General features: G+C 37.6%; 1 protein-coding gene across 2 annotated transcripts; it reads left to right on the top strand.

The window, feature by feature from the left end:
- The first annotated feature begins 42,427 nt into the window (after positions 1–42,427).
- On the top strand, positions 42,428–49,923 carry LOC129876115 (uncharacterized). 2 transcript variants are annotated; one of them, XM_055951439.1, is made up of 5 exons: positions 42,435–42,938; positions 44,534–45,470; positions 45,581–45,676; positions 48,359–48,495; positions 49,259–49,923. In XM_055951439.1, the coding sequence occupies exons 1-5, from the start codon at positions 42,694–42,696 to the stop codon at positions 49,419–49,421; spliced, it is 1,578 nt and encodes a 525-aa protein (XP_055807414.1). In that variant the 5' UTR covers positions 42,435–42,693; the 3' UTR covers positions 49,422–49,923. The 2 variants fall into 2 exon arrangements, with proteins under 2 accessions (XP_055807415.1, XP_055807414.1); XM_055951440.1 differs by lacking the exon at positions 48,359–48,495 and having other exon boundaries at positions 42,428–42,938; positions 49,259–49,396.
- The last annotated feature ends 22,166 nt before the right edge of the window (positions 49,924–72,089 follow it).

The raw sequence follows: 72,089 nt of genomic DNA, 5'->3' as shown, positions 1-72,089 counted from the left end.
ATATCTAAGACATGTCAAAAGAAAGAACAGATAACTTTACATTTCTTTAGCGCTTATTCGCTACACAACACGTATACGCTGCCCAGTAGTATCACAACCTATATTAAGACGTTAAGAACTATAGTTAAGCTACGGGGAGATTCAAAATGTATCCCAACGTTAGCAACTCCTTTCAAGATAATTTAGATAATGGTTTCTCTTATGTTCAAACCAACCACACAATGACTAATACAACATCAATAACCACACGTTCAAGTACTATATCGAAGCTATTCAAGACAAGACTCGAGAACACTCTGAATAACCCACATTCATAACATTCGATAACCATCCATATACGACTACTGCTTATTCAAGTTATCTTTAATGATCCATAGTCTTAATATTTTTATCGAAACAACCCTACAACTGCCTGACCAACATACTACACAATGTATAACATTAACTATCATTAATCTTCCAAGCTCAACAAGAACAACAACAACATATCAAAACAGCCCCCAACTAACAAAGTAAAGAGATACCTGATACTCTCACGAACACCTACGAACATGCCAAACGAACCATCTACATTCATTATACATTACTTAATGCATTCTTTCCATCCAAGTTCATGAACTATACCAGCAACCTCACGTTAACAACATCACCTTCTTATGTGCAAGAAAATTATATTAACATCATATTAACTCCTACAACAGCCCACAAAAATATTACAACTTCAACTTTAACCATTTAATTCCTTTATTCTCATCACATAATCCATGACAACAACAATCAAAATATTAATTTAAATCAGCTCACCAACTTTAAATAAAACTGCCCATACGACTTTAAAATATTCCAACACCAATATACATAATTTCATACATCCAATTCACATTTACACATTCACAACACGTCCAAATTTATCCTAAAACATATAGAAAATGATCAACTCTTACCTTAACAAATTGGCTCCTTAATTTGCTGAATTTAATGACTTCAATTAATTCAATCTTACTGCCCCTAGGATCAATCCCACGTTTCTATGGACCTTCTAAAGGGTTGAATTACCTTATAATATTAATTTTCTGATCACAAAACTTGAGACCTTCCATGGTCATTCATGGCCGAAGCTTTATCTCTCTTTATTTCTATATTTCTTAAAATGTTGAATATAAGAAATGAGCCCTTAGTCATCAATCTTGGTTTATATATGCTGCCTATTTGGTTGATATGTGTACATCCCTTGACATGTGTCCCATTAATATTCCATGAGCTAATCAAATTCAACCACATTTTGTGGCCATGGATGGTTTTAGGAGAGGTAGGGGTAGACTGAAGAAATATTGAGGAAAGGTGATTAGACAGAACATGGCGCGATTATAGCTTACCGAGGACATGAACCTAGATAGGAGGGTGTGGAGGATCCACATTAGGGTAGAAGGCTAGTACATAGTCTTGTTATTCCTCCTTATTAGTAGGTTCATTAGAGCACTATATTTTCTTGTGCTCTAATTTCTGTTATTATCTATTACTTTCTGTACTTTGATTACTCTATTTTATCCCTGTCATTCTCGTTATTTAATTTCTCATATATGCCTTATCTAACCTCTTTTATTCTTTTATACTTTTATTGAGCCGAGGGTCTTTCGGAAACAGCCTTCCTACCTTGGTAGGAGTCAGGTCTGTGTACACTTTACCCTCTCCAGACCCCATATTATGGGATTTCATTGGGTTGTTGTTGTTAATCATAATTAATCACTAATCCCCACTTAATAATCCAATCATGGTAAATTTATCCCAAATCTCCACTAATATTCCCACTAACTGTTATTAATTAGCAAATCGCATAATTACTAAAATTGAGATTAAAAGTCCTTATCTTATATACAAAAATAATCTTCTCCTCGGACTTATGTCGATTAGTTCATGAATAATCCGTTGTATAAAAATATGGGATATAACATCCTCCTCCCTTTAGAACATTCGTTCTTGAATGTTAAACTAGTCTCATAAGGTCTTACAAGGATTCCAGGGGAGTCTCTTTTATTCCGATAACATATAGTCTCATCTATCAATCAATATGATCAACTTAGAAGTTTAGATTACCTGTAGTCATACGAAACAAAAAGGATACTTATTCTTCATCTCCTCTTCGGCTTCCCAGGTCATCTCTTCTCAATTCTTATTTCACCACAATACTTTGACGGAAGCCACATCCTTAGTACGCAACCTTCTGACTTGGTGATCAAATTTAGTTATAGGGTTTTCCTCATAAGAATGCTCCTCCATCACCTGGACATCATCCATGGGAAATACTTTAGAAGGATCACTAATACATTTGCGATGCATCGACACATGAAAGACTGGGTGCACTGCTTCAAAATCAGATGGTAGGGCCAACTCTTAGGCAGCCTTGCCCACCCTATGAACAATCTAATAAGGCCCAATATACCTCGGGCTAAGTTTCCCTTTCTTGCCGAATCTCATTACACCTTTCATCGGTGACACCTTCAAGAACACCCAATTTCCAACTTTAAACTTTAAGTGTTAACTTGATTATCTGCGTATGACTTCTGTTGACTCCGAGCTTCTAATAACCTTTTCTGAATAAGCTTCACCTTATCAACAACTTGCTGAATCATATCGAGGCCGATTAACTTAGTCTCACCAACATCAAATCAACCAATAGGTGACCTGCACTTCCTGCCATATAAAGCCTCATATGGTGCCATCTGGATACTAGAATGATAACTATTATTATAGGCAAACTCAATAAGTGAAAAATGATCAGCCCAGCTATCTTTGAGGTTAATAACATAGGCCCGCAACAATATCCTAGCATAGGAATAGTACGCTCGGCTTGTCCATCAGTTTGAGGGTAAAATGCTGTGATAAAACTCACTTGTGTCCCCAATCCTTCCTGGAATGATCTCCAGAAGTTAGCTATAAACTGAGATCTTCTGTTCGATATAATATATGTGGGGACCCTATGAAGTCTTACTATCTTCTTGATATATAACTTTGCATAGTCTTCGGCTGAATAAGTAGTCCTGACTGGAAGAAAATGGGTTGATTTTGTCAGTCTATCTACAATAACCTATATAGAATCATACTTCCATGGAGTGCACAATAGAACTGTATAAAATCCATATTAATTGCTTCCCATTTCCAAGTCGGGATCTCCTTCTCCTATAATAATCCACCAAGCTTTTGATGCTCAATCTTAACTTATTGGCAATTCAGGCACTGGGCTATGAACTCTGCTATGTCCTTCTTCATGCCATCCCTCCAATATAAACATCTGAGGTCATAATATATCTTTGTTGACCCTGGATGAACAGAATAATGAGCATAGTGTACCTCTCCCATCACCTGTTGCCATAGCCCTGCAATCTCAGGTACACATAATCTGCTCCTATATCTTAGCACTCCGTTAGGTGTGATCTCGAATGAGGTCTTTTCCTTTTAAAGGGCTACATCCCTATACTATGCCAGAATAAGGTCCTCGTATTGGCGTCACTTTATTTCTCCCATAATAGAGGATTCAACAACTCCTCGAGTAGAAACTCCACCATCATCAGAATCAGCCAAATGGACTCCAAGGTTAGCTGACTGGTAAATCTCACGGACTATCTTCCGTTCTGGTTGTACATCTACCAAGCTACCCATATATTTATGGCTGAGTGCATCTGCTATGAAATTTTCTTTTCCTGAGTGGTATAGAATGTCAATATCATAATCTTTCAACAACTCTAGCCACCTTCTCTACTGTAAATTCAGCTCTTTCTGCTTAAAGAAGTATTAAAGACTTTTGTGATCTATGTAGCTATCAACATGTATGCCATATATGTTACACCCCACACTCTTGAGCTCGGAATGTTTCTTAAGCTTCTTAGAAATTAGCATATAAGCCGGATAATCTAAACGACTCTAAGGAAGGGAGAATGGGATACCCCATAGTAGAGAAGGTTGGAAATAGAGTCATAAGAATCCGGAAGGAATTAAAGGCCAAGTAATGAGTCTAGGACTCGATTTACCTATGGGAGCTACTAACTTAGAAGTCTTACATACCTAAGCTACTTGAGGATATACCAAGCTTACAAAGCATGGATTACACATGCTTTTAAAATAAGATGAGATTACAAACCCGCGAGGAAGAGAAGAGAAGGACACATGGCAGCACCTCAAGCAAACAGGTGACCCACCTGCTTAGGGTCAAGTAGGTGACCCACCTGCTTGGGGGGTGGACCCCATTGCCATGTGGAAGCCCCTTAATGGATGCATGGATACGATGGCCAAATAAGGGTTGGACACGTGTCACCCTTAGGGGATAACACATGTCACCTCCTAAGGACACCTATATATATGTAATACATGACTCCTAATTCAGTTCTTTAATCAAAAACTACAACAACAACAAAGAGAAAACAAACCCTAAAGCTTAAGATAAAAGAGTGACGGCTAGGAGAGAAAAAGGGGCAAGTCCCAATTTTATTCCATAAATTAATTATCTAGCCTATAACACGATGATATGGAGGTATTAGTAGTATAAAATCATGGCTTGGTGCAGCACAAAATGGATAGCAAGCAGCCACGATATTTAAATCACGCTAGAGAAGTTCCGAGGTGCAATTTTGGTGAGTTTTGGCCAATTTCGAATAATGTAAGGTCTTTCCTTCCAATTTGAATTTTATGGTATTGTTATAGGGTGTATTACACACCTTGTATGCTTCTGGAAGTGTAAGAAAGTTGTGTAAATGCTCGACGTTCGAAATAAACTAAATTAGAATTGTTATAGTTAAATTGTAGTCGAAATGAGGCATTGTGCGTGTGGGGGCTTCTTCTGGTCGTGTGATGGTGTGTTAAGGTATTTAAAAATGTTTTAAAATAGGTTTAGGAGCTTCTAGTTGCATCTACACTACCCTCCACTTCGTATGATTAAAGGTTTTACAAAATAAAGATTAAAAACCCTTTTTTGGTATCGTAGTTTCGAGCGAGTCGTTTGGAGTTTATGTTGTATATTGTTGATGTGAATTGCTTAAACATATGCTGCAGGTCATTGTTTTTGGTTGGCTGTAGGTATTAGGAGTTTAATTGGAAATTCGGATAGGGCACATTATAGAGGAGATGTTGCCCGATTTCCATTAACTCGTTAACTAGTTAAGGAACTAGTCCAAAAGACGAGCAAGGAAATGGGTTCTGTGAACACTCGTATATAAATTAAGGTGATGAACAGTTAAGGGTTGTTGTACTTGCATTACTTCCATGTTAAATAGGTTTGGAGGACGAGGACGTGAGCGTGACAAAGAGTAACCCATAAGAGGTATGTGAAGCTTTCTCTTGGCATGTTTTTGGCATAAGTATGTAAAGCTATTCTTCTTTCTTTTGGCATGTCTTAGATATAAGTTATCAATGGTTTGTATATGAAACATGGGGATAATTACATTCGTAAAGCTCTGAGTACATTTCATAATTCTTATCCACTCCGTGATGTAGAACTCATGTAATAGTTGAGCTATTTCCTTCTTAAGGCTTCTACAGGATAAAAGGTAATATATGTAGAGCCTAGTGCTCCTTTTTTGGGGATGTCTTAAACGTAAATAAAATAAGGTATGATATAAGTGTGGAGGTAGTTCCAGTTGTAATTTCCAAATATAGCACGTGACTCATGTTCACTTCTAAATGTTAAGGCTCTTAAGGCAGTTGAGCTATCACCCTCGAGCTTCCTATATGCGAAGACATGATCCATGACTCTTAGTCATATCTGAATGTAAAGTTCTCGAGTATCCTATATGCTGAATGTTAATTGAATGTATAAGCTCCTACTCCTAAGATCTCTGCGATGACAAACATCTCTTGTTCTACGAGCTGTTTAGTCTTGTTTGGATATACATCTAATATTCCTGAGACTCTAGTAGATATGACCCCTAACGATATTTTGCAAGGTACTTGAAAGGAGTACTACCCTGGTCTTCAAGTGCCGGTTTACTTAGATGTTTCATTGAGTCTCAGATGATGAGTTAAATTGCATGTGGTTTCTCGCCACTCTACTCATGCAGGCTGTTAATACATCTTTCACCGCATCCCATGAAGGGCCGGGCATGATAAATTCATGGCATGCCATGAAGGGTCGGGCATGATAAATTCACTACATCCCATGAAGGGTCGGGCATGATAAATTCACCACATCCCATGAAGGTCCAGGCATGATAAATTTACCGCATCCCATGAAGGGTCGGGCATGATAAATGAGGAAATGATTGTTCACTGCATCCCATAAAGGGCCGGGCATGTTAAGTGATAAAATGGTTATTCACCGCGTCCCATGAAGGTACGGGCATGATAAATGATGAAATGATTATTCACTGCATCCCATAAAAGGGCTGGTCATGATATATGATGAAATGACAGCTTCATCGAGTCCCTCACTAAAGGGCCAGATATAATAGACAAGTATACATATGAAAACATAGTAATGTACTTGTAAGGTATGAAACGATGTCGTATACAATGGTATGATGTTGTATACGTTAATATGGTAACACCGAGTCACACGGCGGAATGGGGGTGATATGTGAGGGTGATATACATGCTCTCTTTTCATAGAATGCAGGTATAGTAAATTCTTAACTGTTATACTTGTTTTTTCATCCCTATTTCAGTTGTTATCTCAGTTATGTGTTGTTATGCTTTATATACTCAGTACATATATCGTACTGACCCTCTATTCTCCGAGGGGCTGCATTTTACACCCGCAGGTACAGACACATACTTTGGGGATCCACCAGCTTAGGGTTCCACTCGATAAGTTTGGAAGGAGCTCCATTGAATCAGAGCCAAGCCTTTGGGTATTAGACCTTCTATGTATATATTTGTATGTTCAAGGGTACGGCGGGGGCCCTATCCTACCATATGTTGCTATTATTATTCTTAGAGGTCTGTAGACATATGTATGTGAGTTGTTTTTTAGTTCATTTTGATTGTGCCTATATGGCATATTGTAAATATTTTTATGTTACAGCAGCCTTGTCGGCTTGCATGCCCTTTCATGATATGGTATGAATGGAAGGCGCCACAGTACTCGAATTGTTTTTAACATATTGGGATTTTATAAGTAGTATCACTTTGTGCATAGCTCAATTTGACTATAGCTGATAGGTATGTATACAGGGGTCCAGGTCGGACCTTAGTCATGGCCTATGGGGTTGGGTCATGACAAAAGTGGTATTAGAGCAGTTCGTTCTTAGAGTGTCTACAGACTGTGGCTAGTAGAGTCTTGTTTATCAGTACGTTGTACACGATATCTATAAACAGGAGGCTACAGGACATTTAGGATGTTACATTTTTTCATATCTGAGATCGTGCGATAGAGCAGAGTCATAGGGAATGAAATTCCTCCTACTAACCTGTGCTTTGAACAGAAGGGAAACATCGATAGAAGAAAGTAACTGACGATACTAGAAGTTACAAGGCATGCAGGTAAGTAAAGGCATGAAGGACATATGTCAGGTAAGATGTTGAAATAGAATGACATATAAAGTGAAAGGAAAAGTAACCAGGAAAGTTTAACAGGTGCAGTTTGAGTTGGACACATGAGGTAAGTCCATCATTTTATACTGTCATTGATATTGGGCGCCCTATGTGGCTGCGATATGAGATGATATGACTATATATATGTGTGCACTATGAGGCACTGTTGGCATTTTCTACGTGTAGGTGTTGCGATAGTAAGAAATACAAAAGAAACTTTGCCCAAATTTTCTTATCTAAGAAGAGAATGAGATACAGGGCTGTAGTATATCTTGAAAGGTTATGCCTCCAACAATGATGAGATTTGACTAAAAGAGTATGGCTGACCTCGAGAAATGAGTTAATTACTGAATTAATGACAATAAAAACTAGGAGGTCGATACTAGTATAGTAGAATGAAGTTGGAAAATACCTATAAGCCAAAGAGGATGATTTAGAGAAGATTGATAGATTTGGATAAAACGATATAGTAAATCATCGCCTGAATTGATATATAGGGATAAACTATGATGAGTTATAGTTGTAAGAAGTAACAGTATGATTAAGACAAGTGTGCACGGGAAAAAGAATTGTGATGGAAGTGAAGTTTTAATAAGACAACTTATGAGATATTAAGTATAAGACTAGCTAAGAAGGGTAAGTAACCCATAGTAAAAATCATGAAGAAGGTCAAGCAGTGTTATACTATGGGACTGAATGCAAACAAGATACCATGTGAATATAACGAAGGCCGTTATGAGAATAAGTAAAGCTTAGTAAGGAAGTTCTAACAGAGGCACCCAAGATAGACATAGGTAACTGAATACGAGGACAGAATGAAAGGAGAATGTATAGTCATAGATTTAAAGGGGTAGTACAACAATATGGTGTCAAGGTAAACCTAATATTGGGGCAAGCTAGATATGCTGTTGAGAAAGTGAGCATTGGGTGAACAATAAGGATGAAGGTTCATGCGGCATAAAGAAATATTGTGTATACGTGACTTGAATACCAACACTAATACTGGATTGGTACCTCACGATTATGTTAAGATGTCGTACATGGGCAACCAAAGGTATGGGTGATACAAAGGAAGGAATAGATATGGTGCAGTATACCATTGGTGTTGGAAAAGAATCATACGCATTGGAAAATTAGAAATAAGGGCGTAAGGTAGAACACAAATAAATAGTGATATGGGTACACCGTAAAAGGGGGAAGTGACTTCAAGTAAGATCCCATACTGGTATAAGTTGACAGAATTTAAAAGTCAACAATGAACAGATAGGATCCATGGTACCGAAGATAGTGTTGAGAATTATTAGTAAGGACATTGAATAGTATAAAATCAAATAATGGGTGCATATAAAGGGGATGAATACGACAAGGGAATCATAATGAGAACTTAAAGATATTGTAAGGGATAGCCAGGCTACACTTGACTAAAGGTTAGGATATTGGTAACAGAGTTACTAGCCACCGGCATTGTGAGTTACAAGTAGCCAAAAAGAAGGGATACAAAAGCCTCTCCGATATTGGAATATGAGAAGACTTAAGAGTGAGTGAAGGAAGTGAAACAGGTATGACAACAGAGGCTAGTATAGCGCCGCTAAGGCATTTTTTGGACTGCTCTAAGCACCTACACACGTTTGTACAAAGATTACGATATGATGTGTGATAAAATAACTAGAGGGAAGATCTGAGTAAAGGTGCAGTATAACATGCCTAAAGTGTTATAAGTTGGATTAAGAGGAAGTGTTACAAGTTACTTACCCTTCTTACAAGTTGGAAACGGAAACCCCGACTCGAAAATGGAAAGCAGCTAATATGGATTATAGTATAGTTTGACCTCGTATTTTAAGAAACTATGAATTCATACGAGTGATGGTAAATAGGCTGATAGAATCAACCCAATCCCTTCCCGTTAAGAAGGCATATTCAGCTGAGGGTTATGCGAGATGACATAAAAAGGAAATAATAAGATTTCATAGAGTTCCCACACCTATTATCTTAGACAAGGAAATTCAAGTTACAGCTAACCACTTAAAATAATTCCATAAAGGATTGGGAACACAGATGAATCTTAGTACGATATTTTGCCCTTCGATTAATGGATAGGCTTTAGAGAGAATCCAGTGAGTTCTTGATGAAGTAAAGCTTATTCCAGAAAAAAAGCTATTAATAGCCTAGAGTTAACAAAAGTCATACGCAGATAGTCGACGTCAACCTTTCAAGTTGAAGTGGATGAATGAGTGTTTGTGAAAGTGTCACCAAGGCAAGGTTTAATAGAAGTCGTCAAGAAAGGGATACATTGGTCCTTATCGAACCATTCATAGAATAGGCAAAGTTGCCTATGGGTTGGACCTACCATCCGATTGGAAGCAATACATCCAGGTTTCATAGATCAATGCTCTGCAAATACATAAGTGACCCTCCTAAAATATTCTCTATGGATGAAGTCCACATAACAGAGGAGTTATCCTATGAGGAGCGACCTATCGCCATCTTGGGTCAGCAAATTAGAAGGTTGCAAACTAAGGATGTGGCTCCCATCAAAGCATGTGATGAGACAAAGATAGAGAAGAAATATCCGTATGGAACCCTACGTCTACAGGTAATCTAAACTCCTAAATCAATGATGTAGATGAGTAGGAGGCCTATGGGTGACAACTGATATTGAGAATTCCCAAAGGCCTGGTAAGACCTTATAAGATTAAACAACATTCGAGGATAAATGTTCTAAAGGGGGGAAGGATGTTACACCCCATAATCTCAGAATGTTTCTTAAGCTTCTTAGAAGTTAGCATATGAGTCAGATAATCTACGACACTATCAAATGACTCTAAGGAAGGGAGAATGGGATACCCCATAGTAGAGAAGATTGGAAATAGAGTCATAAGAATTCATAAGGAATTGGAGGCCAAATAATGAGTCATAGGACTCGATTTACCTATGGAAGCTACTAACATAGAATTCTTACATACCTAAGCTACTTGAGGATATACCAAGCTTACGAAGCACGGATTACATAGTCTCTTAAAATAAGACGAGATTACGAACCCGCAAGGAAAAGAAGAGAAGGACACGTGGCAACACCTTAAGCAATCAGGTGACCCACCTTCTTGGGTTCAAGTAGGTGACCCACCTTCTTGGGGGGTGGACCCCACTGCCATGTGGCAGCCCTTCAATGGACATATGGATACGGTGGCCCAATAAGGGCTGGACACGTGTCACCCTTAGGGGATAACACATGTCACCTCCTAAGGGAACATATATATATATATATATATATATGTAATATATGACTCCTAATTTAGTTCTTTATCCAAAAAATACAGCAGCAACAAAGAGAAAACAAACCCTAAAGCTTTGTGAGAAAAGAGTGATGGCTAGGAGAGAAAAAAGGGGTAAATCCCAATTACGTTCTATAAATTAATTATCTAGAATATAAAACGATGATATGTAGGTATTAGTAGTATAAAATCATGGCTTGGTTCAGCACAAAATTGACAGCAACCAGCCATGGCATTTAAATCGTGCTACAGAAGTTCCGAGGCGCAATTTTGGTGGGTTTTGATCAATTTCGGGTAAGGTAAGTTCTTTCCTTCCAATTTGAAGTTTATGGTTTTGTTATAGGGTGTATTACACACCTTGTATGCTTCTTTAAGTGTAATAAGGTTGTGTAAATGCTCGACGTTTGAAATAAACTAAATTGGAATTGTTATAGTTAAATTATAGTCGAAATGCGGCGTTGTGCGTGTGGGGGCTTCTTCTGGTCGTGTGATGGTGTTTTAAACATATGTTGCAGGTCATTGTTGTTGGTTGATTGTAGGTATTATAAGTGTAATTGGAAATTCGCATAGGGCACATTATGGAGGAGATGCTGCCCGATTTCCGTTAACTCGTTAATTAGTTAAGGAACTAGTCCAGAAGATGAACGAGGAAATGGGTTCTGTGAACACTCATGTATAACTTAAGGTGCTGAAAAGCTAAGGGTTGTTGATACTTGCATTACTTCCATGTTAAATAGGTTTGGAGGACGACGTCGTGAACGTGATAAAGAGTAACCCATAAGAGGTATGTGAACCTTTCTCTTGGCATGTTTTTGGCATAAGTATGTAAAGCTATTCTTCTTTCTTTTGGCATATCTTAGATATAAGTTATGAATGGTTTGTTTATGAAACATGGGGATAATTCCATTCATAAATCTCCGAGTATAGTTCATAATTCTTATCCACTCCGTGATGGTAGAACTCCTGTAATAGTTGAGCTATTGCCTTCTTAAGGCTTCTACAGGATAAAAGGTAATATATGTAAAGCCTAGTGCTCCTTTTTTGGGATGTCTTAAACATAAATGAAATGAGGTATGATATGAGTGTGGAGGTAGTTCCAGTTTTAAGTTCCAAATATAGCATGTGACTTATGTTCACTTCTAAATGCTAAGGCTCTTAAGGCAGCTGAGCTATCACCCTCGAGCCTCCTATATGCAAAGACATGATCCATGTCTCTTAGTCACGTCTGAACTTAAAGTTCTTGAGTCTCCTATATGCTGAATGTTAATTAAATGTATAAGCTCCTACTCCTAAGGTCTCTGCAATGACAAATGTCTCTTGTTCTATGAGCTATTTAGTCTTGTCTGGATATACATCTAATATTCTTGAGATTCCAATAGATATGACCCCTAACGATATTTCGCAAGGTACTTGAAATGAGTACTACCGTGGTCTTCAAGTGTAGGTTTACTTGGCTGTTTTATTGAGTCTCAGATGATGAGTTAAATTGGATATGGTTCCTCGCCACTCTACTCGTGCAAGCTGTTAATACATCTTTCACCACGTCCCATGAAGGGCCAGGCATGATAAATTCACTATATTCCATGAAGGGCTGGGCATGATAAATTCACCGCGTCCCATGAAGGGCCGGGCATGATAAATGAGGAAATGATTATTCACCGCATCCCATAAAGGGCCAGGCATGTTAAATGATAAAATGGTTATTCACCGCATCCCATGAAGGGTCGGGCATGATAAATAATGAAATGATTATTCACTGCATCCCATGAAGGGCCGGGCATAATACATGATGAAATAACAGCTTCATTGAGTCCCTCACTAAAGGGCCAGATATAATAGATAAGCATACATGTAAAAACATAGTAATGTAATTGTAAGGTATGAAACAATGTTATATATGATGGTATGATACCGTATATATTGATTTGGTAACACCGAGTCCCACGGAGGTTCAGGGGTGATATGTGAGGGTGATATATATGCTCTCTTTTCATAGGATACAGGTATAGTGTACTCTTAACTGTCATACTTGTTTCTTGCATCCCTATTTCAGTTGTTATCTCAGTTATGTGTTCTTATGCTTTATATACTCAGTACATATATCGTACTGACCCCCCGTTCTCCAGGGGGCTGCGTTTCATGCATGCAGGTATAGACGCACACTTTGGGGATCCACTAGCTTAGGGTTCCACTTGGCAAGTTTGGGAGGAGCTCCATTGAATTGAAGCCAAGCCTTTGGGTATTAGACCTTCTATGTATATATTTGTATATTCAGAGGTATGGCGGGGGCCCTATCCCGCCATATGTTGCTATTATTATTCTTAGAGGTCTGTAGACATATGTATGTGGGTTGTTTGTGAGTTTATTTCGATTGTGCCTATACGACATGTTGTAAATATTTTTATGTTATAGTAGCCTTATCGGCTTGCGTGCCTTTTCATGATATGGTACAAATAGAAGAGGCCACACATACTCGAAAAAGTTTTAACTCATTGGGATTTTATAAGTAGTATCACTTTGTACATAGCTCGATTTGACTACAGCTAATAGATATGTATACGGGGGTTCAGGTTGGACCCCAATCACGGCCTACGGGTTTAGGTCATGACAATATAAATAATGCCTCTATATTTTCAAAGCATGAATTACTACTGCTAACTCCAGATCATGACTTGGATAATTTCTTTCGTGCTTTCTGAGCTGCTGGGAGGCATAGGCTATGACTCTACTATGTTGCATCAATACACAACCTAGCCCAACCCCGGAAGCATCACAATAAATGACATATCCATCTAGTTCTTCAGAAAGAGTTAGAAGTGGGGCCATAGTCAACTTGTCTTTCAGCAACTGAAAGGTTCGTTCACAAGCATCGGTCCACTGAAACTTAGCCGCCTTCTAAGTTAACCTTGTTAAAGGTGATGAAATCGAAGCAAACTTCTCTACGAATCTCTAAAATATCCTGTTAGCACTAGAAAACTACGTACCGCAGTAGGTGTCGTAGGTCTCGGCCAAGTCTTTACGGCATCAATTTTCTGTGTATCTACTCGAATACCATCAGTTCCAATAATATGCCCCAAGAAGCTACTGAAGTCAACCAGAATTTACAGTTAGAGAACTTAGCATACAACTTCTGGTGCTGGAGCACCCTAAGTACCGTCCTCAAATGATTTGCATGCTCCTCTTCCAATCGTGAATAAACTAGAATATCATCAATAAATATAATCATGAATAGTTCTAGGAATGGATTGAACACTCGATTTATTAGATCCATAAACACTGCTAGAGCATTGGTCAGCCCAAAAGACATCACCCTAAACTCATAATGTTGGTATCGGGTCCTGAATGTAGTCTTTGAAATATCTACTTCCTTTACTCGTACCTAATGATAGCCTAACTGCAGATCTTTCTTTGAGAAACACTTAGCACCCTGCAACTGGTCAAATAAATCATCAATCCTAGGAAGGGGATATCTATTTTTTATTGTCACCTTGTTTAACTGCCTATAATCAATATACATTCGCAGCGACCCATCTTTCTTTCTCACAAGTAGTATCGGTGCTCCCCAAGTTGATGCACTGGGCCTAATGAAGCCTTTTTCTAACAAGTTTTTCAGTTTCTCTTTCAACTCCTTTAGCTCTGCAGGTGCCATTTTGTAGGGAGGAATAGATATAGGCTGATTATATGGCAACACATATATAGTGAACTCTATCTCCTGCTAAGTAGGAAGACTTGGAAATTCATCTGGAAATTCATTAACTACCGAAACTGACTGAAGAGTCGGTACTTTTGTTTTTAAGGAAAGCACACAAACTAGTTGATAAATATAATCCTTTCTAACCATGTTCCTTGCCTTGAGGTATGAAATAAACTTACCTCTTGGCGATGCCATATTCCCCAGCTATTTTATAATTGACTCCCTTAGGAACTGAAACCAAACTACTTTTCTCTACAATCAACATTAGCATAACAAGAAGCTAACCAATCCATGCCCATAATAACATCAAATTTTGTCATATCTAACTCTATCAAATCTGCCTTGGTGTGACGACTATATATAATCACTGAACAATCTCTATATATTTGCTTGGCTATAACAAAATCTCCTACCAGTGTAGCTACCACAAATGGTTCTATCAATTTAGGTTTTATCCCGATTTGATTAGCAATAAAGGGAGATATATATGATAAGGTGGAGCCTGGACCTATCAATGCATATACGTCCCAAGAGAAAATTGATAATATACCTATAACCACATTTAGTGACGCCTCTTGGTCCTGTCTACTAGCCAAGGCATATATGCGGTTCGAAGGATCGCTAAAACTAGAAGTTCCACTATGGCCTGCTGGTGTCTGAATACCCTGCCCCATAGAGAGCATAGCTATAAAAAAAGATAAACCAGCAGCTGACCCAGTAGGCTGAGCTGTACTACCTGGACTAAACCTGAATGGACACTCCCTCATAATATGGCCTTGACGACCTCAAGTAAACCAAACACTTATAGCAAAATGGCATTCCCCAAAATGGGGCCTACCACAATGAGAACATTGAGTCAAAGGTGGTCTCGACTGGCATGAACCCCTGTTCATCTGTGAACTTGAAACCCAAGAGCTCTGACCATCTCTTGAATACCCTAATGGGTAGTAAATGATAAATTGATAGTTGATGAGAAGATAGAGGTTCTCTCACAAGGGGGAGATGGAGTATTTCATTACCAAGGTCGGTTGTGTGTCCCAATATTGATAGCCTAAGAGAAATGATATTGAGTAAAGTTCATAGCTCTGGATGGATGTTTAGGGAAGATTGGGGGAAGAGTGGGTGTTCTGTATTATGATAATTTTGGTATGCTTAGTCCATTTTAGGTGATAGATATAGAGGATGAGCTTGGTGAGATCTTGTTGTGGGCAATAGATAGGTAAGAATATATTGGTGTGTTTGTTAGTAGGAGTTAATGCAAATGTAGATGTAGAGATGTTAGGGTTGTTACACCCCACACTCTTGAGCTCGAAATGTCTCTTAAGTTCTTTAGACATGATCCTATTAGCCGGATAAGCTACGACACTATCAAACGACTCCAAGGAAAGGAGAATATGATACCCTATAGTAGAAAAGGTTGGAAATAGAGTCATAAGAATCCGGAAGGAATTGGAGGCCAAGTAATGAGTTGTAGGACTCAATTTACCTACGTAAGCTACTAATTTAGAAGTCGTATACACTTGATTTTCTTAAGGACATACCAAGCTTACGTAGCAAGGATTACATAGGCTCTTAAAGCAAGATGAGATTACGAACCCACGGGAGAGGCAGAAGGAGGCATAGCACCTACTCGGAAGCAAAAAGGTGATGCACCTACTTTGACTAAGTAGGTGATGCACCTACTTGGACTAAGTAGGTAACACACCTACTTGAGGTGGGTCCCACATCGCCACGTGGCAGCATGTGATTGGTGGAATGAGGTGACATGGATTCCTAAGGTTGTGACATGTGTCACCTTGAGAGGATGACACATGTCACCTTCCAAAAGGGATATATATATACAAGTAATGACTAATCCATTACATATTCAGCCATATTCACTTGGAAAACTTGAGAGAAAAATGTGAGGGAGCAAGAAAGGAGACCTACAGGTTTGCTTCAAAAAGGTAAGTTCCCCGATTTCTTTCTGTGAATTAATTATTTAAGGTATCCTACGGTGGTATGACGGTGTTTAACAACATAAAAATTATCGTTAGGGAGAAGATGAGGATTTTGTTCTTGTTAGCAGACCCATTTTTGAATGATACCATTGTTAGTAAAATGAGTATAACTCCTTGTGTAAGGCTTCGTTTCAAGTGATTCAAGATGTTTTGGAAATATATTTTATAGGGCTATAACTTTAATTTAGACTATAAAACCCAGTTTTTCTTTTCTCTGCTCGAAAAAGGGTGGTGAAACATGGGGGAGCTGCTGCCCAGATTCTGTTTTAGAAATCCTACACGGACAGCTGTGAGTGTCATGGGCATATATTTTCGTACAAAATTGCTGTAGGGGTAATTCAAAATTGTTTGCGACCTTGATACACATGGATATAACTTTCATTGAGGCCAAAAATCTTGTTTCCCTCAATTACCCCTCCGAAACTAAGCGACAATATAAGACAGTGGGCTGCCCAGATTTCACATTTTGGATAGTTTTGGCGAGTTTGACAATTTTAACGTAAGGTAAGGCCTTTACTTTTAAATTGGAGTTTATGGTGTTGTTATAGAGGGTATTTCATGTTGTGTAAGTGGCTGGAAATGTGAAAATATGATAAAAATGCTTGACGTCCGAAATAAACTAAATTGGAGTCGCTAAAAGTGAATTGTCGTCGAAATAAAGTGCCGTTCTTGTTAGTTGTTGCTTCAGGGGTGTAATGCATTGTTGCAGGGCCTAAATATGTTCTAATGTGGGTTAGGTTGCTGATGGTTTAAGCCACATGACCCCTCGTGGCGTATAACTAAAGGCGTTATAAAATAAAGGCTAGACGCCCTATTGTGATACCGTATTTTTGAATAAGTCATTTGGAGTTTATGTTGTATATTGTTGGTATGAATTTCTGCAGGTTGTTGTTGTTGGTTGTCTGTAGGTCTTAGGGACCTAATTGGAAATTTGGATAGGGTACATTATAGGGGAGGTACTGCCCAATTTTCGTTAACGCCTTAATAAACTAAAGAACTAGTCGAGGAAACGACTAAGGAAATAGATTCTATTGGTGCTAAGGTGTAACCAGAGGTATGTGAAGCTTTCTTTTGGCATGTGAAGCTTTCTTTTGGCATGTTTTCGGCATAAGTATGTAAAGCTATTTCTTTTTTTGGCATGTTTTGGTATAAGTATGTAAAGCCTATCTGTTCTTTGTTTTGGGCATGTCTAAGATCTACATGACAAGTGATGTGTATATGAAGCTTGGGGCAACTCTAGTCATGAGCTCTGAACATGATTCATGATTCATAATTCGTGTTCACTGTTGAATGTTAAGACTCTTAAAGTAGTTAAGCTTCCATTCATCAAGTCTTCTATATGCTGAGAAGTAGTGTATGTAATGCTATTCTTCCTCTCTTTTGACAGGACTTAGATGTAAGTATTATGTATATGAAGTTTGAATTTATTCCACTCTTAAAACTCTGAGTGTGAGTTAAGGCTCTTATTCACTTCCTACTGATTGGAACTCCTGTTATTTCAAATTCTTCCATGTGATAGGAAATAGTACATGTAAAGCTTGTCTTTTCCTACTTCTAGAAAGACTAGACTAAAGGTACTATAGGACATGGATTTGGATATAGCCCCATTTATAGATTCTGGATGTAACTCATGACTTGTACCCACTTTTCAATGATAAGGGCCTTGAAGTAGTTGAACTACGACCCTTAAGCCTTCTATAGGTTGAATAGTGTTGGGATGTGTAAGCTCCTATACCTAGGGGCCCTTGAACCTGCGGTATGGTGATATCTAAGAGATGTTTGATATATTATAGAGTTTTGCGTGCATGTATATGCATTATGATATATATATGGATCGGGTCGAACGTACCTCGACATATTTTGCTATGTAAGGATCGGTTCGTACATTCCACGACAGATTATGCAATATACGGATTAGGCCATCGTACCTCAGCATTATTATGCATTATATGGATCGGGCCGTCGTACCTCGGCATTATCATGTGACATATGGATTGGGCCATCGTTCCTCGGCATTATTATCATTATTATGCATTATAAGGATCGGGCTGTCGTACCTCGGCATCATTATGTAATATATGGATCAGGCCATCATACCTCGGCATTATCATGCGACATATGGATCGAGCCATCGTTCCTCAGCATTATTATCATTATTATATGATACATGGATCGGGCCGTCGTTCCTCGGCATATACTTTCTATATACAGGGATCGGGTTGTACGTCCCACAGCGTTAAGGGCATATATATACCTATCATGATAGATGATGTGTTTTTAACACAGAGTCCCCGAGCGGGCCAGATACAGTACGTGATAGTGGTATACATGACTTTATTTTATGAGATGCAGGTACAATACCCTATTAAATGCTATACTTGGTTTCTTGCATCCCTATTTTAGTTGTTATCTCAGTTATGTATGCTTATATACTTAGTACATGTATCGTACTGACCCCCCTTTCTCTAGGGGGCTGCATTTCATGCCAGCAGGTACAGATGTTTATTTCGGAGTTCCGCCAGCGTAGGATTTCCACTCAGCTATGTTGGAAGTGCTCCACTGTTTTGGAGCCTAGCTTCTGGTTACTGGTCCCGCGATGTATATATTTATTTATGCAGGGGTACGGCGGGGGCCCTGTCTCGCCATATGTTGTTGTTCCTATTCTTAGAGGTCTGTAGACATATGTGTGTGGGTTATTTAGGAGTTTATTTTGGTTATGCCTATGAGATATATTATAAAAGCTATTATGCTGTGGCAGCCTTATCGACTGTCTTTCCCTTTCATGACATGATGCAAATGAAAGAGGCCACACGTGTATGAATATTTTATCACCCATTGGGTTCATGTGTTTGGTTCCTATATCTAGGAGGCTATATGAACATGAAAAAGTTTTAACCGATTGAGGTTTTTGTAAGCAATATCACATTATACATAGTCCAATTTGACTGTAGTCGACAGTTACATAAATGGGGGTCTAGGTCAGACCCCAATCGCGGCCCACAGGGCTGGGTCGTGACAAGGGTAGACACAAAAATTATTAAGTGATGTTGACTTCAAGGGTGACATAAAGTGGTTAGAATGGTAGGCTTGAATATGTGGTTGTAGATATGTGAATGATTGTAGTAGTCTATTGATGATTTCTTGTTAAGGGTTTCAAGTGAGTGTATTAGAGTTGTTATAGAACTAGGCTTGAATGTAGTGTTGATGGCATATGGGTAAATGTATGATGCATTGTGTGTTTCTTTATTAGGTTTCAAGGTTTGTTGAATATGGGTAGTAAGGAGTAGTACTCTTGGGATAAATTTTCCTATAGAGGAGTAGTAACCTAAGGTATATGTGTCAATATTGAGAAAGTTTGTGGCTGATCCAAATTCTATTGTGCCAATAGAGAATGTGAGTATTAAAGAGAGTTTGACTTATGAGGAGATCCTGATTGAGATTTTAGATCGGCAAGTGAAGAGGTTATGAAATAAAGACGTATCCGTCAAAGTGTTATGGAGGAATCAAAAAGTAGAGAGTGCTATATGGGAAGCAGAATCAGACATGATGAAGCATTATCCGTATCTCTTTCCTTTCACTCGAGCCTAAAGGTACTAAGTTGTTTATGATCAAATCAATTAAACTCCTACGTTTCAGTTCCATATGTCATTCATATGCATGCATGATTAATGAAAATGTTTTTTTCTCAAAGACTATATTTTATGTTAAGTATGAAGTTTACATGTTTTATGCATTTTTCAAAGTGTCCTCATGTCCATGTTGGGTTTCTAAATTATTTTTTCATGTCTTTCCTATATTAGTTGAATCTCATTCAAGGACGAATGTTCCCAAGGGAAATATATTGTAACACCCCTCAAAATGCTCACAAGTGTCTTAAGAATGCCTTGGGAATAGACCGCTTAAGTAATGCATTATCAGGGGGTCAAAACCTGTAGAAAAATAATCTCGGTGGATTTTTAGGACCCGTAGATCAAAAGATAGATTTATGAAGGAACTACGTGAACCAGTAAAGTCCGCGACAAGTTCGCATCGAGGACTTTCTCACCTCCGCATCGCGGACCTGACAATGATTTTTCATGGCCGAAATTAGTTTTTAGTAAGAGAATTTTAGACTTTTCCCAAATTATTAACTAAGGAACCTAGACATTTTTAGGACCTAATTCAACTCTATAAATTAACCTAAACCTCTAATTCTATTCATTCTTCTACAATTTACCTACTCACATGTTTTTCTCTCTACAAAAGACTCTCAAGGACTCCATTGAAGACTTCAACTAAATTCACTCAAGCTCTCCATTAAAACTCTTAAGTTTTTCCAAATTATTTAGCATTTTCACTTAAGGTATGTGGGTATTGATTCATGGATTCTTTCATCCATGAAGCCCAATTAATTTCTCAAGGTTTTCTATCAAATTAAAGTATGGTATTTTATGAGTTTTATGATCTCTATTCCTATTGCATGAATTATGATTTAAAGTATGATCATGAGTCTATTTTGATATAAATTGATGGTTATTGCATTAAATTAAAAAGTTTTTTCATGAATTCTCCTATTTTGATTTCTAGAGTTCATGATGAAAATTATAAGTATTTTCAATTCTACTTCCGAATGATATTATCTTTATTAATTATGTATGGACTAATATAAATTTTATGATCATGCATGTTTTCAAATCAATTACATGATTTTTAAATCAATTGATCATGCATTCATGTCTTACCCTAATTTCAAGTATAAGCTATGATCATGAATTTCTAAATATGAATTATGTCTATGTATGTATGATTGTAATGATGAAAGGAAATTCTCATATTACAAATATGTTATTAAAATGAGGTATCTATGATTTCAAACCTATGATAATGACTATGATATATGAAATTATGATTTTTATGCTATGTACTATTTCGTGGGTTTTGACTTAGCACCAAATATGGACTTGAGGTGGGGACTCAAAATACGGGATCCTTATATAAAGTCTCTTATTGCATAACTACGTGCCACCGTAGGTACAAAGGGATTAGAGGCAAATACCCAAATCTCTACGAGGTGAGTACCCGAAATATCAAGGCTTGGAGGTGAGTACCCAAGTCTAAGAACTAGGGGTGAGTACCCAGTTCACACAACCGTTTAGTGGATCCACTTAGGCATGTAGGAGTCTACCTTAGCAAGTAGTCTCCCCCTTTCCTTTGATGTAGGGGCAACATTGGATTCCATGTTATAGCTCGCATAGTCTTATTGTCGATTATGGTTCCTATCCCACCTATATATGATCTCTTATGCATGCTATAATTTTAAATTATATTTGTAAATGCTTTGATCAATATAATTTTTCTCATGACTTTAATTATCTCATCTTACCATGTGATTTGCTTGACCATTTTACTCAATAATTCACATTGCATGTCACGCCCACATACTTAGTACATTCCAACATACTAATGTATACTTTTTGCCTATATTGTCTCATAATGTAGGGATTGAGGTTGAAGATCATATTCTTCCACGTAGCTAGTAAGCTTTTCTATCTGGCGGTGTTTGTGGTGAGTCCTCATTCATCAGAGACTATTCATCAAGTTGGTTACTATTTTCAAAGACTTTTGTTATGTTTCATATTGAGAGTGAGCTAGGGACATGTCTTAGGCCCCACCCATATTTATGAGTAGAGGCATCTAGTTGGATAAATATTTCGAGTCTATGTTGTCATATGATATTCCTCAATTTCTATTCATGGTTTAAACTCTCTTATGATGTTTTTGCTTTTACTTTACCTTATGTATAATTATGATATGTACAAGAGGGTTGGTTGGATCCCTTCGGGATTTTGATCATTGTGTTACGACTAGGCCCTTAGTCGGGTCGTGACAGTACTGGGGCCGAAGGAGTTGGGGGTAGAGCTGCCCTCTGATCTGCAGCTGCTACTGCTCTAAGCTCCTCTAGATATGGTGGTGTAGCAAAGCTCGCTGACTGAAGTATAATCTCGGGCATGGACTATGCACAAGCCCTAGTAACTCTCTGAGTCTAACTAGTCTCTCTTGCTACTGATTTGCCCTTCTGGGCAGCTGTCGCTTTCTTTGAAGGCATCGTTGTAAATATGATAATCCATTAGGGAGGAATTATCTTAATAATATAGCTCTATCACACGATCTGCAATAAGAGGGAAAGATAACATTCAAAATGTCCTATAGCTTCCTATTTATAGATGTGGTGCACAACACATCGATAAACACAACTCTATTAGACATGGTCTGTAGACACTCTAAGGATGAACTACTCTGATACCACTCTTTTCATGACCCAACCCCATAGGCCATGACTGGTGCCCGAGCTGGACACTCATATATACACTGTTAGCTATATGATCAATCCATAACTAAACATAATATGGAACCTATAAAGACCAAAACCTAGTCTCAAAACTGTTGCATATATATATATATCAGGCAACCTATCTCCTGAGGAGTCATAACTATTAAATAGTAACACAGTACATAAGCCGATGAGGCTGTCATAGCATGTAGGAATGTCACACTATATATATATATATATATACACACAAGCCGACAAGGCTGCTACTACGAATGGGAATATCCCAAAACATAAGTCATAATAGCATAGCTGGATAACATCTATATACAACCCATACATATGTCTACAGACCTTTAAGAGTATCAACAGTATCATATGGAGGGACAGGGCCCTGTAGTACCCCCGAATAAACATATATACATCAAAAAGGATTTGTACCAAAAATCTAGACTCCGGAACAATGGAGCACTCCAAGATAGTTGAATAAAAGTCCTAAGCTGGCGGATCACCTATCTACACCTGAGGGCATGAAATATAACCCCCTCCCTCGAAGAAAGGGGGTTAGTACAAGATATGTACTGAGTATGTAAAATATGAAATACAATAAAAATGATCATACTGAAGTAGAGATTTTAGGAGACAAGTATGATAATCAAGAACTCACTGTACCTGTGCCTTACAAAATAAATTATGTATATCATTGTCATATACTATACCCGTCCCATTCTAGGACTCGGTCTCATAATCGTATCATCATATTATCATATACATATACCATACTCAGCCCTCTAGTAAGGAACTCGGTGAATAAAGTCATATGTATGTATATCATACCTAGCCCATCATGGGACTCGGTGAATGAAGAAATAAAACTATGCATGATAACATACCCGGCTTAGGACTCGGTAAAAGATATAAAAATAGTATGCACGAGCAAGGTAATGAGTAACCATAAGCATTTAGATCATCCTTTGAGACTCAACAGATAAGTAGGCTAATTCATACTTAGTATCAGGGTGATAATCATGTTCAGTACTCTTTGAATGTCATTATAAACTATATTAAATAAATCTTCAGGAATCATAGACACGTATCAAGATAATGCGAGACAACATATGAAAGTTAAGGATATTGATCATTATAGGTTCTTTAAGAATAGAGACTTTCACATACCAACTACTGTCCAACGTATAGAAGACTTAAGGGCAGAAGCTCAACTACTTTAAGAGTTTTAACGCCAAGAAGTGAATAAGAATCATAAATCATACTCGGAACCTATGAATGGAATTACCCCAAAGCTCATATAATATACCTTTTATATCTAAGACATGTCAAAAGAAAGAAGGGATAGCTTTACATACCTTTAGCGCTTATTCGCAACATAATACGTATACGTTGCCTCGTCGTATCTCAACCTATATTAAGACGTTAAGAACTATTGTTAAGCTACGAGGAGATTCAAAATGTATCCCAACATTAGCGACTCCTTTCTAGATAATTTAGATGATGGTTTCTCTTATATTCAAACTAACCACAAAATAACTAAGCCAACATCAATAACCACACGTTCAAGTACTATATTGAATCTATTTAAGACAAGACTCGAGAACACTCTGAATAGCCCACATTCACAATATTCAATAACCATCCATATACGACTACTGCTTATTTAAGGTATCTTTAATGATCCATAGTCTTAATGTTTTTATCAAAACAACCCTACAACATCCCAACCAACATACTACACAACGTATAACATTAACTGTCATTAATCTTCCAAACTCAACAAGAACAACAACAACATATCAAAACAGCCCCCAACTAACAAAGTAAAGGGTGTGCAATACTCTCACGAACACCTTCGATCATGCCAAATGAATCATCTATGTTCAGTATACATTACTTAATACATTCTTTCCATTCAAGTTCATGAACTATACCAGTAACCACACTATTATGCCCTGCATTTTTGGTACATGGGAACACCTATCTAGCTTCTCTAAAGCTATCATGTGATCCACATTATCTATAACTTTACCAAATAACTCTAAGGAAGGGAGGATGTGATGCCCCATAATAGTGAAGGTTGGAAATAGAGTTATGAGAATTCAGAAGGAGTTAGAGGTGGAGTAACGAGTCGTAGGACTCAATTTACTTATGTAAGCTACCAACTTAGATGTCTTACATAACTAAGCTACTTGAGTATATGTCGAGCTTAAGTAGAAAGGAATACATAGGCTCTTGAAGTGAGATGATATTACGAACCCACAAAAAAGAAGCAAGCAGGTGACAAGTTGGTGACTCACCTACTTGGGTGGACCCCACGCTGCCATGTGGTAGCTAAGAATTGGAGGCATGGCGTGAGGTGGCACCCTAGGGGCTGCCACGTGTCACCTTTAGGGGAATGCCAAGTGTCACTCTCCAAAGGAAGGTATATATACCTTATCTTATGACTAATTTCTCATTTTTCAGCATCCTTAAGTTGAAAGAATTGAGAGAAAACTTTCAGGATAAGAGATAGTTGCCACAGCTTGGCTAAGATTAAGGTGAGTCCTCCGATTCTGCTCCATAAATTAATTATCTACGGTGTTACTCAATTATGTGAAGGTGTTTAATAACATGAATTAATTATTTGGGGCAGCAAAGAAGTGACACAAATAGTCTGCTAACTTTCAGCACGTTAAGGAACTTCCGAGGCTAGTTTTGGCGAATCTTGGCAAGTTTTGGACAAGGTAAGGCCTTCCCTTTAAAAGTGGAGTTAATAATGTTGTTATGGAATATATTACATGTCTTAAATGAAGATGGAAGTAAGAAAATTGCAGAAGTATGATTAGCATTAGAAATAAACTAAATTGGAGCTGTTCTAGTTGAATTAAAGTTGTGTAGTGTTGTTCCGACTATGGTGTTTTGGTTGGAAATGGTTTTATTATGTGTTTCAGGGATGGAACACATTCAAAAAGGGGTGTGGTATCTGATGCTTGCATCCACATAGCCCTCTGGTTTGTGTGGTTAAAGGTTTTATAAAATAGAGATAGAAAACCTTATTTTGGTATCGTGGTTTTGGGCGAGTTGTGTAGAACTTGTATTGCATCGTATTGGGGTGATTTGATTGTGTATATATGCTGGTTAGTTTTGGTAATATGGCTGCTAATATTAGAATTTGGATAGGGAAAGTTATAGGGAAGATGCTGCCCGATTTCTGCTAACTTCGTAACTAGTAATAAACTAGTTAAAGGAAATGGATAAGGAAATGATTCCTATGGGTACTTGGTTATAGATTGAGAAGCTGGAAAGTGGAAGGTTATTAACATTGGTAATACTTTCGTGTTAAATAGGTTTAGAGGGTGATGAAACGAATGTGTTTATGGGTAATCCATAAGAGGTATGTAAAGCCTATCTCTCTTTTCTTTTGGCATGTCTTCAAGTTAAGTAATGAATGATATGAGCTTAAGGGTAAATCTACTCATAAATTCCAAGCGTAATCCACGGTCCTTATTTACTTCTTGATGAAAGCATTCTTACAGTAACTGAACTAGGGCTTCTCAAGCCTTCCATACTTAGGAAAGTGATGAGTTTGTAAGGCTATCCCTTCTTTTATTTGGAATGTCTTAGATGTAAGTTACGATTGATACGTACATCAAATGTGAGGATAATTCCACTCATAAAACTCCAAATATGATTCATAATTCTTGTCCACTTCTTGATTTTAGAACTTCTGCAATAACTGAGTGTTGCCTGTAAGTCTTTTATGTGATGAAAAGTAGTACATGTAAAGCCTATCTCTTTTTTCCTTCGGAATAGCTTAATGTAATTCCAATTATGAGCTTCGAGTATAACTCGTGACTTGTAGTCACTTCTGAATATTAAAAGTTTGAAAGCAGTTAAAGTACTATTCTCGAGCCTTTTGTATAGTAAATAGTAAGTGGAGATGCCAGCTTTTTTTTCTAAAGGCTCTACAGTGATAAATGGTTCTGATTGCATCAGTTGTATCTTTGGCATAAGTTATGTGGTATTGTCTTGATGCATGTCTGTGATTCTTGAGGCCCCAACTGATGTAATTCCTAATGACATCTAAAGGGAACTTCAAATAATTATTTCCCTGGTCTTTAGGTAATGGTTCACTTGACAGTTTCATTGAGTCTTAGATGATGAGTTAATTGCATATGGTTACTCACCACTCTACTCGTGCATGCTGTTAATATATCTTTCACCGAGTCTCATAAAGGGACGGGTATAACCAAGTACCATAAAGGGCTGGGTATGATATATAATGATATAAGTGTGATGGTATATGTGGTGAAATAAGATGGTATGTATTGTAATATGATGGTATGTGTGTGATGGTATGTGTTGTAAAATAAGGTGGTATGTGTTGTAATAATCGGGTACGTATGTATATGATGCTGGTACGCTATAGATGTACCCCACTCCCTTCACCAAGTCCCTCTCTAAAGGGCCGGATACCTTATGTAGGCATGCATATAAATATATAGTGATACATTTGTGACCTTGAGCCTCATAATGAATTGGAGGTAATATGATAACATATACGGTAAGATTATACCGTATACAATAAAATGATGCCGTATATGATGATATGATAAAGTAATATATATAATGATATGATGACATGTTAAGATGATGAAATGATTATGACACTGAGTTCACTAAAGGGATGGGTATAGTGTATGAGAATGTATATGACTACATGTCCTAAGAAGCAGGTACAGTGAGTTGTTAAATGTTATATTTGTTTCCTGCATCCCTATTTCAGTTGTTATCTCAGTTATGATGTGTTATGCTTTACATACTCAGTATATATATCGTACTGACCCCCCGCTCTCTGTAGGGGCTGCGTTTCATGCCCACAAGTACAGGTGTTCATTTCAGAGATCCTCCAGCTTAGGATTTCTTCTCAGCTATGTTGGAAGGACTCCACTATTCTAGAGCCTAGCTCTTGGTTCTGGTCATTTGATATCGGCATTTGTTTATTCAGGGGTATGACTGGGGACTTGTCCTACCATATGTTACCATTCATAACTTTTAGAGGTCTGTAGACATATGTATGTGGGTTGTTTATAAGTTCGTTTCATCTATGCTTGTATGTCGCATTGTAAATGTTTTTATGTTACAGCAGCCTTGTCGGTTTGCGTTCTTTTTCATTATATGGTACAAATGAAAGGGGCTATATATACCTGAAAAAGTTTTGACCCGTTGGGGTTTTTATGTCTAGTATCACATCACACACAGTTCAACCAGACTATAGCTGATAAATACATATACAGGGGTCCAGGTCGGACTCCAGTCGCGGCTTACGGGGTTGGGTCATGACAGAAGTGGTATCAAAGCAGTTTGTCCTTGGAGTGTCTATAGACCATGTCTAGTAGATTCTTGTTTATCGGTGTGTTGTGCACCACATCTATAAATAGGAGGCTAAAAGACATTTAGGATGTTACTTTCTTTCATATCGAAGATCGTGCGATAGAGCCGAGTAATAGGGAATGAAATTCCTCATACTAACCTGTGATTTCAGTAGAAAGACAACACCGACAGAAAAAAGTGAATGATGAAATTAGAAGTTACAAAGAACGTAGGTAAGCAAAAGCACGAAAGACATATGTCAGGTAAGGTATTGAAGTACGATTGACATATAACGTTAAAAGGTGAAAGGAAAAGTAGACAGGAAAGTGTAACAGGTGCAGTTGAGTGGACATATGGGGTAAGTCCACCAATTTGTACTCTTATTGATATTAGAAGCCATGTGTCGCTGCGATATGATATGATATGAATATATGTGTTGGCCTTGTGAGGCATTGTTGGCATTTTCTGCGTGCAGGTGCTGAGATAGTAAGAAATACAAAGGAAACTCTGCCTAATTTTTCCTAGAAATAAAAGGAGAATAAGATACAGGGTTCTAGTATGCCTTGTCCATAATAAGAATGAGATTTGACTAAACTACGAGTATGGCTGACCTTGAGAAATAAGTTAATTACTGAAGTGATGGTAATAGTAATGAAGAGGTCAATATTGGCGTGGAAAAAGAATTTGGAAATGACTGGTATACTAAGAACAAGTAGAGGTAAACAGAAGATGTTTTAAAAAAAATAAGGAATAAAAGGACTACTGAAGGAAGCACTCAAGATAGACGTAATTACTTAAGTATGAATATCGGACACAAAGGGAAACAGACAGCTACGAACTGAAGGTACAGTACGATGAAAAGGTGATAAGATAAGACCTCTATTAAAACTAAGTTGCTATGATTCTGACTGAGAGTAGAAGATAGCATTGGGTACACGACAAGGATGAAAGGCATGAGGCATAAAAGGGTACTGCGTGCACATAATCTCACCTCAAAATAGGGAAATCCTTAGAGGATAAAGATAGTAGACTTGAGGAACAAGTGGTGCAATATGCATCCCTTAAAAAGAAAAAGATGATATAGGTTGGGACAAAAATATTACTTCAAGAGAATTTTGGACACTGATCGTCGAAATATAAATGCTGCCTAAGTAGGATTGAAGCGACTACAAGTATTAACTAACTATTGACCAGAACACATAGAATGTGGCTTTGGAAAAATTGCTACATCAATTACATTACTCGAGTACCAACCATCAAATAAGATTTTATATGATATATCGAAAATTTAAAGCACCTCATGATTGTATTAGGGTTTCGTATATGGGTAACCTAAAGTATAAGTGATATAAAGGAAGACATGGATATGGTGCAGTATGCCAAATATGTTAGAAAAGACTCATATGTATTTGGAAGGTTAAAAATAAACAGACAATGACATGGATACACCCTAAAGGGGGGAAGTGGATATGATACATACAAGTGTGAGATGAAACCAACCGATATTACAATGTGTTAATATGAACACTTAAAATTCAAGTGAGATCCCATGCTGGAATGAGTTAGCAAGATCTAAAAGCCAGCAATGGGAGGATACAAGTCATGATATCTGAGATCGTGTGGAGAATTATTAGTAACGACCTTGAACAATATGACATCATAGAATGGATACATACAAAGGGGATGAATACAACAAGAGAATTATATTGAGAACTTAAAGACATTGTAAGGGATAACCAGGATATACTAGACTAAAGGTTTAGATGTGGGTAATAGAGTTACTGGCTACTGATATTGTGATGTATAAGTAACAACAATATGATTGCAATATTTTGGGTACATCAAAAAAAGTATGAGATAGTTTGAGGCAAAACTATTGATATATGGTTAGTATTAAGGGCAAAAGCTCTAATGAGCCCTGACATCAATCAAAGGGGGTAGGAGACAATGTAGGGTCTGCATACAGACCAATATGGAAACGCTAAGGCATCTTCAAAACTGACTAAGTACCTACACATGCTCATGTAAGGATTTCAATATGACATGGGGTAAGAGAACTAGAAAGAAAATTTGAGTAAAGGCACATTGGAATATACCTAGAGTATTATAAGTTGGCATAAGAGAAATTGTAAAATAGCTTAAACAAGATCGAGCATCAAAAGCCTGATAACCTATTACAGGAGATAGGAATCCTGACTTGGAAATGGACAGGCCCAGATGTGATCCAACAAGTTATTAATAAAGTGAAGTTTATTGAGGGAAAAACTATTAACAGCCCAGAATCGACAAAAGTCATACACAGATAATTGACGTCGATCCGTAGAGTTTGAAGTTAGAGATTGGGAGTTGTTAAAAGCCTCACCAATAAAAAGAGTAGTGAGATGCGGCCAGAAAGGGAAACTTATCCCAAGATACATTGGCCCTTATCAAATCAGTTGTAGGATAGGTAGAGATGCCTATAAGTTGGACCTACCATCCGATTTGGGAGTAATACATCCAATTTTTCATGGGTCAATGCTCCTCAAATATATAAATAACCCTTCTAGAGTATTTCCCATGGATGACGTCCACATAACAGAGGAGTTATCCTACAAGGAAAAACCTATCGCCATCCTGGGTCGGCAAACTAGAAGGTTTTGCGAACTAAGGACATGGCTTCCATCAAAGTCTTGTGACAAGATAAAAATACAGAAGAAATGACCTGGGAAGCCGAAGAAGAGATGGAAAAGAAATAGTTGTCCCTATTCCCGATGTCTACAGGTGACCTAAACTCCTAAATTGATTGGGTTGATAAATAAAAGCCCTATGGATGACAACTATTATAGAGAACTCTCAAAGTCCTTATAAGACCTTATGAGATTAATTAACATTCGAGGACGAATATTCTAAAGGGAGGAAGGATGTTATGCCTCACACTTTTGGTACATGGGAACACCTATCTAGCATCTCTAAAGCTATCATGTGATCCACATTATCTATAACGTTACCAAATAACTCTAAGAAAGGGAGGACGTGATGCCCCATAATAGTGAAGGTTGGAAATAGAGTTATGAGAATCTAGAAGGAGTTGGAGGTGGAGTAACGAGTCGTAGGAATTGATTCACTTGCGTAAGATACCAACTTGGATGTCTTACATAACTAAGCTACTTGAGTACATATCGAGCTTAAGTAGCAAGGAATAGATAGACTCTTGAACTGAGACGAGATTATGAACCCATGAAAAAGAAGCAAGTAGGTGACAAGTAGGTGATGCACCTACTTGGACTAGGTAGGTGAGTCACCTAATTGGGTGGACCCACGCTGCCATGTGGCAGCCAAAGATTGGAGGCATGGCATGAGGTGGCGCCCTAGGGGATTCCACGTGTCACTCTCCAATGGAAGGTATATATACCTTATCTTATGACTAATCTCTCATTTTTCAGCATTCTTAAGTTGAAAGAATTGAGAGAAAAACGTTGAGAAGAAGAGAGAGTAGCCACGGCTTGGCTAAGATTAAGGTGAGTCCTCCAATTCTGCTCCATAAATTAATTATATAATGTGTTACTCAATCACATGAAGCTGTTTAATAATGTGAATTAATTATTTGGGGCAGCAAAGTAGTGACACAAATAGTCCGCTAACTTTCAGCACGTTAAGGAACTTCCGAGGCTAGTTTTGGTGAATCTTGGCATGTTTTGGACAAGGTAAGGCCTTCCCTTTCAAAGTGAAGTAAATAATGTTGTTATGGAATATATTACATGTCTTAAACAAAACTGGAAGTAAGAAAATTGCATAAGTATGCTTAGCGTTAGAAACAAACTAAATTGGAGCCATTCTAGTTGAATTAAAGTTGTGTAGTGTTGTTGCGACTATGGTGTTGTGGTTGGAGATGGTTTTATTGTGTGTTTAAGGGATAGAAATGTTCCAAAAGGGGTGTGGTAGCTTCTGATTGCAGCCACATATCCCTACGGTTCGTGTGGTTAAAGGTTTTATGAAATATAGATAAAAAACCTTATTTTGGTATCGTGGTTTTGAGCGAGTTGTGTAGAACTTGTATTACGTTGTATTGGGGTGATTTGATTGTGTATAGCTGATGGTTATTTTTGGTAATATGTCTGCTAATATTACAATTTAGATAGGGCAAGTTATAGGGGAGATGCTGCCCGATGTTCGCTGACATCGGAACTACTAATAAACTAGTGAAAGAAAATAGATAAGGAAATAATTCCTATGGGTACTTGGTTATAGATTGAGAATCTGGAAAGTGGAAGGTTATTAACATTGGTATTACTTTCGTGTTAAATAGGTTCAGATGGAGACGAAGGGAACGTGGTTACGGGTAATTCATAAGAGGTATGTAAAGCCTATCTCTCTTTTCTTTTGGCATGTCTTCAAGTTAAGTAACGAATGATATGATCTTGAGGGTAAATATACTCATAAATGCCAAGTGTAATCCACGGTCCTTATTTACTTCTTGATGAAAGCACTCTTACATAACTGAACTAGGGCTTCTCAAGCCTTCCATACTTAGGAAAGTGATAAGTATGTAAGGCTATCCCTTCTTTTCTTTGGCATGTCTTAGATGTAAGTTACGATTGATATGTACATGAAATGTGAGGATAATTCCACTCATAAAACTCCAAGTATGATTCATAAGTCTTGTCCACTTCTTGATGTTAGAACTCCTGCAATAACTGAGTGTTGCCTTTAAGTCTTCTATGTGATGAAAAGTAGTACATGTAAAACCTATCTCTTCTTTCTTTTGGAATGGCTTAATGTAATTCCAATTATGATCTTTGAGTATAACTCGTGACTTTTAGTCACTTCTGAACATTAAAAGTCTGAAAGTAGTTAAACTACTATTCCCGAGCCTTTTATATAGTGAATAGTAAATGGAGATGCCAGCTCCTTTTCCTAAAGGCTCTACAGTGATAAATGGTTCTAATTGCATAAGTTGTGTATTTGCTTGCATAAGCTATGTGGTATTGTCTTGATGCATGTTTGTGATTCCTGAGGCCCCAACTGATGTAATTCCTAATGACATCTAAAGGGCACTTCGAATAATTATTTCCGTAGTCTTTATGTAATGGTTCACTTGATAGTTTTATTGAGTCTCAGATGATAAGTTAATTGTATATGGTTACTCACTACTCTACTCGTACATGTTGTTAATACATCTTTCACCGAGTCCCATAGAAGGTCGGGTACGACCGAGTCCCATAAAGGGCCGGGTATGATATATGATGATATAAGTGTGATGGTATATTTCGTGAAATAAGGTGGTATGTATTGTAATATGATGGTATGTGTGTGATGGTATGTGTGGTGAAATATGGTGGTATATTTTGTAATAGCCAAGTATGTATGTATATGATGTTGGTACGCTATAGATGTACCCCACTCCCTTCACCGATCCCTCACTAAAGGGCTAGATATCTTATGTAGGCATACATATGAAAATATAGTGATACATTTGTGACCCCGAGCCCCATAATGAATCGGAGGTAATATGATGACCTATACGATAAGATTATACCGTATACAATGAAATGATGTCGTATGCGATGATGTGATGAAGTAATTTATATGATGATATGATGACATGTTAAGATGATGAAATAATTATGACACCGAGTTCATTAGAGGGCTGGGTACATTATATGAGAATGTATATGACTACATGTCAAAATGCAAGCACAATGAGTTGTTAAATGTTATATTTATTTCCTACATCCCTGTTTCAGTTGTTATCTCAGTTATGATGTGTTATGCTTTACATACTCAGTACATATATCGTACTGACCCTTCGCTCTCCGGAGGAGCTGTATTTCCTGCCCGCAGGTACATGTGTTCATTTCGGAGATCCTTCAACTTAGGATTTCCGATCAGCTATCTTGGAAGAGGTTCCACTATTCTAGAGCCTAGCTCTTGGTGCTGGTCATTTGATGTCGGCATTTGTTTATTCAGGGGTATGGCGGGGGCCCTGTCTCACCATATGTTATCGTTCATAACTCTTAGAGGTCTGTAGACATGTGTATGTAGGTTGTTTATAAGTTTGTTTCAGCTATGCCTATATGTCTTATTGTAAACGTTTTTATGTTACAGCAGCCTTGTGGGCTTGCGTGCTGTTTCATGATATGGTACGAATGAAAGAGGCTACATGTACCTGAAAAAGGTTTGACCCATTGGGATTTTTATGTATAGTATCACATCACACACAGTTCAACTTGACTATAGCTGATAGATACATGCCCAGTCGCGGCCTACGGGGTTGGGTCGTGACACACACATTAACAACATCACCTTCTCATGTGGAAGAAAATTATATTAACATCATATTAACTCCTACAACAGCCCACAAAACAATTACAACTTCAACTATTTAATTTCTTCATTCTCATCACATAATCCATGACAACAATAACCAAAATATTAATTTAAATCAGTTCACCAACTTCAAATAAAACAGCCCATACGGCTTCAACAACATTCTAACACCAACATACATAATTTCATACATCCAATTCACATTTACACATTCACAACACGTCCAAATTCATCTTAAAACATATAGAAAATGATTAACTCTTACCTTAACAAATTGGATCCTTAATTTGCTAAATTTAATTATCACGACCCAACCCTGTAGGCCATGACGAGTGTTCGAACTGGGCATTCGCATATATTGCTGCTATCTGGAAGTAAATTTGTCCCCTGTTTAAGTTATAGCATATCAACAAGCAGGATAACATATAAGCCGATGAGGTTTATCATAGGCACCACTGTATATACATGCATATACAACCCATACACAACCCACATACATGTCCATAGACCTCTAAGAGTAAGAACAGTAATATAAGGCGGGACAGGGCCCCCGCTATATCCATGACCAAATAAATATATACATCGAAGGTTAATATCAAAACTAGGCTCCGGCATAATGGAGTGCTTCTGAACTGCTAAGTGGAACTCCTACGCTGACAGATCCCCAAAATGTGTATCTGTACCTGCAGGCATGAATGCATCCCCCCTCGAGAAAGAAGGGTCAGTACGACATATGTACTAAGTATGTAAAGCATAGACATCATAAGGAGATTACAGTTGGCGTAGGGATGCAGGGGGCAAGTATAACATTTAACCATTTACCGTACTCGCATCGTATAAAAGAAAGTCATACATATTACCATCACGTATTGTGCCCGGCCCGTTAGGAAACTCGATGTACCATCTATATCATTCTGTCATCCTAAGCACATACATATTATTAACATTGTGGAATGTACAGCCCGAACCATATATATAGTAAGTATATACCGAGGAACGTATGGCCCAATCCGCACATCGTATAATAATGCCGAGAAATGATGGCCCAATCCACATATCATATAGTAATGCCGAGGAACATTCGGTCTGATCCACGTATCATATAGTAATGTCAAGGAATGTTTGGCCCAATCTACATATCATATAGTAATTCCAAGGAATGTTCGGTCCGATCCACATATCATATATCATACCCGGCCCTTTATGGGACTCGGTGTCATCATATTATCATATACCATACCCGACCCTTTATGGGAATCGGTGTCATTATATTATCATATATCATACCCGTCCCTTTATGGGACTCAGTGTCATAATTATCATATACTGTACCCAGCCCTTTATGGGACTCAGTGTCATAATCATCATATACCATACCCGGCCCTTTATGGGACTCGGTGTCATAATCATCATATACTATACCAGCCCTTTATGAGACTTGGTGAAAGATGTATTACAGTATACACGAATCAAGTAGTGAGTAATCATATACAATCTAAATCATTATAATAGACTCAATAATGTAAGAAGATTAAGCTATCGTCCGAGGACCAAAATAGTATTGTAGCCATCTCGAGTGCCTTCTAAATTCCATTGAGGCCAATATCACTTAGGATCTCGAGGACCCTAGACATGTACTAAAGTAATACTAATAATTCATAGAATCAGGGATACCCGTCGTCACATAGTCCTTAGGACTAGGAGCTTATGCATTTAGTAATTCTCAACCTATGGAGTTCAAGGAAAGTAGTTCAACTTACTATAAGAGTTTGACATTCAGAAGTCAATAAGAGATAAGATTACATTTAGGACTTAAAAGTGGAGTTACCCTAGAGCTCGTATCACATTTTACTTACAATTAGGACATGCCAAAGGAAGAGAAAGAATAAGCTTTACCTAGTCTCTACTTTTCCTCAAGGAGTCATCATTACATATATCGTACCCGGCCCATCATGGGCTCGGTATCATAACCTTATTATTGCATTAACTTACCATCATAGCACCACACTTATGTAAAATACATATCAAGAGGAAAGAAGGGTAGCTCTACTTACTTATGCCAAAATATGCCAAGAGAAAGGAGATAACTTCACATACTTACTACTCTCCATCATATAGAAGCCTTGAGAGGCAATAACTCAACTAGTATACGAATTCTACCATCGAAAAGTGAATAAGACTTATGAGTCATACTTGGGGTTATATGAATGTAATTATTCCCACATTTCATATATCAATCACTTAAGGCTAAGACATGCCAAAAGAAAAGAAAGGGTAAGCTTCACATACCTCTTAAGGATTACTCTTACATGTTCGCCTCGTCGTCTCTTGAACCTATTTAACATGAAAGTAATACTAAGGTTAATGAACTTTCACTTTCCAATTTCCAACTCTACACTCAAGTACTCATAGGAGTTATTTCCTTATCCATTAGCCTTAACTAGTTTGTTACTTGTTCCGAACCTACCGAAAATCGGGCAACATCTCCCCTATAACTTCAATATCCCCGAGATTTCAACTCGGCCACAATGTCAACAACCATACCAATAACAAAAACCAGAAGAATATTTACAAGTAAATCACTTCAACCTTACACAATACAAGCTCCTAACAACTAGCTCCAAACTATGATATAAAATAGAGTTTTTAATCTTTGTTTCGCAAAATCTTTAATCATACCAAATAGAGGGTCGTGTGGCTGCAACCATTAGCACCTACACCCTTGTTAAAAAACTTTGAAGCCCTACAACATGCAACCCAACCAGCTGCACCCACAGCACCACAATGACAACTCACTACTCGACTTTGATTTAACGCTAGCGACATCAATTTAGTTTGTTTCTAACGTCAAGCATCCTTATGCAATTATTTCACTTCCATACTCATTTAAGATATGTAATATACCCTATAACAATATCATAAACATCAATTTGAAAGAGAAAGCCTTACCTTATCCGAAACTCGCCAAAATTTGCCTTAAAAGTTCCTTTAGCACGCCTAAAACTTCGTGGCTGTTTGATAACATTTTGGGCAGCTCCAAACCATATATTTTCATTAATAACACCTTCATAAAATAATGGTGCACCCTAGGTAATTAATTTCCAGAACAAAATCAGAGACTTACCTTTTTTTCTCCTCCAAAACTGAAGCTCTCTCTTCTCTCTAGCTCAAGTTTCTCTTCTCTTTTCTTCTAGACTTTTCTTGAATTATTTTTGGATAAAAAGAAACTTAAAGGATAAGGATGACTTAAAAGTCTTCAAAACATCTATATATAGGCCACCTTAAGGGGTGACACATGTCAACCCCTAAGTGGTGACACGTGTCAAGCCCTTATAGGGCCAACGCATCACCCCCTCCACTTAGGGGCTTCCACGTGGCATGTGGGGGACCACTCCCTTGCTGTAGCTGCTGCCATGTGGAAATCCCTCATGCTGCCATATGGCACTCTCTCATGGGCTGCCACATGTTGCTTTCTTTTCCTCCTCTTGGGTTCATAATCTCGTCTTACTTTACGAACCTACGTAATCCTTACTACGTAACCTTGGTATGTACTCAAGTAGATTAAGTATGTAGGATTTTCAAATTGGTAGCTTACATAAGTAAGTCGAGTCCTACGACTCATTATTTGGCCTCCAATTCCTTCTAGATTCTCATAATCACATTTTCAATCTTCCCTTCTATGGGGTGCCATATTCTCCCTTCCTTAGAGTTGTTTGATAGCGTCATAGATTATCTTGCTCACATGACAACTTATACGAAGCTTACGATCCTTTCAAGAAATTTAAGAAGCTTAAATAAAAACTTAAGAAGCTTGAGAACCTTCCAAGAAACTCAAAAACCTCTCAAGATACAAAAGTCTTTCAAGGTACAAAAGTATGGGGTGTAACATTAATGACTTCAATTAATTCAATCTTGCTGCCCCTAGATCAATCCCATGTTGCTATGGACCTTCTAAAGGGTTGAATTACCTTGTAATATTAATTTTCTAATCACAAAACTTGAGACCTTCCATGGTTAGTCATGGACAAAGCTTCATCTTTCTCTATCTCTATATTTCTTGAAATGTTGAAGATAAGAAATGAGCCCTTAGTAATCTTGGTTTATATATGCTGCCTATTTGATTGACATGTGTCCAGCCCTTGACATGTGTCCCATTAATATTCCATGAGCCAATCAAATTCAACCACATTTTATGGGGCCCACTTAGTGGTCTAATTAAACTAATTAATTACTAATTCTCACTTAATAATTCAATCATGGTAAATTTATCCCAAATCTCCACTAGTATTCCTACTAACTGTTATTAATTAGCAAACCGCACAATTATTAAAATTAGAATTAAAAGTCCTTGTCTCATATCCAAAAATAATCTTGTCCTCGGACTTATGTCGATTAGTTCACGAATAATCCTTCGTATAAAAATATGGGATATAACACCTTTAGCCGCGCTACATCTTGCTACGAAAAGAAATAATGTAGCTAAAGTGTTTAGCCAATGAAAAGTTTATATTTAGCTAGAATAAATTTGGTAGTAATAAATGCATTTTTTGTAGTGTCTCTCTAAAGTCTTCTCTCAAGAGCTTTCTTCTCCCTCAAGCTAATTTCAAGAGAAATCAAGTCAAGTCTCAAATCAAGAGCAAAATTAGGGTTTCTAAAAACCAAGGTATGTGGGAATTCATCCATGGGCCCTTACACCCACGGAGTCCCAAGTTTTCTTTCAAAATCTCTTATGAATTCTTTTTCTAAAAGCCCTTATGAATTCTTTTTCTAAAAGCCCTAGTTTCATGAATTTGCATTCGGTCTTCTTAATTATGATGTATTTTATTATTATTAGTCTAAATATGGATAATTCACATCATATTGCATGATTTCAAGACGAATTTCAAAGACCCATGCTATATGCTAGTTTAAAGTATGTTTTTAATGAATCATGATCATGAATTTCAATGAATGTTTTATGAATGCTTATCAAAGCTCATGAATGACTCATGAAAGATTATGAATGATATTTAAAGGATATTTTAAGAAAGAATTTATGGTGTGACAAGGTAGTTCTCGCACAATCATGTTATAGAGATGAAAGAACATTCTTACCAACTCATGGATTCTTATGAATCAATCATATTAATGAGCTACTCTTATAATTTTTTTATGATGAGGATTGATATTTTTATTTTCTTTCCTAATAATATAATGACTATGTGTTGGGATAATGACTAAGCGCCGAGAGGACTTTAAGGTAGGGTTCAGCCTAGTAGCCTTTGATCTACCTAAGAAACTCTTAGTAGAAACCTTTAGTCCCTAACTACGTTGCCCACGTAGGTTCAAACTGACAATATGTGGTAGCTAGTGGATTCACATATAGCACAAAGTTAGAAAAAGTACCATCACAGAGTCCACCTTGACAAAGTAGCCTCTTCCTTCTCGATGTGGGAGTACATCAGATTCCATGTTATAGCTCGCATAGTCTTATATGTCGGTTAAAGGTCCTATCCATATCAAGGTTTATGAAAAGGTATAAAGTTCTCATGGTGATGTTTTGATGCATTGATCATATGATGATATGTTTTAAGATTTTCATGATTGTTTTTCTCATGTTTTAAGATATTGGTCATGTATCTCATGATTCATATTGATTATGTCCTATATTCATTGTTCATGCATACTTCTCACACATTTAGTGTATTCCATTTACTAATGCATATTTTTGCCTACATTGTATCATAATGTAGAGACAGACGATCATCACACACCTCTTATTCGTGAGTAAAGTTGAACTTGTACTTTTATTGTGGTGAGTTCTCATGTTTTGAGGAGTGAAATTTTATTCTCCTTATGTCTTTATTACTTTCTTATGTTGTCATGGATGAGCTAGGAGTTTGTCTTATGCCCCCATCTAGTTAGTAGAAGTATGTTGGATTTCATAGAGTCTATGTTGTCTTTCATTCGAGTTTGAGACTTGTTCTCCTTTATTGAGACTTTTCATGTTGAGACTTATTTCTGCATTTTATGTTTTGGCTTTTATTTTTTTACTTACCTTATGTATGCTCATAAATGATATGCTAAGAGGCTTGGTTAGGGTCCCTCAAAATTCTAGTTATCGTGTCACTCCTAGGCTCTAGCTTGGGTCGTGATAGTAACTCATAAGTGATTGTTGTCAGTCAGAGAAACTCCCCATAAGTTTATATTATTTTATACTAAGTTGTATTATATATTGTATTTTGTAAAGCATCATCCTATTTTCATGTTGCATCCTTTATCTTGAGTCGAGTTACTTTAGTATTGATTCTTTTGAGTATTCATGAGTATGTTTTCTTTCAGCCATTTTACATACCGTACATTCTATGTACTGATGTCATTTGACCTACATTAGTTTATGATGCAGATGCAAGTGTTAGAGATCATCGACATGGGCATCGTTGAGGATCTATCTTCTCTAGCTTTTGGTGAGACCTCTTTGTTTAGAGGAGCCCCTTCGTTATCAGTTTTTTTTATTTTATTAGTTCTTTTGAGGTAGATGTGAGCTTGTCTCAGCACCTTCTTAGTAGACAGTTAGGGCTTTATAGTTCGAGTAAAGTGAAGTTGGTATGAGTCTCTCAGAGTCTGTTTTAAAATATGATTTTTATTATTGAGTTATAACGTTGAGTTATATTTTCATTGGAGTACTTTGAATTATTATTTAAAGATTGATGGGGATGTTTTATAAATGTCCACTTGAGTTATGTTTTTCATGAGTTGAGTCTTCCACTGAGTAAGTTAGCTAAACCAAAGGATTCGCTTGGGACCAACAATGATTTCAAGTGCCGGCCACGTCTAGGATGTAGGCTCAGGGTGTGACATTTTCACCAAGTGCCATCACAGTAGACCAAAGAAATGTTCCCAAAACAACACACATATATACAATAAACTAAAGGACAACAATATTAAAGAGAAAAGAAACATTCAACTCTCACTAAGAATCATATACAATTTATGCAGATACCATAAACCGGTCTATCAAACCCTAATTATGGTCATTATCGGTGTTGTAGAGGATGGTTCTTCTGCCCCAACCTATGAGAGCTTGTACTCCTTCCTGGTATGTCTCTGGGACATACAAACGAATCAAATGGTTAAGGGTGACAGGCTACTTAACCAAGTTAGAAAGGTATCAAAGACAATCGACTACCCTCTAAGATCATTGTCCAAGATTTGCCAAGTAGACTAGATATAGATGGTAGAAATCAAGAATGACATCATTAATAAGAGACGTGAACCACAAAGTGAAGAGGTTAGTGTAGACGAGGAGAAACTTGTCCTCTGATTGGTGATTCAATCATTTTCCGTAGGGTAAGAATCAGACTGTGTTGTCCCCTGGCACACCTAACAAACGACTCGGCTGGATCACACACTAATAAATTACCAACTAATTTGCTAAGATCAATGACTTGATTTTGATGTGTGACCGGGACGCACAATTATTGTTGAAAAACCACTTTTGAGGGATGATTCAATTATAATGGGCTCATGAAGCTCACCCTTATTTGATCGTTTCCTCTTTACCAAAGAGCCCCCCACATCAATAAAATCCTCCTGAATAGTGGAAACAACCAATAATAAGGGAATAAGCGCTTCAAAACTACCATGAATAGTAGACAAATTCTCTAAAGAAGGGAAAGGACTGGAAGACATATAACATACCTGAGCAGAGTCATAAAGAAAATATGGAAATATGGAGAGGGCCAATCAAAAAAATGACGAATGCTAGAGAACTCTAACAAGAAATACAAGAAAATGAAGTTGCAAAATGGCTCGAGATGATTGAAAAATGGAAAAAAAGAAGGCTAATTGAGAAGTTTTTAAAATGTGAAATGAAAATTATGTTCACAATTATAACTTAAGCTCTCAAATTCTTACTAGTTCGATAACATTGCGTGACAATTACTTTGGAGATAAAGGTGCGACACACCAACCTTTTAAAAGAAGAAGATTAAAAAAAACAGCAAAAAAAGAGAGAAAAGAGAGTACGTTGCTTTAAGTTTAAGCCGCCAATTATCAATAAACACTGTCTGATCGTTCACTAATTGCAGCCAGATCTGGTGGACCGCACACGCTTTACAGGCGCGTAAGACCAATATCTTCACCGGTAACCGATTTAAAATTCCGATATCCTCTCTTACTCAACCTCCACCAAACTCGTTGATCTATTCTCCATCCTCTCTCAATTCATCGCCTGGATTTGCGCCTTCATCCATGGCTTGCATTTCAGTTCAGTGTTTAGTCACTGCACTACAACTACTGCCTACTCTCGCAATACTATTATCACACTTCAGATCAGTGGAATCCTCAATTCACATCTATGACAGAGATCTGTTCAGAGAAGTCGGAAATGCTTACCTTGTCTCCGGCGGAAGTGAAGGCTTCGCCTCCTCCCGCTTCATTCCTCCGCCGCGTCGCCCATTTCGTTCTACGGCCCATGATGGGCTCTCTTATATCAGGTGAACTCTTCAATTAGTCTTGAGCTCCAACTATATATGTGTCTGTGTATATATGCATTCAAGAATTGGAATGGCAACCTTAGGAATCAAAGTCTAAATCCAGTTGAGGGACATTGTTTCCATCTGTCCCAACTCCCAAGTTCTGGTTTGATTTGGGGGGAGTTAGTCGGGGTGATCAAGCTGAGTAAGATACTATTAAGAGTTTTTTTTAGAACTATTATATATAATTCTAAAAAAAAAGCTTGATCACCCCTACCACCTCCCACCCGAACAAACCATATATATACAATAAGAAGAAGAGGAATACTGCATTACTTTAAATCCTAGATCCACCTAAAAGCTTAAATACTGGATCCAGGATTACGCAACTTTAAATCTTGGATCCACCTTGATAGCTGGTTCAGTCATAATTGCAAGTGTATATCTGTTATGTACACTGTAACCACTGACCTTAGGTACATCATTACCACTGCCTTTAAATCTTAGATCCACCTTTGATAGCTGGTTGATATGTAATTGCAGGTTTATGTGTGTGTGATAGATTACCCACAAATTTTATGGAAAGATGGTCAGATCTAAATTGATATTTGGTCTGCACTTATTGTTAAATCTCCCAAAGATCTATTGCGATGTTGGAGCAGTTTAAGGGACAGTACTGCTAGATAGATTTTTGAGTTGTCATGGATGTTTGAGTTGTACAATTTTACAAACACAAAATTCCACGATTGAAGCTACTCATATACAGTAAGATTAAATCTTTTTGTTGTTTTAGGCTGACTTTAGAGGTTGGATTTCACTATGGCTAAGCTGTCTATAAGATTAGATAGCAGGACACAGGTGGAACTTACTGCTGCTAAAAAATGCCAGATAGAACATGCTGGTGCCAAGGTTTTCTCCCCTTAAATGGGAAGTAGGGAGGTTGAGTCAAGATTAAAGTCAATTCAAAAGAGTTCGAGCAAATTAGATACACCCTCTGTCCCAAAAAGGAATGACATAGAACAGAATATGAGAATCCCCAAAAAATGTTTGAGAGTCTACATATCACACTTTTGTTGTGAATTCAGACATTAGTTCCTAATTTTTTAATTAAAAAGAATCTCTATCTTTAACTATATAAGAAGTAGGAGATATCACATATCCATATGGTTAAAATATCTAGCAATGTTTAAAATATCACAGTAAAATGGAAGTTGTTTGACTTCCTAAATAGTAGTAGTTCCATTATAAATTGGACAAAGGGAGTATCTTAGTTTTGAGTTGACTATGGTCTAGTTATTGAAGTTGTTTGACTGGCTGGATCCATGGTATATTACACAGTGTAGGTAAGATATAATGGCTAGAGTTGGAAATCAATGCTGTCAATGGAAAATATGATGCAATATGCACAGTAAAATGATTCTTCTAAAATATACGTGAGAGAAAGATGAACATATTGAATTGGAGCATCTTTCTGAAATTAGCTTGTGAGGACAAAATAAAATAAGCACTGTTATTACTGTTACTTTTTTTTGGGTGGGGTGGGGGCATGGGTGTTGGGCTCAGTGACATTGTTTGTAACCTATTGCATTAGTATCTGATGATTTGAACATGTGAAGGTTTGAGAATATCACATTTTGGAGGAGCAAAGCAGCTGCAGACCAGCATCCAACTATGTCGTATAATAGTGGGTTGGTTCAAATCATAATATTTGAGGCTGCAGATCGTGACAATATTGGTGGTTCGCCATATGGTGGGCAAAGGTCCATTTGTTGCACTGCTGATCTTGCTAAACTTGAAGGTTGCAAGCAAGGGGAAGTCATTAGAACACCTTCAGTGACTGATGCTACTTGGCCAATGGTGTTGAATGTAAACTTTAGAGGAAAACAATTATTAGTCCAATTGAAGAAGAAGGAGGTTTACATAAAAAAGACGGGGATGTATAACCTCTTCTTCATCTCCTGTGATCCTAAGCTTAAGGGAATGAAGGTATCTGGGAGGACAGTATGGAAAAATCCTGATGGATATTTGCCTGGTCGAATGTCGCCCCTAATGAAGTTTTATGCTATAATGACCGTAGCATATATACTTCTCGCTGCAAGCTGGTGTCTTCAGTATGTCAGACACCGGCAGGACGTTCTGCCGCTCCAGTACTGCATCACTGGAGTTATTGCCCTTGGGTTATTGGAGATGATATTTTGGTATTTTGATTATGCTTATTTCAACAATACTGGTGCAAGGCCTGTGGGACTCACGACTTGGGTTGTTTCAATTGGAGCCACAAGGAAAACTGTTTCACGCCTTCTTATTCTTTCTATCTCAATGGGTTATGGTGTTGTTCGCCCTACCCTTGGTGGTCTCACCACAAAGGTGCTCCTTCTTGGAATAACTTATTTTGTGGCATCTATATTGCTAAACAGTAGCGAATACGTTGGTACAATAAATGACATTGCAGGGCGAGCAAGAATCCTGTTGGTCCTTCCTGATGCATTATTAGATGCATTTTTGATCTTATGGATTTTCACTTCTCTTTCAAAGACACTGGAGCAGCTGCAGGTATCATCTTAGTGTTTTTATTGAAACTGTATACAACTACATCTTGCAAATGCCTCATCTCCTTTTTTACTCATAAAATGTCTGATTCTCACAAGACTTGTTTTCTTCAGGCAAAGAGGAGTTCTGTGAAGTTGGATATTTACAGACAATTTTCAAATGCATTAGCAATCACTGTCATTGCTTCAGTTGCATGGATAGGATATGAGGTTTGTGTTTGATGCATGAACTTTAGAAATCAAATCAATAAGTCTTTTTAATTTGATCACCATGATATAACTACTTAGAGGCTTGTCCTATAAGTTTTGTGTTCTTTCTGAAGAGTAGCTTGTTACAATTTGGTAACCTATGCACATACCAATCCACTTTTAAAGCATGAGGAATTAAATTTACCTAATGATTTGAAAGTGGCTTGATATGTGCATATATGTACCCCTTAAAAACTTTCTTGAATTGAAGTGCAGTCCACTGCTTCATGAATTAGGAATTTATTTAGTACGTATAGAAATTGGGTTTATTGTAATTCCCTTGTTTAAAAGGTTCACTAAATGTCATGCTGCCCGATTGCTCCAAAGGCTTAGTTCAATTGACAATGGTTAAGGTACTTGTGATGTAAGTCACAGATTTGAGCCTTGCACCAAGTGAATTAAGTGGATCCAGAAAGATTTCTCTGTCTTCAGAAATATAAATTAGTCATCCCCAAGAGAGGAAATATTTAGTCATCCCTATCTTGGCTCAATATAACAAGGAAATGGGGAGATCGACGATAATGTCGCACATCGTATTAGAGCGGGGTGGATGAAATGAAGGCTTGCATCTGAAATCCTATGTGATAAGAATGTGCCACCAAGACTTGAAGTACCTTCTATAGAGTGGTTAGACCAACTATGTTGCATGGGTTAAAGTATTGAACAATCAAGAACTCACACATTCCAAAGATGAAAGTAGCGAAAATGAGCATGCTAAGATGGATATGTGGGCATACTAGGAGAGATAAGATTAGCAACGAAGATATACGAGGCAAGGGTGGAGTGACCTCCGTGGTGGACAAGATGAAGGAAATGAGATTGAGATGGTTTAGGCATGTGAAGAGGAGAAGTACAGAAGCTCCAGTGAGGAGTGAGTAGGTGTGAGAGGATGGTAGTGGTAGGTCTAAGGAGAGGTAGAGGTAGACCGAAGAAGAATTGGGGTGAAGTAATTAGACAAGACTTGACGCATCTTTAGCTCACCAAGGACATGACCCTTGAAGAGAGCATGGAGGTCGAGGATTAGGATAGAAAGTTAGTTGGTAGCCGAATGATTTCTCTATTCTTTGCGGGAGAGGATGATTCTAGTTGAATCACCTTTTGCTCCCTCTTCTTCTTATCAATACTATCAAAATTGTTCTTGTATTATCTTTGGTTATCCTACTAATTTTGCTTTTCTACTTTAGATACTTTCCTTTTCCTTAGTATTTTCATCATTGCTTCTTCACTCTGGTATTTTTCAAACCTATTATTGAAAACACTTTTCTTGAGCTGAGGATCTATCGGAAACAAACTCTCAACCTTACGCAAGGTGGGTTAAGGTTAGCGTACACTCTACCCTCCCAGACCCCACTTGTGGGATCACATTGGTATGTTGTTGAGTGAAATATTTGAACTGTGTGGTTATTTTCTGAGTAGTTGCTGGAAACTGTATAATATAGGAACCACTCTTTGATAAATCTCTTGTGCTTTTGGCGTAATGCCACCTAGGAGACGAATATTTGTTTCAGATAAGCTAACAATTGTTGACCCATCTATGGAAAGATACTCAAGTCATAGTTTCTCATACCGAATTGTGCATTTAGAACCTAATTTCAAAGCAAATCCTGGGCCAAGTTATTTAGTGCTATGGGATGAAGAAGGTAGGAATCTCTTATACAGACTATACAGTTCCATTAATTTAATTAAAGCTTGTTATAATTTAGGCCTAGTTGGCTATGATTTTTCCTGGAAAAGGCTTGATAGGGTCAGTTGGTCTGGCGCTTCAAGGCTGTCTTCGAAACAGAGAAAAATTGTTCAACCATCACAAGAGAAATCGTACAATCAGTTGTAGTCAATATAGCTAATAATTAATATTAAAGGTTGGTTCTCAGTAATGTTGATTTTAAAGGTACTTGGAAATATTGTTTCAACTGCTTTGTGATGTGTGTTAGTTTTGGGGTAATTTCTAGATTTTTCAATGGGAATATATTGTTCGAAGTAATCCAAAGAGAAGTAGGTTTCTTTATGACCATTTTATACCCCAGCTTTCGGTATTCAAATGTATTTTGTTTTGAGGAAAACAGAAACCCATTCCATAGAATTTCTTCTGTCGGTCAGATACTTGGAAGTCCGTGATTATTTTCCACTACAAGTTGCCCATAAAAGATCATTACCTAGTAAGCTATAGAACTACCAAGTACTGTATGCCCTTGTGGTTGCTATTCTTCTTCGGGGTGGAACTGATCATTCTGTCAGATCTTCTCCTCAAAGTATCTTTCTTTGCCCTGTTGACAAGAGAGAGATAGCCTGTCGAAATGACCTAGAATCATGAGATTTGGGGTTTGATTCTCCAAGGGGCTAGTGGAAAGCCATGTTGGCAACTGGAGAAGTGGAGGGGCTTTGCGGAGTGGGGTTTAGTGTATGAAAAGAAAAAAAAAGTTCCAATCTGTTTGATCTATGGCACCAGTAATCTCTTGGAAGATGGAGTTTGTTTTAGAAGAAACTTCTATTACCAGCTCCATTTGTTGATCTGTTGTATTTCAGTTTTCCCCATCATCATATCCAAGTATGCTGAGTGTTAATGGTCTTCTCTTTAATCCTGGATGAATGTTTTGGGGATTCCCGCAACCTGCAAAGCTTAAATCGTCTAGTCCTTTCCTGCAGGTTTACTTCAAAGCAACAGATCCCTTCAATGAGAGGTGGCAGGGAAGTTGGATCATCACTGCTTTCTGGGATATTCTCGCCTTTGGACTGCTGTGTGTCATCTGCTACCTATGGGCACCATCTCAGACCTCGCAACGGTAGATATTTTGGAAGAGTCATAAGTAGCGTTGTTCTTTAATCTTGAGTGATCCAGTAAAACATTTGATGCAGGAAGAGAAAAATGGTCAAACATTAATTGCCTGAAAGATACAACATATAAATTATTTGAAAAAGAGAATGCATCCATGGTTTATCCTGACATGACATTGTTTTTGGTTCTTCCAAAGACTAAGCATGAAACAGAAGTTCTTGTCTTAGATGCTCAGTTTCATTTATACTTTATACATAATTTTCCCTTCCATATTTCCTCCCCCCTCTATGTTACTATCTGAAGTAGCAGGTCTTTTGTTCAATACAATTTCATCATCTCTATATGTTTTGTCTTAGTTTTTGTGTGAAGGATTAAACTTCACCATTTCAACATTTATCTAGTCAATTGAATTATAATTCAACTTTGGCAAAGTTTATCATTAGTAAACAGGATAAATCCATATCCTAATGAATCCAGATTTGGGAACTGCCAGAAAAGGGCAGGCTCCTAATGTTACCATTCTCTTGGACTAGCCATTTCTCAAAAAGTTACCTATCTTTTACTGTGGCAATTCGTCAGGGGTAATAATGCAGCAAAGCTAGTTTTGCTTGTTGTTAGAAGACACAATTTCTTTTCTCAAATTACAGCCAGACATTTCAATAAGATGTGAAAAGTTCTGAAGTGTTTTTAGGCTTTAATTTTCTGGAGCTGTAATACCTCTTCAACCTTTCCTTTTTTTGCTTTTAACTGACACGAAGTTTTCATTCCAGATATGCATACTCTGATGCAAGGGGTGAAGATGAGGATGAAGAAAATGAATCCTTATGCAAAGAAACTTCACAAGGTGACATTGGTCTTATCAAAATGGATAGGAAGGAAGGTAGCGACAGTTCAGATGCAGAAGATGATACACAAGAGGGTAAAAGGGAATGATAGGTGAATTTTGAAAGCTTGCTTATAGAGATCAATAACATGATGAAGATCCAGTAAAGGGAATAATTGGCTCTGCTAAACGCAAACTTCACAAAATTAACTGATTGAATTTATACGGTAAAGTGTGCTGCACGATTTTCGACAAACCACAGAAGAAGAATCCATACATGGTTTGAATTTTGTGAAGTGTTCATTTGAAAAATGAAACTGGAGATGAGTGATGCCATACTTCGTGTTGTAAGTAAGTGGTAGCCATTTATCACCTCACATATGAACTTCAGATGTGTTCCATTTCTGAAAGAGTTAGAAAAATGCTTCCAAGGTCTAATTTGAGGGACTATCTTATATTTAGTGGCAGTTTTGTTCAGTGCAAGCTATCTGAAAGTTAAGGGTGTGAATCAGTTAAATGTAGTTCTTTAAATGCTTGCCTTTTCTTTTCTTTAGTTCCTATAACATTGGGGAATAAGCTGATTATGCAGAACTCCTGTATATTTGTCATATATATCCATGATTCTTAACGTTTTTGTAACACCTCATAGTTTCAGGCGAAGGATTTAAGTCTTCAAATGTGGGTAAGTAGAATTGGACCTCGAATATGCCTTAAATTATGCATGATCGTGGGGAAGTCTATACATGATATTTTATATTGTGTTCTCGGGAAAACGATGACGCGATAATATTAACACCCTAACATCAAAAAATCCTTCAAATAACATCAATTCACAATTGAATGCGATGATGAGGAATTTCATAACGGGGGTGAAAAGTTCTTGCTGGTATCGTTTAATGGGCTACAAGAATCGGTTGGTATGTATTCTTAAATATTTTCCCCAAGCACGTACCTCTTACTTCACACACACATATATATACTAGTTTCTGCACATGTGTATCTTAAACTTTTTTGATATACATTTAACTTGAATAACCACATAAAATTATTTAACCATTTCCCAGAGTAACCAAAATAAAGATTTAAGAATAGACTCAATTTTCTTGACAATAACTCAATTGTTTTATTTTACATTCCAAGAAATTGAAATGACTCGGATATGAAACTCTTTGTTGTAATTAAAAACCAAATATAATTACTTGAGAGACCAACGTGTGATATTATTTAATAATTATAATTAGACAAAAGTTAATCAATTAAATTTTAGGAAAATGGAAAAAGAATTTAGAGAGTAAGCCCATAAAAGAATATCTCCATCAGCCACCCTCACCGTCCCTCTTCATTTTAACTAAATAACCTAAAAATGATTGCATACATTTCCATGTTTTGTAATTGAAAAACAAAAATATGGTAAAATCTAAAAATAGGAAGAAAAAAATTAGCATTTCAAAACAACTATTATTGGGGGGAGGGGGGGGGGGGGGGATAACACATCAATATGACCAAAAAAACAAAACAAGGTAATAAAATTACATCTAAAGTACCAATAAATTATAGGTCCAAAAAGTTAAGTGAAATTAAAGTACATGAATTTTTTCCCCCAAAGAAATGGATCTAGCGTCATCAGAACAAAAATTCATTTCCTGAAATTTTTATCTTGAAATTTTACATAATTCACAGCGTTATAGTAATGAGAGCATGTAAAAAAGTAAAAGTTTTCTAATGGCATGACAATCAACCTAATATAAGAATTTACAGCACAAGTTATATAACAAAGGTGCACTATTTTCTATTGAAACCAATAATGACTATATCGTAGTTAAAAAACTTCATAACCGAAGATATTCATTTCATTATAGTAACTATAAAGAGTTACAATTATAAAATTGGCGAACACTACTAAAAGGTAACAAAAAAAAGATTTTTTTTTCCTACCTGATTTAACATTCGGAGATAACTAGCAAATATGCCAAAAAGGGGGAAAAGTTTCCAATTCACAATGATCCGATAAAATGAACAATTGTTTAGTTTTATTAAAAAAAAAAGAATGGGAGAAAAGGCTGAATGATGGACATGTACTAATAATTGTTAAAAGTTTGAATAATAGGCACTGAATGTACGTTATAAAATTTAAAGGTAGAGATAATAACTTAGAATTTGAATAGATTGAAGTAAGTGGTATCAAATTATTTTATTATTTTACTGGGGAAAGATATTAATTTTTGCTACAAGAATATTCTAGCAATAGTGTAATTTCAATCCAATTGAAGAATGAAGAATGGCCATTGAGATATATAGTTTGGATATATGTTAGAAATTTTTGTGCAACTCTTTAAATTCGCTTTTTGTACTATCATTTGTCGGATAGTAAATTTATAATTTAATACAAAAATATTATGAAAATATTATGATTTAACAAACTATGGAGAGTAGGATCTGGTAGAGGGACCTGATCCTTTAAGTTGTGGTCCTTTCTGACAAGATAGTGGAGTGCTAGTGTAAAGCTGCCAAATAGTAGGTGGGCACGATAGCAGAGGAGCAAAGTTCTCGTTCAATGGCGTGTTGTCTCTCATATACATAAGAGATATTGACAAGAAACAACTTAGTGTTTGCAATTAAGACTATTCAAAGCAAAAGTCATTTTCTCAAGCTTGAGGCCCCGAAAGTTGAAAAGTTGAAAGGATGAGTTGCAAAAAAGAAATTTGAGAAAAATTGGTCTGAGGCTCGCCAAAAGGAACTGGCAACTCTCAAATTGTGCCTTGGAGACTCGCCAAAAGGGACCTAGAGCTCGCAAAAATTCTCGAGCGTTTTGCTCAGAAACAGGGATGATTAGCGAGTACGAGGAAAGGTTGGTGATTCGCCAAAGGCATTCTGCGAGCTGAGCTTGCTCACCTAAATATTCAGCAAAGTTAACAGAAAAGAAGAGGTTGGGCGAAGAGAAGGGTAAGTTGGTGACTTGCCGATGTGTTCGGCGAACTGGGTTGAGCTTGCTAAGTTTTTCAGAGCTCTTTACTTAGTACTCAGGCTAAGTTGGCGGGGTTTGGGGGATGATTGGTATCTCTCCGACTGGATCGGCAAGCACGGCCTATCTCGCCCATTACACCCCATCAGTTATTTAATTGGGGTATTTTTATCTATTCTGATTCATTAAATCCCTAGACTACGTTGTTTTAAGCTTATATTCTAAACCTATAACTATCCAAATCCTTTGAATTCCCCACATTCACTCTCCAATCCCTAATTACAACAATCCTCTCTCTAAAATACTTTCCAAAGGAATTTCTTCTCTTCCAAGCTAAGGATCTTCAAGGGTCAAGTTCAAGTCTCCAAATTCACTGTATTTAGGGCTTAATTGATCAAGGTATGTGGGAATTCATCCATGGATCCTTCCATCCATGGAGTCCCAAGGTTTTCTCTAAATTCTCCTTTATGAAGTCTATTCCTAAGCCTTAATTCTTAAGAAATTGCATTAGGTCAAATCAAGTATAGTTTCTCTCATTATCATTGATTTACTTATGCATGAATTGAGTTAAATTGCATGATTTCAAGTTAATTTTCTTGAACCCATGTATGATGTTAATTTCAAGTATGAAATATGAAGCTATGATCGTGACTTGATAAAGTATTTTATGAAAAACTATGATGATGTTTGGATTATGATTTCAATAATGTTTCAAGAAAGTATATATGATTGTGAAAGGTAATTCTCACACATTCATGTTAAAGTGTTGAAAGGTTTTCTCACCCAATCAAGGATTCACAAGGATTGAAAGGTTTTCTCATTCTTGTACGAATCAATCATGTTAACGAGCTACTCTTATAATTATTTTATGAGAAGGATTGATATCTATTATTGTCTTTATTGATGATGTTAATGACTATGATTTATGATTTTTCGTTAGGATAATGACTAAGCACCGAGAGGATTTTAAGGTGAGGTGAGGTTCGAAAGCTCAAGTAGCGACCCAAAGAAATCCTAGTAGCATCCTTTAATCCCTAACTATGTTGCTGCCTAGATTTTCCTTTATGACCTAGCTAGTGGATCCACAAATAGCTCAAGTTAAGATGTTCTCACGTAGTCTACCTTGGCAAGTAGCCTCTCTCTTTTCGATGTGGGAGTTACATTGAATTTCATGTTATAGCTCACATGGTCTTAAGTATCGGTTAAGGCCCTATCCCACACAAAAGGTATATGTAATAACATAGATTCTCTTGATGTTTAATTTATGATGAATTGACCATATGATGTTTAAGTTATGATGAATTAACCATATGATGTTTAAGTTATGATGAATTGACCATATGATATGTCTAACCCTAATGTTCAAGGAGGAGCTCTGAGTGACCATGTCATTCCTCCATGTAGGAAGTGTGGAAGGAGCCATAAAGGAGAATTCTTAGAGGGTTCGAATGCATGTTATAGATGTGGTTAGCCGAGTCATCAGGCTAAGAATTATAGAGGTGGTCCCAGGACTATACTAAAGCTCAGACTACTACATGACGACCGACTTATCATGGTACTACTTCGAGTGGCGGTCAGTGCCAAAATATATTTTATGCTTTGCAGACTCGACAAGATTTAGAGGGGTCTCTCGATGTTTGGACTAGTATGTTGAAAGTGTTTGACTTTAATGTTTATGCATTGTTAGATCCGGGTTCTACTCTATCATTTGTTATTCTATATCTTGATATAAAGTTTGTTGTTAGACTCGAAATCTTGGTAGAGCCTTTTTCGGTCTATACTCATGTTGGTGATTCAGTTGTGGCTAAAGAGGTTTATTGAAATTGCCCAGTTTCAGTATTCCATTAAATCACCTTAGTTTATAGAGCTTGATATGACCGATTTTGATGTTATTCTTGGTATGTATTGTCTTCATGCATGCTATGCTTCCATATTTTGTAGAACTCGTGTGGTCAAGTTTCAATTTCCTGATTAGTCAGTCCATCGAATAAAAAGGTAGTAATTCCATGTTTAGAGGTCACTTTATCTCGTGCCTTAAAGCTCGAAGAATGATTTCCAAGAATTACATCTATCATCTAGTCTGAGTTAGGGATATGAATTTCGAAGCTCCTATTCTTGAGTCAATTTTGGTTGTTAGTGAGTTTTTGGAAGATTTTCCCTATGACCTCTCAGGTTTCCCTCTCGAAAGGGAAATAGACTTCGATATTGATCTTCTCCCTGATACCCAATCTATTTCTATTCCTCCTTACTGTATGGCCCCAACGGAACTTAAGGAGTTAAAGGATCAGTTGAAGAACTTGTTGGATAAGAGCTTCATTAGACCTAGTATCTCTCCATAGGGTGCTCCAGTTCTCTTTGTTTGAAAGAAGGATGGTTCTCTTCTGATGTGCTTGACTATCATTAATTGAACAAGGTCACCATTAAGAATAAGTACCCTATTCTAAGGATCAATGACTTATTCGATCAACTTCAAGGTGCAAGCTACTTTTTAAAGATTGATCTTCGATCGGGTTAACATCAGCTTTGAGTTAGATAATGTGACATCCAGAAGATGACTTTTAGAACTTGGTATGGTCACTTTGAATTTTTGGTTATATCTTTTGAACTAACGAATGTTCCTGCAGCTTATATGAATTTGATGCATTGTCACAACCCAAGCGTAGAGCCTAGACGTGACACGGTGAATGAGACACCCGGGGTACCTCACTAAAGTCTCTTCGCATTCATTTATCTTTTCATAGGTAATGACATACAATAACAAGAGGAAATAAAAATGGAAAATGGGACTAAGGGAAATATCATAGAACAAGAGTCCTTAACTACTTCAAAACATTTTTCATTTGTGTCCAGGCATACCTCTACTAATAGACTTGGCGGGGGGCTAAGACATGTCCCTAGCTCACCCTCAAATAAACTAACAATGAAGTACCAAAATAGGTGTATTAATTCCTCAACATAACATATGCTAGAAAGGAGAGGAGTATTATCCCCGGAACAATGGGAACTCACCAAAAGTCGCCTTCAAACGATCCAAACTAATTAGGTGGAGGAAGAGGAATACCGATCCCTACATGGTGATATCATGTAGGCAAAAGAGTATGCGTTAGTACTTTGAATGTACTAAGTATGTAGGCATGCAACATGATAAAAACATTAAGACATTCATAAGGTAAAATATCTGAGTTAATGCATGCATGAGTAATCAAGTAGATAGCATTTAAATCATACATATGTGGGAATATGACTATAAATGACATTTAAGACCATGCAAGCTATTACATGAAATCCAACATAACCCCCTACATTGGCACGGGGAGACTACTTGTCGGGTTGAACTTTGTCAACTTTGATCATTTCTTTAACTTTGACTTTAAGGGCTAATTGTGGATTTACTAGCCTAAATAGCCTACAACGGCTCCTATGTTGGCGCATAGTTAATGCAATATGAGACTTTAATTAAGGACCCCTTAGGTCGAGTCCCCATCTACATGCTACATTCGGTGCTAGGTCAATTCCACAGAATAACATTTAAATATCATAATAACATAAGCATTGTATAACTTTATACATCAAATCATCATTGGTGGAATAACTCATTAAAATATTTCATTTGATTCAAATATGTGAGAATTTTCCTTTCACATTGAATCCTTTCTTTGGCTAAAAGCCCTTTCATCATCATTCAATCATTTCTCAAGACTCCCTTAAATATAGGCATTTGCTTCATAAACTTTCATTTGGAGTCAAAACTTTCAGTTCAACTTCATTTCAACATAAGGAGATTAGGTGGGTTCATTTCGTATAACTTTCAAACACATTTAATGCATGAGAGTGATGGAAATGCATCATATGAAACATTTAAAACAACCCACCATATACACTTTAAAACTACCTTTCAAGCCTTCATATTAGAACCTTGATAAACCATACAATTCATGTAAATAAGAATCAATATAAGCTAATATAGGTAAATAAACTTCAAATATTCAAGAATCTATGTATTTAGAATCGTAGTATGAAAATCTATAAAAACTCATCACTTGAAATTGAGAGTCAATATATATCAATATGAGTAAATAAACTTAAAATATACCATAATCTATGCATTTGGAACCATCATGTAAAATTCCATAAGATTTCATCATTTAAAATTTATATACTAAGTTGAGAAAACATTTGGGCTCCATGGGTGGAAGAACCCATGGATGAAAATCCACATACCTTAGATTAGTAATTGAAAAAATATTGATTTTTGGTCCTAAATGGGAAGCTTAAATGCTTTGAGTTTGAGAGAAAAATTGGAGGGAATGATTTGAGAGAGAGGAGGATGAAGTTTAGGGTTTTGGGGAGGTGAAAGACTGCAAAAATGACCCCAAAATGAGTCTAAGTTCGTATATATTTCTTTAAATAATTGTCCAAGATGCCCTTCATAAAAAAAATCAAGAAAATGGGCTCAAAACCCTCCAGGTGCGATAGTGACGCACCGCGCCACAGGCCAAACTACTACAGCAGCGCGGTACGCCAAGGGCCAAACTACTGCAGCTAGTTTCGGGCGCTCTGCTGGCGCGCTGCGCCAAGCCCAAAAGTGTTGCAACGGTAGTCTTTGGTAAGATGATCATACCTTTTGACTCTGAACTCGGAATGAGGCGAACTTGATGGCATTGGAAAGAGGAATCAAAGACCTTTAATTTTATAAGTCATAGAACACCAAGTTCCTTATATAATAGGAGATATGGGCATTTGAAGTTGACCCTATTGTGGAATCATATGAAAACTTAGCCAATGGAATTTTTTTGGACTTGTCTTGGTGTAGAAATATTCGGGGTGTTACAATATCTCTCCCTTGGGAACATTCATCCTCGAATGTGAGTCATTAGCCTAGAAGGGGACATGGCACGAGGACTAGCAACCCAACAAGAACAAAATGACATTCGCAATGCATAAAACATGAGATCTTTAAACTTAGCATAAAACATGACTTTAAAATTAAACTTCATGAACATGCATGCATATAAGGACTTAAGAAAACTGAAAAATAGGAGTCTTAAGCATTTGAGTATGAATAAATTAGTACCTTAGGCTTGAGTAGAATGAAAAAGATGAGGGTAAAGTTTCATCACATCCATTTCCGCTTCCCATGTAGAACTTTCAACTTGTTGATTCCTCTAAAGGACTTTAACAGATGCAACCTCTTTATTCCTCAATCTCTTAATTTTCCGATCCAAAATTTAAACTTGGACTTCTTTATAAGTTAAGTTTTCTTCAACGTTCACTATTTCCAAAGGAACAATGGAACTAGGATCACCCACATATTTTTTCAACATAGATAGACACATAGAACACCGGGTGAATCATGACCATTTCAAATGGCAACTCCAACTCATAAGCAACTTTTCCAACATGTCTCAAGATTTTATATGGACCTACATACCTAGGGCTCAATTTTCCTTTGTTACCAAATCGAACCACACCCTTCATGGGTGAAACCTTTAAATACACCCAATCATCCACAATAAACTCAAGATCCCTTCTTCTAGTGTCGGAATATGACTTTTGAAGACTTTGAGCCATCTTCAACCTTCGTCTAATGATCTTCACCTTCTCTAAAGCATCAAGTACCAAATCGGGGCCTAACAAGGTCATCTCACCTACTTAGAATCAACTGACCGGGGATCTACATCGTCTCCCATACAAAGCCTTAAACGGCACCATCTCAATACTTGAGTGGTAACTATTATTATAGGCAAACTTGATGAGCGGTAGATGATCATCCCAATTTCCTTTAAACTCCAACATACAAGCCCTTAACATATCCTCTAGTGTTTGAATTGTCCTTTTGGCTTGTCCATCGGTTTAAGGTTGGAATGCGGTGCTCAATTTTACCTTAGTACCGAGGCCCTTTTGAAATGATCTCCAAAAGTGAGAAGTGAATTGGGTACCATGATCTGAAATAATGGATAACATCACACCATGCAACCTCACCAACTCCCGAATATACAACTTGGCATAGTCTTTGGCACTATAGGAAGTCTTAACCGGTAGGAAGTGAGCCAACTTAGTCATTCTATCAATAATTACCCAAATCGAATCATGATGCTTTCGGGTATGAGGCAATCCCACAAAATCCATATTCACAGCTTCCCACTTCCAAGTAGGAATTTCAATGTCTTGGGCTAGGCCACCCATCCTTTGATGTTCGGCCTTCACTTGTTGGCAATTCAGACATTTGAACACGAACCTTGCTATGTCCTTCTTTATGCCATTTCACCAATAGAGCTCCTTTAAGTCTCGGTACATTTTCATCGAATCGGGATGAATGGAGTATGAAGAATTGTGAGCCTCCTTCAAAATCAAACTCCTTAGGCCATCCATATCTAGAACACATAATCGACCTTGTTAGTATAGCACCCCATCTACCTCTTAAGAAAAGACCTCTACCTTGTTTTCTTTCACCAACTTCTTTAACTCAACAAACGTTGGGTGAAGATCTTGGGTTGACTTAACATCCACCACCAAAGAGGATTCGGACCCATTTTGAACAACCATACCACCATCATAGGTACCACACAACATCACCCCTAATCTATCTAACCGATGAACATCTTTCACCAACTCCCTCTTCCCTTCATCAACATGGGCCAAACTCCCTATAGACACTCTACTAAGTGCATTGACAACCATATTGGCTTTACCCGGATGATAATGTACACTCATGTCATAGTCCTTGAGGAGTTCTAGCCACCTCCTTTGTCTTAGATTAAGGTCCTTTTGGGTGAACACATAATGAAGGCTTTTATGATAGGTATACACATCCACATGAACCCCATAGATGTAATACCGCCAAATCTTCAAAGTAAAAACAACAACCACTAATTCAAGATCATGGATAGGGTAGTTACGCTCATGAACCTTTAATTTCCTAGAAGCATAGGCTATGACCTTGCCATTTTACATTAACACACAACCCAAACCAATTTTTAAAGCATCACAATAAACCACAAACCCTTCTAATCCTTTCGGTAGAGTCAAAATAGGAGCGGAGGTAAGTCAATCTTTCAAGGTTTGGAAACTTTTTTCACACTCATCCGTCCATATGAATTTTGCTTTCTTTTGGGTCAGTTTCTTCATAGGAGATGATATGGAATAAAACCCTTCTACAAACCTTCTATAGTACCTAGCTAGACTCAAGAAGCTTCTGATGTCCGAAGGAGACAACGGTCTAGGTCAATTCTTCATAGTCTTATTTTTCTTAGGATCAACCTTGATTCCATCATCGGACACTATGTGACTAAGAAATGCCACCTCCTTCAGCCAAAATTCACACTTACTAAATTTTGCAAATAATTGCCTATCCCTCAACGTTTAAAGTACAACCCTCAAGTGATGCTTATGTTCTTCCTCACCCCAAGAGTAAATTAAAATATCATCAATGAAGACTACAACAAAAGTATCAAGGTAGGACTTGAACACTCTATTCATTCCATAAACACCGCCGACGCATTCGTCAAACCAAAGCTCATCACTACAAACTCAAAGTGACCATACTTTGTTTGGAAGGATATTTTGGGAATGTCACTCTCTCACCTTTAGTTGGTGATAACCAGACCGAAGGTCGATCTTGGAGAAATGACTTGCACCTTGCAATTGATTGAACAAGTCATCTATTTTAGAAAATGGTCACTTGTTTTTAATAGTTACCTTATTCAATTTACGATAATCTATGCACATTCAAAGCAACCCATCCTTCTTCCTTACAAATAACACAGGAACACCCCACAACAAAATATTGGGCCTTATTATTACACCCTATACTCTTGAGCTCGGAATGTCTCTTAAGCTTCTTAGAAGTTATAAAGTGAGTTGGATAATCTACTACACTATCATACAACTCTAAGGAAGGGAGAATGTGATGCCCCATGGTGGGAAAGGTTGGAAATAGGGTCATGTAAAGTCGAAAGGAGTTGGAGGCCAAGTAATGAGTCATAGGACTCTATTTATCTACGTAAGCTATTAACTTAGAAGTCTTACAAAGTTAAAATACTTGAATGCAAGTCAAGCTTACGTAGCAAGGAGTACACGGGTTCTTAAAATAAGATGAGATTACGAACTCACGCGGAAGCAAAGAGAATGACATGTGGTAGCAAGAGGAGGCGCCACATGGAATATTGGGAAAGTGACACATAGAAGCAGGTGACCCACCTTCTTGGGGTCAAGTGGGTGACCCACCTGCTTGGGGGGTGGGCCCATAAGGACATGTGGAAGCCTAGGAGTCAAGGCATGGATACGTGGCCCAATAGGGGTTGGACACGTGTCACCCTTTGGGAATGACATGTGTAACCTCCTAAGACAACATATATATGTATGTTATGTGACTAACAAAATTGTTCTTTATCAAAAAATCAGCCAAGAACAAGAAGAAAATTCCTAAAGCCTAAGAGAGAGTACCTACGGGTTTGAGCAAAAAAAGAGGGTAAGTTTCCAATTTTTCTCCGTGAATTAATTATCTAAGGTGTTCCTAGATCATGTGAAGGTATATATATATATATATATATTATGATGACTAGGAATTCATTTCTTCAGACCTATACTTAGAAACTTGAAGAGAAAAAATCTAGAGAGCCAAAGAGGAGGGCTATGGGTTTGGTCCCAAAAAGGTAATCCTCCGACTTTCATTCCAAGAATTAATTATTTAAGGTATGAAACGGTTATATAACATGTTTAATAACATAAAATCACAATTTGGGGCAGCAGAGAAGTGACAAAAATAGTCCACTCCATTTCAGCACATCAAGGGGTTCCCGAAGTGGGTTTTGGCGAGTTTTGGCAAATTTCGGGTAAGGTAAGGATTTTCCTGTAAAATTGAAGGTTATGGTGTTATTATGAAGTGTATTACATGTCTTCTATGTGTCTGGAAAAATGAAAATCCCATAAAGATGCTTGACGTTGGAAACAATCTAAATTGGAGTCGTTATAGTTAAATTAAAGTCGAGTAGGGTGTGGTGATGTGGTGCTGCGGCTGTAGGTGGGGTGGTGGTGTGTTGTAGGGATAAAAAGTGTTATAAATGAGGTATGTTAGCTTCTGGTTTCAGCTACACGACCCTCTGCTTCGTACGGTTAAAGGTTTTACAAAATAGAGACTAGAAACCCTATTTTGGTATCGTAATTTTCAGCAAGTTGTTTGGAGCTTGTGTGGTGTAGTGTTGCCATGTTTTGTGTGTATATGAGCTGCAAGTTGTTGTTGTTGGTTAGCTGTAGTAATTATGGATGTAATTGGGAAGTCGGATAGGGCATGTTATAGGGGAAGTGCTGCCCAATTTTTGGTAATGCCTTAACTAACTGAAGAACTAGTCGAGAAGACGAGTGAGAAAATGAGTTCTATGAATACATGGGTGCAACTTATGATGCTGAAAAGTCAAGGGTTGTTGATATTCGTATTTCTTCCTTATTGAATAGGTTCAAAGAACGATGAGGCAAAAGTGATAAAGAGTAACTCGTAAGAGGTATGTGAAGCTTTCTCTTGGCATATTTTTGGCATATGTATGTAAAGCTAACTCTCTTTCCTTTTGACATATCTTAGCCTTAAGTGAATTGTATGTGAAATGTGGGGATAATTCCATTCCCAGAACTCCAAGTATGCCTCATAATCCCTATCCACAGCTTGATGTTGGAATCCCTGCAAGAATTGAGTATTGCCTTTCAAGGCTTCTACGGGTTAAAGAGTATTGTATGGGAAACTATCCTTCCTTTCCTCTAAGATGTATTTGGCATGAAAATGAGGTTATGATTCCATGGTTTTTTACCGAGCCCCATGATGGGCTGGGTATGAAATATGTACATAATGACCACCTGAAGGAAAGTACAGACTATATAGAGCTTATCTCTTCCTTATTTTGGAATGTCTTAGTTGTAAGTTAAAGATGATATGAGCTCTAGGGTAATTCCATTCTTAAGCATCTCCTATTTACTTTTGAATTTTGAACTCCTATAGTAGTTGAACTATTTCCATGAAAACTTCTATATGTTAAAGAGGTACCAAGTGTACAGGCTCCAAGTCTTAAAGACTATATGATAACAAGTGTTTCTGGTACCATAAGTGATTTGGCCTTATATTAATACATGTCTAGGGTCCCCGAGATTACAGTTGATATAGCCCATAATGGAATCTAGAGGGCACTCGAGATGACTACACTACCACTCAGGTCCTCAGACGAAAGCTTAATCTTCCTATACGGTCAAGTCTTTGATAATGTTTTAAATTGCATATATTTACTCACTACTCTACTCGTGTATATTATAACCCTTCAATCATCGAGTCCTAGGATGGGGTATATTGACGTGCTCAGTTCACTGCATTATCCACCGAGTCTCTCACTAAAGGGTCGGGTACATTATACGAGTACATGATAATGCAATGACATGAAAAGCTCACCGAGTCCCTCACTAAAGGGCCGGGTATGTATGTATATATATATAATACTGTATTGTAATAAGGTGGTAATAGTGCCGGGCCTATGATGGTCCTACAGATATGATTCACCGAATCCCTGATAGGGCCAACTAAATTGTATAATTTGAGTATGCATGTTTTTATGATTCACAGGGTACAAGTACAGGTTTTCGATTTGATATCTTATCCCCTACTTCTCTATTTCAGATATGCTTCCGGTTGTATTATGTTATTTTTTACATACTCAGTACATATATCGTACTGATCCTTTTTCTTCGGGGTGTTGCGCTTTATGCCCGCAGATACAAATAAAGGTTTCGGGAATTCGTCAGTATAGGATTCCATTCAGCTCAGCTGGAAGAGGCTCCATTTTATCAGAGCCTAGTTTTTAGCACTGGCCGCTGATTTATATAATTGTTTCTGTTTATCCAGGGGTACGACGGGAGCCCTGTCCCGCCATATGTTGTTGCTAACATTTTTACAGGTCTGTAGACGTATATATGTAGGTTGTGTATGTTAGTTTTGTTCAGATGGGTCTATATGATATATGGTATGTATTATTATATTATGGCAGCCTTGTCGGCTTGTGTGCCCTTTCACATTGTAATACAAATGAAAGAGGCTACAGGTTTATAAAAATGTTATCACCCAATCGAATTCTGATGCATAGTATTATGTTATTTATAGTTTAACTTGACCACAACTGATAGATATGTATACAGAGGTCCAAGTCGGACCCCAGTCGCGGCCTACAGGGTTGGGTCTTGACAAAAGTGGTATCAAAGCAGTTTGTCCTTGGATTGTCTACAGACTGTGTCTATTAGAGTCTTGTTTATTGGTGTGTTTTGCACCATATCTATAAACAGGAAGCTACAATATATTTAGGATGTTACCTTTCTTGCATATCTGAGATCGTGCTATAGATCCGAGTCATAAGAAATCTCCTTATACTAACCTTAAATCTTAACAGAAGAACGACATCAACGGAAGGAAGTGACTGATGATATTAGAAGTCACAAAGCATGCAGGTAAGCAAAGGTATGGAAGATATCTATTGGGTAAGGTATTGAAGTAAAATGGAAATGTAAAGTCAAAAACTAAAGGGAAAAGTAGACAGGAAGTGCAACAAATGCAGCTCGAAGTTAGACAAACGAGGTAAGTCCAGTATTTTTTATATTATTATTGACATTAAAAGCCCCGTGTGGCTGCGATATGAGATGATATTGAAAGCCTAGTGTGGCTGTGATATGATACGAATTTTGGTAGAGTTTCCTCTATACTCCCTACTATCCCAAAACCTGCACACAGAAAATACCAACAATGCCTCGCAGGGCCAACACACACATAGGTTCTTAATATGTCTTGGAAGTAGATAATGAGTACCCCTATTACATTTAACTAAAGTTGTAGGAGGTACTCTTCATGCTGTCTATAAGGGGCACCCTTTTTACTTGAGGAAGTTTATTTCGGAGTAACAAAAGCCTATTTCAGTAGTAAAGTTCAGATCACGGCATCTTCAACCGTATTTGTGCCCAAACAAAGAAAGCTCAGGTTGAAGGGTAAGCTGTCCAGCGATTGAGTTTCACTCTTTTTGAAAAGTACCAAGCCCCCAAATCTTAGTTGTAAATTAGATAAGTTGTTCATGACTCGAGGATAAACTAGGGGGAGACCATGTAGGGAAAGTGTTAAGAAGTACTGTGATGTTTAAGGGATTCTAGTTTTCTTCTAATGACGGTTGGAAAGTGCTCTGTGATAACAGTTTATTAGTTCTCCACCAACTAATTGGAGAAAGAAATTCTAATCGAAGCACCCCAGCGAGCTGTGATGAACTGGATATGAGTATGAACTAAAAGGAGGATATGTAAGTATGACTTTAAAGGTGTGATACAACAATATGGGGATAAAGTAGGACCGCTAATAAGGCGTACTTGGTATGTGTTGACTAAGTTAAAAGCCTGTGTTGGGTACACAGTAAAGGCAAGGGGCATAAGGTATAAAAGAATGATGCATGTACACAACGTCGCCCCAAAAATAATGGAATCCTTAGGAGACAAATACGGCAACTTAAGAAATAAATGGTGCAACTTCCATTCACCCCAAGAAACAAAGGATATAGGTTGGGATAAAGCTACTACTCCGAGAGAACCTTGGATAGTTATTGTTGGAATACAAGTGTTGCCTAGATAAAATTTGAGATGACTACCAGTGTGTATTAGCCTTTCATAAAGATAAGTAGAAGGTGGCCTTGGATGAGTTATTTCCTGGGTCACACTAGTCAAGTAAAGATTAGTAGATGAGATATCACCTTATGTATGGGAAGGCTCTTGTCGCTTCGTGATTTAGCCAAGGTTCCGTACATGGATAATCAGGTTATAAAATATGCAGAGACATGAAGACATGATACAGTACCAAGTAGATTGGGAAGGAGGTTGAATGAAATTAAGACTGGACATAGAGATGTAGAGCAAGGTATCAACAAATAAAGGTGTAAGTACCCTCTAAAAGGGGGAAGTCAATGAGAAAAATTGCAAGGGTAAGGTGGAGGCAATTGATGTGGCAACATATTTAAGATGGATGTTTAAAGTTCAATAAGATCCCATGCTGAAGCAAGTTAGAAGAGCTGAAATCAACAATAATTTGGTAGAAGTCAGGATGGTAGTTAAGGTGGTGTTAAGAAGTTCTGGCAAGTCCATGCACGATATAACATTAGAAGATGGGTATACACAAAGGAAATGGTATGACTAGGGAATGGTATTGAATGACTTAAGAGATTATATGAAGGATAACGATACCATACTGAGTCAAAAGCCAAGATGTTGGCTATAGACTTGGTCGCAAATGATGTTGTGATAGATAAACAACCAAGGAAAAGGAATAGAAAACCTCCAATGGTAGAAGATGAAAAGAACAAAGAGGGAATAAGGGAAAAGAAAGAAGTACAACAAGATGGGACAAACATGTTTTAATATGAGTGTGATGTGTACAGTAGAATGAATCTGGAGACAGAAAGACTACGTCTACCTCCTACAAATTGTATTAGAATGGTTGTGCAACCTATGGGTATGTATATATAAGCATCAGGCTAAGTGAGTAAGTACATGATAAAAGGAATAGGGGTCCAATAATGGCAATGCAGTTATGATATTTTGAATACCCTACCAAGAGATGCGAAGATAGGTTAAGCCAAAATACCGAGATGGATATGGCACTACGGGCAACGTAAGACATGGTCATAGTTGGAACAAAGATCTACTCCAACACCGAATAAAGGATAAGGGAGGAAACGACAAGGTAACACATGAGACCTAGCGAGATGATGCTAAGATATTTCTCAGGTTAAGTTGAGCACCTTCTCATATTCTCGTAAAGGTAAAGGACAACACGAGATAACGTATCTAAAGTATTATAAGCTGGGACAAGCTGGGATAAGGAAATTATGAAATGGTTTAAACCGAGTGGAGTATAACTAATGGGTTACTAAAAGATGGTGGACTTATATGCCAAATTCCTTCAGAATTATATCAGGTAATGAAAAATAGAGCACAGAACAACTATGAAAGCCAACTTTAAGGATTGAAAGACAAAACCCAAAAGGTAGAGTGCTGGTTAAGGTTTTGAAAAGAGTCAAGAAGGACTATATGAGGCTAAGGATTCCCAAATTGTCAATGTCATTATGAACCTATTTTATACTCTGCGAGAGTAGGGTGCTATATGGATTATTGTGAGTAGGCTAATAAACCAGCCCATTTGTTTTCAGTCAAGACCATCTATGCAGCTGAAACTAGGTGAAGTTATAGGTGAATGAGGTAGTAAGACTCCATGAGGTTCCCCCAGGTATTATCTCAAATAGAGGGACTTCAATTATAATTAACGTCTGAAGATCAGTCCAAGAAGAGATCGGGAATACAGGTAGGTCTTGGTACCATATTTTTCCCTTGAGCTGCTGGACAGACTGAGCGTACTATCAAAATGCTAGAAGATATATTGCGAGCCTGTGTGGTTGGCTTTAAGAGTAACTGGGACGATCGTCTACCACTTATTGAGTTTGCCTACAAGAATGGCTACTATTCCAGTATCCAGATGGCCCCATACAAAACGTTGTATGATAAAGTGTGTAAGTCCCCCCTGTTGGGGAAAAGACTAAAAGGCCCTAACATGATTGAGCAAGTTGTTGACTAGCAACCTAGAGTCGGCAGAAGTGATATGCAAATAATCGACATCGACAATCAGAGTTCAAATTGATGAGTAGGTGTTCGTAACAGGGTCAATCAGGAAGGGAGTAATAATATTCAGCGAGAAAAGGAAACTTAGCCCAAGATATATTAAACCTTATCAAGTTGCTTGTAAGATGGACAAAGTTGCCTGTAAGCTGAACTTACCACCTGATTATGAAACTATACGCCTAGTATGTCTGATACAGATACTTCACAGATATACTAGTGATCTACCCAGAGTATGTCCCATAGATGATGTCCACGAAATGGAATCCTATGAGGAACAACCTATCGCCATCTTGGATCGGCAAATTAGAAGGTTGCTAATTAGGATGTGACTTCCGTTAAGGTATTGTGGCAAAACGAAAACAAGAAAGGAGATGACCTGGGAAGTCAAAAATGAAATGGAGAAGATATCCGTACTAGTTCCATATATACAAAGGTAATCTAAACCCCTAAATGGATTGAGAGACAACAGTTATACAGAACCCCTAAAATCCTTGTGAAACCCTACGAAGTAAGTTAACATTCGGGGATGAATGTTTTAAAGGGGGGAAGGATGTTACACCCTCAACTCTTGAGCTGAGAATGTCTTTTAAGCTTCTTAGAAGTTATCAAGTGAGTCGGATAATCTACTACACTATCACACAACTCTAAGAAAGGGAGAATGTTATGCCCCATGGTGGGGAAGGTTGGAAATAGGGTTATGTGAAGTCGAAAGGAGTTGGAGGCCAAGTAATGAGTCGTAGGACTCGATTTATCTATGTAATCTATTAATTTATAAGTCTTACAAAGTTAAAATACTTGAATGCAAGTCGAGCTTATGTAGTAAGGAGTACACGGGTTCTTAAAATAAGATGAGATTACGAACCCACGCGGAAGAGGAGAGAATGACACGTGGCAGAAAGAGGAGTCACCACATGGCATCTTGGGAAAGTGACACATGGAAGCAGGTGACCCACATACTTGGGGTAAAATAAGTGACCCACCTGTTTGGGGGTGGGCCCCATAAGGACACGTGGAATCCTAGGAGTCAAGGCATGGATACTTGGCCCAATAGGGGCTGGACACATGTCACCCTATGGGGATGACACGTATCACCTCCTAAGACAACATATATATGTATTTTATGTGACTAACAACATTGTTATTTATCCAAAAATCAGCCAAGAACAAGAAGAAAAATCCTAAAGCCTAAGAGGGAGTACCTACAGGTTTGAGCAAAAAAAGAGGGTAAGTTTCTAATTTTTCTTCGTGAATTAATTATCTGAGGTGTTCCTCGATAAAGTGGAGGTATATATATATATTTATATTATGATGACTAGGAAGTCATTTCTTTATCCCTACACTTAGAAACTATAAGAGGAAAAATCTAGAGAGCCAAAGAGGAGGGCTACGGGTTTGGTCCCAAAAAGGTAAGCCTCCGACTTTCGTTCTGTAAATTAATTATTTAAGGTATTCAAAGGTTATATAAAAGTGTTTAATAGAATAAAATCACAATTTGGGGCAGCGGAGAAGTGACAAAAATAGTCCACTCCATTTCAGCACATCAAGAGATTTCCGAAGTGGGTTTTGGCGAGTTTTGGCCAATTTCGGGTAAGGTAAGGATTTTACTTTCAAATTGGATATTATGGTGTTATTATGAAGTGTATTACATGTCTTGTGTATGTCTGGAAATATGAAAATCTCATAAATATGCTTGACATTGGAAACAATCTAAATTGGAGTCGTTATAGGTAAATTGAAGTCGAGTAGGTAGGGTGTGGTGCTATGGTGCTGCGGCTATAGGTGGGGTGGTGGTGTGTTGCATGGATAAAAAGTGTTCTAAAGGAGTTATGGGAGCTTCTGGTTTCAGCCACATGACCCTCTGCTTCGTATGGTTAAAGGTTTTACAAAATAGAGACTAGAAACCCAATTTTGGTATCATAATTTTCAGCAAGTTGTTTGGAGCTTGTGTGGTGTAATTTTGCCATGTTTTGTGTGTATATGAGCTGAAGGTTTTTGTTTTTAGTTGGCTGTAGTACTTAGGTATGTAATTGGGAATTCGGATAGGGCATGTTATAGGGGAAGTGCTGCCCGATTTCCGGTAATGCCTTAACTAACTAAAGAACTAGTCGAGAAGACGAGCGGGAAAATGAGTTCTATGAATACTTGGGTGCAACTTAATATGCTGAAAAGTCAAGGGTTGTTGATATTCATATTGCTTCCGTTTTTAATAGGTTCAAAGGACAACAAGGCAAAAGTGATAAAGAGTAACTCGTAAGAGGTATGTGAAGCTTTCTCTTGGCATGTTTTTGTCATATGTATGTAAAGTTAATTCTCTTTGCTTTTGACATAACTTAGCCTTAAGTGAATTGTATGTGAAATATGGGGATAATTCCATTCCCAAAACTCCAAGTATGTCTCATAATCCCTATTCACAGCTTGATATTAGAACCCCTGCAAGAATTGAGTACTGCCTTTCAAGGCTTCTACGGGTTAAAGAGTATAGTATGGGAAACTATCCTTCCTTTCCCCTGAGATGTATTTGGCATGAAAATGAGGTTATGATTCCATGGTTGTTCACCGAGCCCCATGATGGAATGGGTATGAAATATGTACATAATGACCAACTGAAGGAAAGTACAGACTATATGAAGCTTATTCTCTTTCTTCTTTTGGCATGTCTTAGTTGTATGTTAAATATGATATGAGATCCAGGGTAATTACATTCTTAAGCATATCCTATTTACTTCTGAATATTTAACTCCTATTGTAGTTGAACTATTTCCCTGGAAACTTCTATATGTTAAAGAGGTACCAAATGTACAGGCTCCAAGTCTTAAAAGACTATATGATAACAAGTGTTTCTGGTTCCATAAGAAATGGGGCCTTACATTAATACATGTCTAAGGTCCCCGAGATTACAGTTGATATAGCCCATAATGGCATTTAGAGTGCACTCGAGATGACTACACTACTACTCGAGTCCTCAGACGAAAGCTTAATCTTCTTATAGGTCAAGTCTTTGATATTGTTTTAAATTGCATATGGTTACCCACTACTCTACTCATGCATATTGTAAACCTTCTATCACCAAATCCCAGGCCGAGGTATGTGAACATGTGCAATTCACTGCCTTATCCACCGAGTCCCTCACTAAAAGGCCGGGTAAACTATACGAGGACATAATAATGTAATGACATAATAAACTCACCGAGTCCCTCACTAGAGGGCCGGGTACATTTGTATATATATAATGATTTGTTGTAATAAGGTGGTGATGGCGCCGGGCCTATGATGGTCCTATAAATATGATTCACCATATCCCTGATAGGGCCGGCTATATTGTAGAATTTGAGCATGCATATTTTTATGATTCACAAGGTACAGGTACAGGTTTCTGATTTGATATCTTATCCTCTACTTCTCTATTTCAGATATGCTTCTGGTTGTATTATGATATGTTTTACATACTCAGTACATATGTCGTACTGACTCCCCTTCTTTGGGGGGTTGTATTTCATACCTATAGGTACAAATATAGGTTTAGGGAGTCCGTCAGCGTAGGATTCCGTTCAGCTCAGTTGGAAGAGGCTCCATTCTATCGGAGCCTAGTTTTTGGCATTGGCCACTGATTTATGTAATTGTTTCTATTTATCCAGGGGTGTGGCGGGGGCCCTATCCCGCCATATGTTGTCGCTAATATTTTTAGAGGTCTACAGACGTGTATATATGGGTTGTGAATGTCAGTTTTATTCAGCTGGGTCTATATGATATATGGTATGTATTATTATATTATGGCAACCTTGTTGGCTTGCATTCCCTTTCATGATGTAATAAAAATGAAAGAGGCTACAAGTTTTGTAAAAATATTATCACCCAATCGGGTTCTGATGCATAGTATTATGTTGTTTATAGTTCAACTTGACCAAAGCTGATAGGTATGTATACAGGGGTCCAAGTCGGACCCCAGTCGCGACCTATGGGGTTGGATCATGACACTTATGAACCCCTTTTCTAACAAGTCCTTTAATTATTCCTTCAACTCTTTCAATTCTGCCGTGGCCATCCGATAAAGAGGAAGCGGGATAGGTTGGGTGTTGAGGAGGAGATTGATACCAAAATCAACTTCTCTTTCGGAAGGGACACTGGGAAGTTTATCGGAAAAGACATCGGGGAACTCATTGGCTATGAAAACTGACTCAAGAGGAGGACTTTCAGAGTCAACATCCCTAACCCTACAATATGGTAAATACAACCCTTAGAAATTATTTTTTGGGCCTTAAGATAAGAAATGAACTTATTCTTCTCCACCGAATCACGACCCTCTTATTCAATAACTGACTCATTTGGAAATTGAAACTTGACTTGACGAGTCCTACAATCTATGGAAGCATAAGATACATGTTAATCCATCCCAAGAATGACATCAAAATCTACCATGTCAAGCTCAATGAGATCACAAGGAATAACTTTATGTAAGATAGACACAGGACCACCCCTATAGACCTTTCTAGAAACAATCGACTTACCAACGGGGGTAGACACCAAATAAGGCTCTAATAATATTTTGGGTGACACGTCAAACCTATTTGCTAAGAATGGGGTAACAAATGAGAAGTTTGCACCGAAATATAACAATGTATATACATCAAAAGTAAAGACCTTTAACATACCGATAACAACATTTGGTGCTTCCTCAACCTCTTATTTCCCATACAATGCATAGAAACAGTTAGTGCGTTGGCCACCTCCTTGAGCTTGTTTTTCATGAGCAACCTGTCCTTGAGGCCTACCACCACTACCACCCCTACAATTCCGAGCATGATGACCCATCTTGCCGTATTTGATTCACGCATTTGAGCCTGCCTACTCCCCTTTGCGGGTCTTCCCACACTTTCTACATAAGGGAAAAGCTTGGGTAACAATGTTATCTCTTAGGACCATTAAGTTGGGACCTTTGTCCTTGTTGAATTTGGGAGGAGTATTAGTGGAACCATGTCCCACAAACCATTTCCCACCTTGTTCTTTGCCATTGTTACCATAATCGGACCTTTGAGGGTTAAACCCTCCACTATCCACTCTAGCCTTTTTGAAACCCCCTGATCTCTCTCTCTGCTTCTCTTCTTCAATTTGTCCTGCATAAGTCATTAACTGAGAGATGTCCATCTCC

The sequence above is a fragment of the Solanum dulcamara genome, chromosome 12 (assembly GCF_947179165.1).
Source record: "Solanum dulcamara chromosome 12, daSolDulc1.2, whole genome shotgun sequence".
NCBI classification, from domain to species: domain Eukaryota; kingdom Viridiplantae; phylum Streptophyta; class Magnoliopsida; order Solanales; family Solanaceae; genus Solanum; species Solanum dulcamara.
The sequence above is the reverse complement of the archived record's forward strand: the minus strand, read 5'-3'. Positions and strand labels throughout refer to the sequence as shown.

Excerpts from the sequence above, each read along its gene's own strand:
- LOC129876115 (XM_055951439.1), top strand. The coding sequence starts at position 42,694 with ATGGCTTGCATTTCAGTTCAGTGTTTAGTCACTGCACTACAACTACTG. Across the intron at positions 45,471-45,580 it reads AGACACTGGAGCAGCTGCAG|GCAAAGAGGAGTTCTGTGAA; the intron begins GTATCATCTTAG and ends TGTTTTCTTCAG. Across the intron at positions 48,496-49,258 it reads CCATCTCAGACCTCGCAACG|ATATGCATACTCTGATGCAA; the intron begins GTAGATATTTTG and ends TTTTCATTCCAG.